The sequence below is a fragment of the Calidris pugnax genome, unplaced genomic scaffold, assembly GCF_001431845.1.
Source record: "Calidris pugnax isolate Ruff unplaced genomic scaffold, ASM143184v1 scaffold211, whole genome shotgun sequence".
NCBI lineage: Eukaryota > Metazoa > Chordata > Aves > Charadriiformes > Scolopacidae > Calidris > Calidris pugnax.
The window spans coordinates 8,607,080-8,668,027 of NW_015091083.1; the positions used below are offsets into that span (position 1 = coordinate 8,607,080).

The 60,948-nt window shown below is 48.8% G+C and overlaps 1 protein-coding gene across 1 annotated transcript; it reads left to right on the plus strand.

The window, feature by feature from the left end:
- The first annotated feature begins 34,282 nt into the window (after window positions 1–34,282).
- On the plus strand, window positions 34,283–60,631 carry EXOC3L4 (exocyst complex component 3-like 4). Its single transcript, XM_014957408.1, has 12 exons — window positions 34,283–34,598; window positions 36,443–36,845; window positions 40,394–41,045; window positions 43,952–44,069; window positions 45,128–45,253; window positions 46,458–46,558; window positions 48,717–48,812; window positions 50,656–50,770; window positions 53,339–53,461; window positions 54,139–54,291; window positions 55,609–55,730; window positions 57,879–60,631. Exons 2-12 carry the CDS (start codon window positions 36,488–36,490, stop codon window positions 58,039–58,041), a joined length of 2,127 nt encoding a protein of 708 aa, XP_014812894.1. The 5' UTR covers window positions 34,283–34,598; window positions 36,443–36,487; the 3' UTR covers window positions 58,042–60,631.
- The last annotated feature ends 317 nt before the right edge of the window (window positions 60,632–60,948 follow it).

Below are 60,948 nucleotides of genomic sequence, written 5' to 3' on the forward strand. Positions count from 1 at the left end.
GACAGAAAAGGGCATTCAACCCAGAATAAAATGGATCATGCATAAAACAGGGAGCTGCTATGGAAAAAACTAGTCCTGAGTTACTGCAAACAGACAAGGTCTGAGCATGCCAGCAAGCTCAGAAAATGGCACATTCATGAGATGCTGGCCAGAAAGGAGATCCAGCCCATATTCACCAGACTGAAGAGACTTTATAGGCCTGGAGGAGAATGGCTCTGCACCCTGTTAGCAAGCAGTCAGTGCACTTCTGAGGGCACTCTCCTGAAAGTAATTGGCAACTCCCACCTTTCCAAGGCGCAGACAAATATGTTATTCATTCTTTTTTTTTTTTTTTTTTTTTTAACACCCCAGCCCTCTGAAGAATAACCTAAGGACACTGTCTACAGGCAAGTCCTACAGCTGGTTCACAGTGAGGTGCTTCCTCACCACCAAACACAGCATTAATTGAACATGCTAACGAAGCCCTGCTTGAACCTTTTTCCATAGGTGACTTGTCCTCCATGGCGAGCCCCCCATGCTGGCCTCCCTGTTGGCAGCCTGGTGGCTCCAAGCCCCAGTCCTACCCTTTCAGTGTGCTCTTACCCACATTTTTCACATGCCACAACTGATTCTTACTGGGTGGTGGAGTGAGCAGCCCCAGGGGAAGGTGCTCATCCTCCCCCAGCTTCTCCTCCACCCCAAGGCAGTGGGCCAGGCTCCCTTTTCTCCAGTGCAAATCACCCACCGCTTTGGCTTTGAGCTTGCTCACATCATCGTACCAGGCTGGTGAAACCCAATGGCTTGTGTGTGATGCTGTGGTCCTCCCACAATGTTGTACATCCCTGTGTCCTTGTCACAGCTTTCTCACCCAGACCTACCAACGTTTTCTCATCTAAATTTTCTGGTGCAATCACAAGCCCTGCTATTTGGGTTTGTGGCTATGGGCTACTTGCTGTATAAAAGGAAGCAGGAGGAAGGTCCAGCCTGAGTGTGACACAGGGGCAAAGAGCTCGTAGTAATTGCAAGGAGGAGACACGAGCATGCCTGCCACCTTCCAGGTGATTCAAATGAGCAAGGAGAGCTGTAAGAGCAGCAAGGCACACTGCTTCAGCTGGTCCTGCAACAGCTGTGGAGTAACCATCTCCTTTCTAGGGAGAACCACATACATGTGTGGCTGCCACCATTTCTGGGCAACCTTTTTTGAGCCAAGTCAGCTCCAACAGGTCCATATTTTTGCTCCCAGGAGATAAGCGGCAGCAGTTGGCATAGCCACTGGTAGTTCATAGAATCACAGAATCATCTGGGTCAGAAGGGACCTTCAAGGTCATCTAGTCCAACTAGTTCAGTCTGGGCTGGGCCATGAAACTATAGAAGAAGACAGGAAGAAGTGAGGACAGAGGACAGCCTTAGAAATCCAGGCAAGATTTTTACAGCTGCACAGTCACTTTACTGAGCTCTCAGCTCTCATGAGGTGCTCAAGATGCAAACATAAACACATCCCAACCTGTACAGAGTCAGTGGTCTCACAAACACTGAGAAAGCAGAAGACCTTGAGAGAGATGACCCATACAATGTGCAGCGTGGGGTAATGCAATGCTGTGGGTGACAGCAGGGACATGTTGTGGGGAGCAATAAGACTTCTGAGGCTTGATGAATCATCTCTCTTTCCAGTAGACAGAGGCAGCACCCGACCCCAGAGAGCTCAGATTAGGGCTGCGCAAATAGCTGAGATTTTTTGGCTTTAAGCCCAAATCAAAATATTTTAAGAAATCAGAATCAGAGCAACCTGAAAAAGAAAATAATATGTTTTTCTTTTGGGCTAAGTAGATTGGTTTGAGCCACCCATCCCTCTCCTCCTCTCCAGCGATACTGCAGAAATATTTGTCTATGGATCCATTTATTTTGGGACACTTGAAGAAGAAAAAAAAAAAAAAAAAGAAGAAAGAGGGCTGTCTTTTCCCCTGCTGCAGATAACTGCAGGAGCCTTCCCTCCCTGAACTCTTCATGGCAAGTGGTTGGTGTCTTGGGGCTCTTAGCCCTATCAAGATTTTACCACCGTGCAGATCAGGCTCAGGAACAGCAGAGCCACGTTTAAACTCATACGTAAAAAGTAATGGTAACCTTGTAGGAAGCCCAGAGAAATGGAGAAATGAAGGCTGAGCCCATGCTTAAAAAGAGCCCTGGTCTCACTAATCCAAAGACCGATGGGGGTTGTACTGACTTGACCCAGGAGTTGTTGGAGGGTGGTTATAAAGGAGCACTGGTGTGAAGAGGTCAGAATTCAGCCACCTGAGGAAGAGAGCTTGTCAGTACTGGGCAGGAAATCAAAATTCTGCTTTGTAGCAAATGCCCTATTTAAAAATCACAAGAATAGACCTGATTTCAATAAAAAAATTTGAGTCAAATATTTAAGAAAGAATTTTAGGTTATTCATTTTGATATAAAAACCAAATTTGAGAACAAAGATTTTCTGAAACATTTTCCATCCTCAGCAACTCCCTTTCCATTAATATCAGTTAGATTATCAAAATACTGTAATTTTAAAAAGTTTTCCTGCAAAAAAAAATTGATTTTTCTGGTGGAAAAATCACCTATTGGTATTTTTTCAGCTTGATCTCCTGCCAGGAGTCATTTGCTGTTCTGTATGATGAATATACAGCACAACTGGGAACCCATGACAACCCATGCCTGCATACGACCTGGTCAACAGGCAAATATTACTAGGAAGAGAGAAAACCAGGTACAAATTTTATTTGCATTATCAGGAGTTGGGGTTATTTTAATGGAGTAATAGGATACCAACAACGTTTTTTTACGTTATTAAAACAAAACTCAGTCTTTCAGAAAGCACTCTAACTGACATTTGCTAAAATTTGTTTTCAGCTACTCCTTAAAAACATAATTGAGTTTTCACTTCCTCTGAAGGTCTGCAAGTATCTTGAGCATGGGAGAAACCAAGATGGTGACCAACTGCACTGAGAAAGTGGTGAAGAAAACTGTACCCACTGCAGCTACATGCAAAAAAAAAAGACTGAAAAATAGGAAAAAACTTCCTTATAGGAAATGGCCCTTCAGGTCTAGTTACGCTGAAGGCTGAAACAAGAAAAATGAATACTGACCTCTTTCATAAAGATCTTTGAGGTCTTTCAAAGAGGAAAAAAGCTGTATAAAAGCTATTTACATTGCTTTCGGAAAAGTGTGATTTTTTTCCTTGTCAGCAGGCCCTTATGCTTTCCTGTAAGGCTTCCTTCAGTTGGAGCTTTGCAGCTCTGTCACTTAAGAGTTGAAAAGGGACAGTTTTATCCCTTCTTACCATTAAAGTAATAGCAATGGCTGCTTAAGGTAGAGGAACAAAATATTTTTTCTTTCTAAAAACCATCATATTCTGATGCAAGAGAATGGTGTGGGGAGCACAAACAGCTTCATGCCTTCACCTAAAGCAGCATTTATGGTCCCTTTGCATTGGTCCCATTTATAGACCCCTTGGGGCCCTTTCTAATTGCACATCCATCACATTCTCTCTTCCCGGGCATTGCTGTTCCCCTCAGACAGATCAAATGATCTGTGCACCTTCCCCCTGGCCACCAAAATTCCTTCCTGGTCCCCATTTGTGTCACCTGAGACCCACACCTTGCCTGGACCTGGCTCATCACTTGTTGTGTCTGGGACCCCACGACCAGCCCGGCTCTGCCCATGCCTTTGGTCCCCAGAGGACCATTTTTAGGGGAGGGCATATCCCACCCGGGGCCATCTCATCTCCCAGCTCTGCTCCCATTGTGAGCATCCTGGAGCTGGCTGCTCCCTAACACAGGGAGCACACCATGAGTGCCTTTACCAGGAGACTATCATACACAGCACCAACTTAGTCTGAACTACAGATAATTTCAAATTACAGAGGGAAGAAAAATATTTAGCAAAATTATGTAACCCAAGTTCAAAAATAGCCTATTGCCATCTGGTTGTGCTATTTTGAAGACCAAAAAACCCTCAAGTCTTTTTAGAGCTAACTACGCTGTTTGCAAACTCAGCCAAATTTTTTTTACAAAAATCTTGATTCTCACACACTTGATTTACCTCCGTAGTTTTTTTGAACCAGCTTTGCCTGCACACAAGCCATACCCAGTCATATAGCTCCGTTCCACATCTGCCATGCATATTTTAAAGGACCTGTCACATTCCTATAAAAGCAGGTGCATGGTGTCAGAAGATGGGAAAAAAAAAAGATAAAATAAGATTAAAATAAAATAAAACGAAACCTCAAACATTATGGATTACTCCCCAACCCACTTCCCTGCTTTCATTGGGGCTGTGCTGGGTAAGGTCAGGGCCATCAGAAGACAGCCTGAGCTGCAATGGAAACATCATCCCCTAGCTGCTAGGTTTGCTGAAGCAACTGAAAAATGCAGAGCACCTGAAAAAGTGCCCAGACATTGACCTTCCCCATTAAACAGAGGATAATTTCATGCCATTTGCGCCAGCTGAAACATCAGCATGGAAGGGAGCATCACCCTGAAACCCCTCCAGGCCAGCAGCTCATCAGCACAGGGATGGAGCTGAGCACTCAGCGGTGTAACGAGGTGCCAGGAGGTGAGGTTATCCAGCCCAGATCAGCCACACATCACCACTCCTTAGGTCTAGCATTCAAATATCCCTACTGACTACTAACCCTGCCAACAAATCCCAAGAAACCACCTTCCTACGACTGCAATTGAATCTCAAAAGTTTTGCATCTCTGAGAGCCACTTGTATGGAAACCTTTAGCATTCAGTATTAGTTATGTATCATTCTCCAGTATACAGAAAAAAAAAAAAAGACCACAAAACCAATGCTTTCAAAAGGATTCTAGCCTGTACCTGACCCCTGCAGCAGGGATGAGGGGCAGCACTGACCTGCTCTGCTCTGGGATTTGTCACCGCAGTGCTGAGCTGGTGACTTCCACAGCCAACGTGCCAGGGAAAGAATGTTTCCCTTCTGCAGTTTTATGTGTACCACCTTTCAGCCTCATTACACGAGGTTAATTATTTCTGACTTGCTTCCTCTGTGCAGGTTGGCATTATCTGCCTATTGCCTGCCCTGCTGCTTTGCAGTCCTGACCTCTTTTCATGCTTGCCTTCTGAGATAGGGACATGGGGTAGCATCCCAGCATAGACCTTCATCACCTCTGAAGACAGCATCTGGCTCCATTGATGCTCACAGATGCCCAAACCCAGAGGGAAGCCTGGCTTGAAGCAAAGCCTGGGACCACCCCATTTCCTTCCAGGAACCTGGTTGAGGTGCTCCTGCAGGAAGCATGACCACGGAGCTGCACACCTAGTTGGAAGTAAATGCTGAACATAAGTTTTTTAATAGCATTATTATAGTCTTAGTCTCTTGGAGTGAACTATTATCTAATAGTCAGGACTTCATAGGGTTGATTCTCCACTGGAAAAACTGAGGATCCAATTAATATGTGTCCCAGGTGAAATTCTGTTCATTTATGGTGACTGAGTACAAAGCCTAGTTTTGTCAAGTGTGGAAGAACAAAAAAAAAGACAATAACAACAACAACAAAAGTAGGTTTCTTGCTCCCATTTGCCAAAGGTGCAATTTTCCATGGCAGCCTATAACTATCTACACAGGGGCTGCTGTCACCCTGCTTCCCCCCATCCTCGGTCCCTGGCTGCGTGGGTCTGCCACCCCCATCTAGGATATATAAAATCTGATCAGACTGCCAGAGGAGTCATGAAGGAGGTGGAAAGGATGCAAGGATGGGTCACCTTCACCTGTCTGAAGCTGCATTTCATTAACAGGTCTAGGTTTCCAATGAGCTCTTTCCCTGACAGAGAGCAGAAGAAATACTTCCGCTGTCCTTCTCAACCACAGGAGGCTATGACTAATTAATCCCTCTGACCTTGCGATTACAATCCCAAAGAAAATCCCTGCCACTCACTGCTCCCCTGGACGAGGCTCCTGCTGGCCTGGGCTTGACTTGCAAGGCTACACACGCTGGTTGTTTTGGGCACCAAGTGACAGTGCCTGGCTGTGCCGAGCTCTCAGAGGGCAAAGAGGCTCTCAGCACATCTGTCTCCCCTACCAGCCTGTGGATAAAGATCAAAGACCCTCTTGATCGCAGCCATCCTAAGTCCTGCAGTGCAGTGTCTTTCTAGCCTCATTTTCCACGTCTCCTCGGCCGGCCATCTGCAACAACACCCAGGTTTGTTTTCTCCTTGGGCTGTCACAGTTAATTGGGAAACCCAATAAAGTATAAGGACTCAAAATTAATCTTCTGAAGAGTCATTAGTTGGCCTCTGTCAACGCTGAATTTCATCTGAGTCTTATTTGGTCCCTCGCTAACTGAGTTATGGAGCTTTGCCAGCTCAGTCTTCACCCTCCCTTGGAGGAACATGAGTCCATGTGACACCTGCTCTCACCCCCTCATCACCGTGAACACCAGCCTCTTGTCCTGCCAATGTGCCATGCTCTCATCCCAGCCACCCCAGGGGCAGGGATGCCTGCCTGCCTCATTACCCTCTGGGACAGAGGCTCTCTAGTCAGAGCGGGTCAGAAAAACCTTATTCAGTGAATTGTAAGTCTGACATATTGTGTTGCTCCAAATAAAAACAATGCTGGGTTCAAGTCATCAGTTCCAGCTGGAAAAAAGTACTTTTAAAAAAAACCCAAACAAAAAAAAAACCCAATCAACAAAGCTTTATATCAGCATTTCTGATGAAAAATGTCTAAATGCCATTTTTAGTTTTACACTGATTTTTTTTTTTCCTTGAAAAGAGAAAGACAACAGGTGAAGAACCACATGGTCAGACAGAAGTTTCCCTCCCTCCATCTGTCTCCATATCATGCAATCTTCACAGTACAATCACCCTACAGGAGGGAGAGGGGAGAATCCGAGTTACCCATTAAAAAAAAAATAAATTTAAGAATCAAGAACTTACAAGGCACTTAATGTGCTCATGAAACACCATCTTCCCAATGCTCCACCACCAGTTGTGGCTATCAAAGCTCTTGATGAAGTTTCTCTTTCAGCCCAGGACAGAACCTCTCATCAAAGCCAGGCAGCTCCTTGATAATCCCACATTCAACCTGCTGTCCCCCTGTGGGTATGGAAAATCTCCACCGTAACCAGGGTATTCCCTGATCCGAGCTGGCTCCTCTTGGAGCTTTTCAGTCCCCTCTGTATTTAAAGGGCTTGATTTTGCTTCAGAAGGGAATCACATTTTCATTCTGATTTCAGGCTGGATCCAGCGCACATCAACTCCATAACTGCTACGTGCAGCACTTTCCCCTCTATAAAGCATCATCGTCTCTTCTGCTTGTAATTAAGACAGATGAGCAGCAGTTAACAGTGCAGAGGTTAATGGCAATTCAATTCACAGTACACCATGGGCAGCGCCATGGCGAGTGGATGGATGGAGCCGGGTACTCCTCTGTCACCTCCTCCAGCCAGCCACCCTATACTAGTGAAGCTGTATGTGCAGCTGGAATTTGATGGATTCATGCCACTTTTTTAAGAGTTAACTGGAAGCATTGATATTTCTCGACCATCAGTCCTGTGAGTAGCAAGACAAGGAGATCAGAAAGCCAATCCCTAGGTGTGCATCAGAGATTTCTCATGCAAGAAAGCCTCCAATGACATACTTAAGGATGTCTAGAAACTGCAAACAAGGAAGAGGTGAGCCCACCTTCCAAGCGAATCAGCTTGGAGTTGTCCAAGACTGTCCCTGAAGCTTCGGCTCACCAGGGACCAGCCATGCAGCATATGCAGGCTGCTGCCCTGCAGACTGCTCGGTGGCCCTGGCACAGGCATTGCCCCACGCCAGCCAGGATCTAATTGCACAGGGCTCATTCCATTGTCCCAACTGAGACCTCACCCAGGGGCTGGCCAAGAGCCTCTTCCACTTCCTTCATGCAGACCTCACCCACAGGGAAACGAGAAGCCCAGTTCCCAAGGCTGGGCACAGTCCATTTCTTCTCAGTACAGCCTCTCCCTGACGCTGGCAGGTGACTGTTGGGCAGATGATCTCTGCCTGACACCTCCTGGGCAAGCCCTTCAGAAGTCTAGCTGTGCTCCGCTTTGGAAAGAAAGCCTCCACACCAACAAACTGCATGAGAAATGGTTAAAGGCTACAGAAACAATGAGTACGAGACCCGGAGTCTTCACTGTTGGCTGGTGCATCACTGAAAAGTTCATCCTGAGCTGTCGAAGACAGGATCTCGTTTGCTGCCAAACACTCAGGAGCCTGGGAAAGTCCCTGCTTTGGTTCCCACCCTGAAGAACAGGGTCACATTGGAGACAGCCTTGATACTGCTCCTGCCGGAGAGCCACAGCAAGGTTGGTGGGTAGAGCATGTAGCAGAGTGCCTTGGTTGCCTCTGTGAGAGTTCACATTCAGGAAATATGGGAAGGGAAACAAATTGGACTCGTGCCCTGTTCTGATTCTTTGTGTATGAGAGGCTGGAAGTGTTTTGTTTTCTGCTTTTACTTACTTAAAAAAAAAACCAAACATCAAGTTGTGTTTTGGCAGAGGTCTCCTTGGAAGATCTAGAGAAGTGGAGTGGGAGGTTTTGCAGCTTCTCTTGAAAAGGGAGAGAGGAGGAGGTGTCGAACTGCAAAGATTTTCTCTTCCAACTGTTGGTTAGGAGTGGAGTTAGAGAAATGTTAGCAAAATACAGGCTGCTTAAAACATTTTGTAGGAAAAGCAATTCTACTCGAAATTCGTCAGCTTTTACTTGCACTGTCATAATACTATTAGTTCTCCAGTGAAGAAAAAACAAACAGGGTAGACAAGACCTGAATTGCTAATGTAAAAACAAGAAACAAAACATTTTTGTACCATCCTCACACAACAAAGAAGTTGACTGAGTGCCCATTTCTCCTTAGCTTTGCACATTTCTTTGCTACGTCTTCCTCTTACCGTAAGCGTAAGAGAAAGGAGCACATGGGACTTACACTTTACTGAATTGCAGTGCGAGATGCCTTACTCTCCTCATACTCCCAGCACACAGGACCAGGGGGAATTTTGACCTTGGCAGTGACAGGAGTCTAGGAAATACAAGCATATAGCCCAGGAAAAACTGGTTTCTCATGTCTAGAAGTGGAGATGAGGATTGGAGCCTCTACATGGAGGACAAGGTTGACAGCTCAGCCTGTCAGAAGACACTGCTCAGCTGGAAGAAAAAACATGCTGATGGCTATTTATCAGCCTTGGACCAGTTAGTGGCCCTCTACTGACTGGTCCTAACCAAGCTGTCTTGGCCAGAAGTCAGGACTTTGAAAAGCAAGCCTGGAGCAATAGACTTATTACAGATAGGTTTCCAGAATAGACCTACGGAGACGCCAGCTGGAAAACCAGCTCGAGTCATAGGCAAGATAGAGAGAGCAGAGATCTGCTCAGCATGAGTGAGGGCAGGCAGCCAGGAGCAGGTTGCATCAAACTGAAGAACAAGAGAGTGATGAACCCGAGGCATCCCAACTGGAGGAAGAGGGGACACAGCCCTGCCTCTGAGTGACACTGCACAAAAAGAGACCACCAATAGGTGCAAGACTCTTGACATGAATCGTGCTGTTAAAAAATCATCCAGCACTACCCCTGAACAAGAAGGGTGCAGTGAAGAAGATACAGACAAGTGCTATCATGTTATCAAAGGCTTTGTTACAGCAAGATTATAATATCAAACCTTTCACAGGCAACGTGGCTGTGCAAGTAAAGGTAGGTAAGGATGAAAAAAGTAACATCAATGGGCCACATGGAACTGTTTCATACATTAGAAATAAAGACAGGAAATTTGCCAGAAAGTCACTGGCACCTTCAAACTTTTCTCCGGAAGAAAAATCAAAAGTGAAACGTGTATTATCAGGTAAATTTTTTTGTAATTATAAAGAATTTGTGTGAGCATACAAGGCAGATCTGGACAGTATTGCCAGGAACCCAAATGCTTCTTCCTCCTCCCCCGCCCTCGCCATCCCCCAAGTAATTTTATGAACAGCAAACAAATAAAAATTCTAAGACACACAAGAGAACTTGAACTTCAGCCCTCAAACAACTTACCTACACGGCATCCAGTTCTCAATGTGTGCCAGGCACACACATGTGAATATTGCAAAATTTGGGATTTCTTGAGGATAGGAGGTAAAAGGTAAAAATTATGTCAAAAGACATAAGGAAAAGTCCTCGTGAAAATAGACAGGCTGCTCTGAATGTCCTCACTATTAATAGAGAGGAGAAAAAGACTGATGAAAAATATCTTCCAGGCTGATCCTGCAAAAGATCAGCTAGAGAAACCAGCTAAACTCTATTGACAGGTTTTCCCAGGAGCGTGAGGTGGCAAGTGCAACGGGGCATGTGAGATCCCTTCCAAACCTCAGACACCTACAAATGGACCACTTGCAACTGGAGTGACTCAAAACAGACATGGAAATGTTCTCTCTAGCTATGAAGGACAAAGAAAACATTAAGCAGACCTTTTCATTCATTACATTGAATAGGTAATACTTGGAACAAAATTCACCTTTATCAGCGTAAAGACAGAGTTTGATATTAATCACAAGCAAATATCACCTTAGAGGATTACAAAGTGACGACCAACAAAGTAAAGACAGAGCAACACACCAGGATAAAATTCCTGCCATTTTATTTTTTTTTTTTCCAGCAGCTCTGTGAAGAATGCTTCAAAACCAAGCTACATCTCCTCAGCTGAGCCTGGGAAAGGAATCTACCCCTAAGGATGGGAAAAAAAGATGTTCAAAATTTCCTCAGCAGATTTAAACGACTGTAACAATCAGGATGGAAACATGCTGCTGCCTGTTCCAAAGCAATTCTTTTTGCATAACAGCACTGAGCAGAGCCCACAACACTGTCAAGAACAGGCTTCCAGTGCAACTTGGGCTTTGTCCTATTCTTGCATTGACCATATTTTCCACATCATTTAAACAAATGGAAGAATAGCAGCTATCATGTGTCCATATTATACTGGCTTCCAGAAAGTCTTTGACAGGGCAGACAGAGACTTTCCACAGCAGATATTCTCCAACACCAGAGCAATCACACTGGGTCACACTGAAAGTCCATCTAGTCCTACATCCTGGCTCCAACAGCAGCCAACAAGTGATATTTAGGGAAAGAACACAGGTATGGAGCATGCATACAGTGTTTTTTTTCCTTTTTTCTTTTTTCTTATTTCCTTAGGGGCACTTCCCTCATTCCCCACCCCAAACATCTGTGGCTTAAGGTCTTATTGAGCCAGGAGACCACCGCTGTATTTAATTGCCTTCCGTGAATTTTCATTTTCCTTGACTACCTACTCACTTTGTGAATCCTCATAAAATTCTGTCATCTACAAAAACTCCTGGCAAAGCAATTCACAGCCGAACTGTGTGGTGTGGAAAAAATTAACCTCTCTTACATTTTGAGCCAACCTCCTGCTAATTACACTTGATGATCTTCAGTTCTTGTACTGACAGAGAAAGGGTATGATCATCCCACATTCAACTCTTCCATTGCCTCTTATGATTTCATAGACTTCTCTTACATTCCCCACATTTCTTTCTTTCAGGCTGAAGATTTGTGGTCTGCTAGAAATACTTAGTTACCTAAATTTAGAGGAATCATCCAGACATCAAATACGATCTCCATTCATGGGTTAAGAAACACTCGGTGCTACTGCTGAGTAACAAAATCAAACATTACTCTGTCCCTGAGATGGAATCAATATTCACTTCTTTGAAGGAACTGGCCTTTCTCACGGCAATTACCGGCCCAGGTTTGGACAGTATGGTCAGTGATCTGGACTTATCTAACAACATTTATCTCCTGAGTGATAAACAGGAGGCAGCAGCTTACGGCCAGCATAGTTTGAACCAGCTAGCAGCAAACGAGTCTTAAAATCAGAGAGGAAAAAAGTCACTGTGTGACCTCATACCATCTCCTAGAAACAAGACCCTTGAGAATTTCTGATGCATTTACTTACCCAGGCAGCAGTTTTCCTAAATCTGGTGGCTTCATCCACAGTGGATAGCACATTTTTTTTGCAGGATCAGCAGCAGAATTCCAGCACCCTCAGCACCAAGCTACAGCTTTTTAGCAATAGTAAAAGTTAAGTCCAGCCAACAGCAGCTGAATAGCTTTTATCGTGAATGCCTGCAGCAGATGTTCAGAATGAAATGGCCAGACATAATGAAAACTGCTGGGATCTTATAGTGCACAAGTCCACCCACAGCTGTACAAACAGCACAGGAGAGAAGAATTGTCTTGGGTACGTCCTACAAAAGCTGGGCAACAGGGTCTCTAAACAAACTCTGCTATAGGCAAACCCCAAATGAGAACCAGCCTAATGTGATCTCTGAAATACAAAAGCAACTGCAGCAGTGGTTTTAGGAGGGAAAAGTCTGCGAAAATTGGAAACATTTGTCTATTATGGGGGATGCGTCCCTATGCCTGGCAGGGACAAGCTCTGCCTCCTGCGCCTGGCAGGTGAGACATGCATCACACTGACCAGAGGTTGGACTGGAGCTTACCAGGACCATCAGAACCAAACTGGTCTCAAGTACCACGATCCCTGCAGTATGAGTAAGGAAATTACACACTTTCTGGCTTGCTATAACCTCATTTTTATAGCCTTTGGGTTTTGAGATGCCTCAGACCTGTGTCCCATCTCATGACACTGAGCATTAGAGATACTGTAATAAAAAGGGTCTCAGCTGTTCATGCAGCTGACCAAAAGGCCTAATTTTATTTTTTAAAAATTGCATTAAAAGTAATCCGCAAAAGCCACCTTCTTGCCTTTGAATTGGTGTGTTGATTTTACTTTGACTTATGTCTCGTGGTATAGCGTTACACTTCAGAAAGCAAAGGGAACCAAGTTTTAAAACATTTTCTGTTGTAGGCTTATATAACTTCAGAAGATAACATTGCTAGACAACTTCATGTAATAGTTTACAGACTTGTAAGCTTTTTAATAGCAATCCAAAATTATTGTCTCCTAATATCGCCTGACTTTGGAGGAGCCTTGCCAGTTTCCATCAGCCAGGAAATCTGTTCCTTGGGCTCATTCACAGAACATTTTGAGCATCTCTGGCAAAACATTGGCTTGAGCAAGAGAGGAAGAAGTTGCCCTGAAATAAACTCAAAAGTAAGTGTAAGACAGCAGCGAAAAAAATTCCAGGGTAATTTCATTTTCATGGGGATGCACAGGCACCAAAATGTCCACAACGTGACATTTCAGCATCTTTGTGCCCCTGACACAAAGCAAACAAGAAGGTCTCATTTCTCTGCAAATGGTCCCAGAGCTGATGGAGGAACAGTCAGTGCCAGTGGCCTGAAAGAGCACATAAATCAAAATGGCTCCAGCACAAAAATAAAGTTGTTGTGTTGTTGTTTTGTTTATTCCCTGAGGGTTAAGGCCTTCCTTTAAAATAAGCACGTAGAGCACTTGATGTGGGACTTCTTCCTAGCAGCAGCACAGAGTCAGAAGCCTGCTGTGGTCACATCTCTGCTGTCACTTTTATAGGTAGAGAAGGGAATAATTGCCCGAGACTCTAGAGCAAAAGCTGCTTAAAAGCAGACCTCAAAGCCCAGTTGTGGAAGCTTGGAGCCTCCTTGCATGGTCTAACGTGAGGGACCCAGCGGACCCACACAAGAGGCAGCAAAGGCTCTTTGACTCTTCACAGCAACCATCTCTCCACACAAGCACATCTACAGCAACCTGCCAATTAGGGGATGCAGCTCAGGTCCCACCAGCTCCAAAGCTCTTCAGTGCCTCAGGCACTGCAGCTCCAGAAGTGCCAACCCCAAGGGGGGGCAAACACCATAAGTTCTCAAAAAATAAGCAGATGAAACAATAAAAGCAAGCCACCAGTGGTCTTGCCTAACAACTTCAGCTTACCACAGGGAAGATGTTTTCCATGGCAGACAGGGTCCTGCTGGAGCACTGCACCAGCACAACAATGTGCAGACCCAACCCCAGCTCAATCTGGACTTATCTAACAACATTTATCTCCTGAGTGATAAACAGGAGGCAGCAGCTTACGGCCAGCATAGTTTGAACCAGCTAGCAGCAAACGAGTCTTAAAATCAGAGAGGAAAAAAGTCACTGTGTGACCTCATACCATCTCCTAGAAACAAGACCCTTGAGAATTTCTGATGCATTTACTTACCCAGGCAGCAGTTTTCCTAAATCTGGTGGCTTCCCTAAATCTGGTGGCTTCATCCACAGTGGATAGCACATTTTTTTTGCAGGATCAGCAGCAGAATTCCAGCACCCTCAGCACCAAGCTACAGCTTTTTAGCAATAGTAAAAGTTAAGTCCAGCCAACAGCAGCTGAATAGCTTTTATCGTGAATGCCTGCAGCAGATGTTCAGAATGAAATGGCCAGACATAATGAAAACTGCTGGGATCTTATAGTGCACAAGTCCACCCACAGCTGTACAAACAGCACAGGAGAGAAGAATTGTCTTGGGTACGTCCTACAAAAGCTGGGCAACAGGGTCTCTAAACAAACTCTGCTATAGGCAAACCCCAAATGAGAACCAGCCTAATGTGATCTCTGAAATACAAAAGCAACTGCAGCAGTGGTTTTAGGAGGGAAAAGTCTGCGAAAATTGGAAACATTTGTCTATTATGGGGGATGCGTCCCTATGCCTGGCAGGGACAAGCTCTGCCTCCTGCGCCTGGCAGGTGAGACATGCATCACACTGACCAGAGGTTGGACTGGAGCTTACCAGGAGCATCAGAACCAAACTGGTCTCAAGTACCATGATCCCTGCAGTATGACACATTTTCTGGTCTTTCTGGCTTACTATAACCTCATTATTACAGCCTTTGGGTTTTGAGATGCCCCAGACCTGTTTCCCATCTCATGACACCGAGCATTAGAGATACGGTAATAAAAAGGGTCTCAGCTGTTCATGCAGCTGACCAAAAGGCCTAATTTTATTTTTAAAAAATTGCATTAAAAGTAATCCGCAAAAGCCACTTTCTTGCCTTTGAATTGGTGTGTTGATTTTACTTTGACTTATGTCTCATGGTATAGCGTTACACTTCAGAAAGCAAAGGGAACCAAGTTTTAAAACATTTTCTGTTGTAGGCTTATATAACTTCAGAAGATAACATTGCTAGACAACTTCATGTAATAGTTTACAGACTTGTAAGCTTTTTAATAGCAATCCAAAATTATTGTCTCCTAATATCGCCTGACTTTGGAGGAGCCTTGCCAGTTTCCATCAGCCAGGAAATCTGTTCCTTGGGCTCATTCACAGAACATTTTGAGCATCTCTGGCAAAACATTGGCTTGAGCAAGAGAGGAAGAAGTTGCCCTGAAATAAACTCAAAAGTAAGTGTAAGACAGCAGCGAAAAAAATTCCAGGGTAATTTCATTTTCATGGGGATGCACAGGCACCAAAATGTCCACAACGTGACATTTCAGCATCTTTGTGCCCCTGACACAAAGCAAACAAGAAGGTCTCATTTCTCTGCAAATGGTCCCAGAGCTGATGGAGGAACAGTCAGTGCCAGTGGCCTGAAAGAGCACATAAATCAAAATGGCTCCAGCACAAAAATAAAGTTGTTGTGTTGTTGTTTTGTTTATTCCCTGAGGGTTAAGGCCTTCCTTTAAAATAAGCACGTAGAGCACTTGATGTGGGACTTCTTCCTAGCAGCAGCACAGAGTCAGAAGCCTGCTGTGGTCACATCTCTGCTGTCACTTTTATAGGTAGAGAAGGGAATAATTGCCCGAGACTCTAGAGCAAAAGCTGCTTAAAAGCAGACCTCAAAGCCCAGTTGTGGAAGCTTGGAGCCTCCTTGCATGGTCTAACGTGAGGGACCCAGCGGACCCACACAAGAGGCAGCAAAGGCTCTTTGACTCTTCACAGCAACCATCTCTCCACACAAGCACATCTACAGCAACCTGCCAATTAGGGGATGCAGCTCAGGTCCCACCAGCTCCAAAGCTCTTCAGTGCCTCAGGCACTGCAGCTCCAGAAGTGCCAACCCCAAGGGGGGGCAAACACCATAAGTTCTCAAAAAATAAGCAGATGAAACAATAAAAGCAAGCCACCAGTGGTCTTGCCTAACAACTTCAGCTTACCACAGGGAAGATGTTTTCCATGGCAGACAGGGTCCTGCTGGAGCACTGCACCAGCACAACAATGTGCAGACCCAACCCCAGCTCAAGCTACAGTCATTTTCTCACCCCAGCTGCCCTCTCACACAGGAGTTTTTAGCAGCTTTGTGCACTCACCCCCCCCCACCCCCAGCTTCAATTCTTCTTCCCTCCAGCATCCCCTGCCCCCCAAGAGGGTCAAAGGAGCATCACCCACCAGGGAAGAAGCATCACAGCTCACCTCACCTTAACACTGTCCCTAAGGTCAAATTCAAGGCCTCCAAGATGCCTCTTGGTTGGTTTGTTTTAGCAATACTGCACACAGCTGTGGAGAAATCAGCAGCCCCAGCACTGACTGTAGTTAAGGAGTTTTCTTAGCTCACATGCTTCAGCTGGAAATCATCAGCTGATCAGCAATGTTTACTTATCATTAACATCAATTTAAAAAAATAACCCTAAGGAGTTCTCACTGACACACACACACAAAAAAACAGTTGTGAAGGAATTTCACCTGCTCTATATCACTTCTCACCTTCCAAAAATCATGTGGTTTTAATGACTCCTCTTCGGTGGGGCCCTTTGCTACCCACTGTGGGTTACACCACGGTGTTTTGCAGGTGCCCCATGCAAAGAGAAGAATGATTTTTTGCTGGGATGCAATGAGGTGTGAAGTCCCTCAGCAGGGCTGTTTCATGAGTTACCTGCAGAGCAGAAGTCCCCGCCAGCACGTCACACCAGCAACCCATCTCCATCCCAAGGTGTGACACCTCCCTCACCCTTTCCCTTGGCAATGGTGGGCCTTTGGGCACAGCCAGGTTGCCCGTGACCTCTTCCCTGCCCTGTGCAAGGGAAAACAAATCACCGAACAGGGAATCGAGCAGCCTTTTGTTTGCCTCCCCCGTCATGGCTTTGAGTCACGGTGGGGAGGGTGCGTGGTGCCTCCGAGCGCTGTGGTGACACACCAGGCCCCGGAGCCGGGAGCACTGAGGAGTGCTCACTAAGTGGCGGGAGGAGGCACCATGACGTACACGAGTCACGATTTTATTGCCTTGCATTACTGTGTATGTGATCCTCACAAAAGAAACATGAAGCAGGCTCTCCATCCCTTCTTTTCAAGCCCACGTTTGTCTCAAAGAGACCAAACCCACGCCATTGTCCCAAGGCTGCACCCCCAACATCTGCTCGCCGCTTCCCACGCTGATGCTGCCAGGCCCTGGATCCTGCTCTGTGTGTGTGACCTCTCCTCGGCGGGGAGATGGTGGGGACCACGAGACACCTCACAGACACCTCCGGTGAGGACTCAAGTGCTGGAGGGTCAGAAACCCACGCAAGGCTGCAAGTGGAGCCTGATCACCCTGCATTTACAAAGCTCATCTGGAAACCCTGAAGCAACTCTCAGAACACCCTGCTTGCCTCAGACTCTCTTTAGAGAGTAGATAAAGCAAGAAAAAAGTTTGTGCAGTAGCTGCTTTTGCCTTTTGATAGCTTATTTCTCCATCAGAGACAGAAAAGATAAAGGGAGCTCTATGGGGAAGAGATTTGCACTGAAGAATATTTCTGAGTCACTGATCAGTGAAGGAAATAAAGGGCTTTAGAGCTTCTTGCTCACTTAAAGGAAAAAAAAATGGATCATTGATTTTATTGGGACTCCCCTAGGTAAAGCAGTTACCTAAAGTACAATATATATTTTATTGTGCCACTGGGAACTGCATGCAAACATTTATAAATCTTCCTTTGAGGAGGTTATCACTCAGCCATTCTAAATAAATTTCTGCATTACAAAAATCCTTAAAACCAGACACTCCTTGCATTTCAAAGATGCCTGTGGGGACATGAGGGCTCACGTATGGAAACCCACTGCATGCCCTCACGGATGAAGCTCCCCTTCCCGACAGAAGGCTGAGGCTGAATTGTCCCCCCCACCAGCAACCCCCAGTATGTGGACCAGGACCCAGAGGAGGTGGCCCAGCCCTGAAAGGGCAGAGCATCTCTGGGACCCTGCTGGAGAGGGTACAGTAGGGGGCTACAAAGATGATTGAGGACTTGGAGCATCTCTTACAAAGAGAGGCTGAGGGACTTGGGTCGTTTTAGTCTGGAGAAGAGAAGGCTGAGGGGGGATCTGATCAATGCTTATAAACACTAAAAGTGTGGGTGACAAGAGGACGGGGCTGGTCTTCTTTCAGTGGTGCCCAGTGACAGGAGAAGAGGAAATGGGCACAAACTTGAATGTAAGAAGTTCCACCTAAACATGAGGAGGAACTTCTTCACTTTGAGGGTGGCAGAGCCCTGGAAGAGGCTGCCCAGGGAGGTGGTGGAGTCTCCTTCTCTGGAGACATTCAAAACCCACCTGGATGGGTTCCTGTGCAACCTGCTCTGGGTGGACCTGCTTTGGCAGGGGGGTTGGATTAGATGATCTCCAGAGGTCCCTTCCAACCCCATGTGATTCTTTGACCCCCTGGGGCAGCTCCCTACCTCGGGTCCACTGGATGCTGGATGGGGGGAGCAGAAACACAGTGGCTCAGGGCTCCTGGAGCCGGGTGGGATTAGCTGCTGGCCACTGCTAACAGGAACAGGGTTTGCTCATTTAAAACATGCTCAGGTATCTCTGAGCTTTCGCCAGGACTGCAAAGCCAGCACAGCATCAGCGAGATGCAGCTCTGCTAAGGTAGTGGCAGTCTTAAGGCTTCAAGAAAGAAAAGAAGCACAGGAAGATCTACCTTTTATTATAGCAACTGATATCCCAGAGGAACTGGACAAACTCTGGCCCAGAAAGGGTTCGGGTGCCCTATGACTTGTCTTTCTTGCAGTTGACATTAATTGATCGAACAAGGATAGAGCCTGCAGAGGCAGTGGAGACCACAAAGGGCTGGTGTGTTATTTGTTCCGTGTTGCTTAGCTGCACTGAATTAAAATCAGTGTCACTAAAGCAGCATAACTCACTTTTCAGGCCATGCAGTAATTAAAAGGTGTCTTTTTAAATAGTTTTTTTCCTGCACGTTGAAGGAAACATTCTCTGTCTCTTCCAGTAGAGGAATTAGGGGCAGAAAGTGAAGTCTGCTTCTAAGTAAAGCCCAGCTTCAAAAACAAGCAAAAGAAAGTGTTTTTTCAGAGAGCGAGTGGCCATGTGGGACTCCTTGCTGCATGGTGTTTTGGATGCTAAAAGCCTGCATGCTTTTAGAGGAAGCTGGAGGAGTTCCTGGAAAAGCTGCTGAGTGTTGCTACATGCCTGCTGCAAACCACGTTTAGCCCAGGAAGCCCCTGAGCTGAAAATGGTTGGAGGAGTATCCAATGTATCTGTTCCCTTCTGACTTTTCTCTGTGCACTCATTTAGGATTCGGAGACAGGGTGGTGGGCTTGATGGACCTATGGCCAGATCTGGTATTGCCAGATTTGTGAGCTTTTCAAACAAGCCACACTGATCCAAATTGTCTTTGCACCAGTATGACAGTGTCTGTTCATTGGGACCAAAATAAACTACGTGGGACCCGCGTAAAGGAAGGGCTGAGGGATGCAGGAATCTAAAACAAGAAGTGAGAAGAGAAGCCAGCTCCCAGGAGCAGCCGAGCCACAGAAAGCAAAGTTTTCTCTGGATGATCCCTTGGCCCTTCCCTTTCCTCCCTGCGCTTCAATGGGGACACTGACAGCTTGACCAAGACTGTCACAGTCCCTTCACTAACCCCAGAAGGAGACCCACCTGCAGGGGCATAGAAATGCAGATAGGAAAAGAGCAATTCCTTTTTGGGCTGGGGGCCATTCCCCCTCCTCACGGGCAGCCTTGTTTGTTTGCACAGCGCATTTTGTACTTGTTTTTCTTGGAGAACCAGTCCCGGGTGGAGGAGCAGAAGGGGTACAGACGCGAGGAGTCCAGCTGTACAGCTAATCCTCAGCCATAAACACGGGTAAAAAAAAGTATCAGGCTGCCTCTATTTTTTTTCCCTCCCTGTTTTGAAAACGGTAGCAAGAAGCAGTTTCCACTTCTTCTGTCCCCTGTGCTGCCCCCTGCTCTCCACACCTGGGCACTCCAGGGTAGCACTGCGTGTACCTCATTTGGAGATGCAAAAGGGAGCATCACTTGGCCAGCATGGCTCTGAGGTGGTCTATCCTGCCCGGGGGAGGCTCAGCAGGAGCAGCGGAGCCCCCTGGCCAATTCCTGTGGGCAGGGAAAAAGCTAAGGAGCAGGAGTTACTGGGGCTACTGGCCACGCTGGGCAGCAGCACAGTGCTCCCAGCTCAGTTCTCAGACCTTCTCAGTTCTAAAGACCTTTCAGAAAGCCCAAAGAACCACAGCAATTAAATGCAAAGTAATGCTTGGACATGATCAAGGCATGCTGGCCTGAAGGGCGTAGTGGAGGAAGCCAGAAAACATGTAGCCTAGTGTCAGCGTAGCACAGGTCTGTCCCTGTGCCATGGTGAGCCCCACCAAGGCCACCAAGCGTGAGCGAAGTACGAAACCCAGCCAGCAACAGGCAGTCAGTCACAAGAAAGCATCTTCCTGGGGGCTGTTGACATTATTATTCTAGATCAAGAAGCAAATCCTACGTGTTAGTTACTTAGTAGATGAAGTTACCATGCCAACTCATATGCTACCTTTTTTTTTTATTATTATTATTGCAAGAGTAGGCAGCGCTCCCTTGAGATTTCACAAAAGGGGAAGAAAAATGTCAAAGTGCCAAGAATATAATGGAATTTCTAGTCTCAACCCTCTTCCCCATAGATCTGTTTTTCAGCATACATCCCTCTCCTTCTCATGGCAGCAGCGAGGCTAAGCCAAGAGACTCTCTGAATGGTAATTTAGTGGCCAGCCCACGGTATTGTGGTGCTGCACTTCAGTAATCCGCAGCTCTCTGCCCCCGCTTCGCACAGTTTTCAGGGAACTAATGCAAGGAGCTGGTGCCAAATGATTGCACAGCCTTCCCCCAACCTCTCCTTGACTTCTCTGCACTTCTTTCTTTGTTCACTGTTCCTCTCCCGTCTTCCCATCTGTCTTCTTTTCCTCTGCTGGAAAGATTTTTATTTCTGCCAGTCACTTTAATTTTTTTCCCCTCTGTTGTCTTTACTTGTTTTCCCTCACAAAACATGTTACATTCCTGTCTTCCCCAACTTGTGGCTGCCTCTTCTCTTCTTCGTCACCTCTAAGGCCCCATTGCAGAGCATGGACCCCCCCGGGGACCAGATGTGGGTGCCACCAACATGATGCTGGGAGGCAGGGAACAAACTGTCTGTACCAGTAACAATTTCAGATAGTCACCAGTTCAGCACAAACACAAGAAAGCCTTTGCCTGCCAGAGCTGCTGTGCCCAACCTTGCTGGAGGCAGAGCCGAAACTCTGCTTAAATTTAGAGCACTTTGCTTTCTGCCTTCGGACTAAAAGTCACCCAGCTCCAAGAAGCGTGGGTGCTGCAGCCTCTCTTGGGAGAAATCCAGTGATGGATTTTCCTGATGGATCCAGGACACATGAAAAGAGATGGGCTGTGGGGAAGAGAACGGGGACAGGATGCGATCGCCGGCTTCCTACACCTCTTTGGGAACCTGCGTAGGGTTGGTTTGTGGAGGAACAGCAAGACTTTTGAGAGTCTATGGAAAAAAAAAATTAATAATAATTAATAAAAAAGGTGCATTCAGTTAAAGGCAGCCACTCCTGGCAGTGCCTCCTGGCACAGCCGGCAGTCCTTGGCGCAGCGCTCAGCTGGATCGGCGCGGGAGCCACTTGTGCCCATACACCGACGGCTGGTTGTGTCAACATTGTCACTTGTTTGGAGGACACAGTGGTGACGGGGAGAGGATGGCTGGCAGGGGCTGTGCGGCGGCAGGGGGGAGGCGGGGGTCCCTGGGCTGCTCACCACAGTGGGCAAGGGGGGCCGGGCATTCGCTGTTCCTGCAGCGGACATGGGCAGGGGGACACCAGCCACCACTTCCAGATCTTGGTCCAGATCTTACATCCCTTGTTACATGACAATGAGAGGGATGGAGCACCTCTCCTACGAAGACAGGCTGAGAGAGCTGGGGTTGTTCAGCCTGGAGAAGAGAAGGCTCCAGGGAGACCTTATAGCAGCCTTCCAATATCTGAAGGGAGCCCACAGGAGAGATGGAGAGGACCCTTTGTCAGAAAGTGTAGTGACGGGACATGGGTTAATGGTTTTAAATTGGAAGAGGGGAAATTTATATTAAATACTAGAAAGAAATTCTTTCCTGTGAGGGTGGTGAGACACTGGAACACATTGCCCAGGAAAGTTGTGGCTGCCCCATCCCTGGAGATGTTCAAGGCCAGGCTGGATGGGGCTTTGAGCAACCTGCTTTAGTGGGAGGTGTCCCTGCCCATGGCAGGGGTGTTGGAACTAGATGATCTTTAAGGTCTCTTCCAACTCTAACCATTCTATGATTCTATGAAGACACTCAAATCCAGGGTTTACCTTCTCCGCCTAAGAGCCAGCTCTACCTCCTAAGAAGGAAAAGCACGGATACTTGCACTAGTTTCACAACCTATTTTCTTGAAGACCTTCATGTGAACGAAAAAAAACTAGGCACAGACCTTTGTACCAAGTAAAGTTCTTTCACAACTTGCCTTGGATCTCTTTACCCTGCTTATCTGTTGACAGCCCTGGTCAGTTAAGCTCGAGGATGTGATATGGGTTGTGACTCAGCAGCTGGCTGCGGCCAGCACCAAACAGGATACATTTATTTGTCCTGGTCAACATCCAAGGCAAAGTCCTACTTTTTATCTTATTTAACGATCTTGGTTATTGACCATTGTATTCAAACACGGTCAAGAGCAGTGAAGACCGTGCACCATCCAGAGGTGCTCCTCAGTTTTTCACAGACAAGGCATCAGGTAAATACAAATATTTTCTGCAGTTCTAATATTATGAAATGTATGCTGATGCTTGGCTTTTTGTGGTCAGGTTTTACCACATCTGTTTGACTTTCTTCCTCTTACCACTGGACCCTGCAACACGTGAAAGCCTGACTTAGTGATGTACAAGGGGACTTCCCGAAAGTGCCCAGTGGCTGCCAGCTCTGCTCCCACCGAGGCTGGTGGATGTGAGATAAATCCACACCCACGTCACACCACCTGCTCCCCCCACCAGATATAAAAAATATTTTTAGAAGGATCGAGCTCAAGCAGAGGCAGTCCATAGACTCTGGAGAGGTTGCTCTCAGGAATAAGGACTATCCCCCCATGTCAGCACTGCTGAAAGGATGGGGAGATTGGAGGCTGCGATTTGAGAAATTACACCAGTGCAATTACTGGCTTGCACATAATGACCTGAATCATGGCTTGTGGGGGGTTTATTTTCATCTCGGCGCAATGCCGTAGCGTGGTGGGTTGTACAATGTGATGCAGGGTGTAGTAAATCTGAAACCGAACTGCACTTGTACTGAATAACTCAGAGCCCACAATCACAGCTTGAGCAGAGGGTGAATTGCATTTCAGAATATGATGTTGAAATAAAACAACAAAAGCCCAGAGAAATTTAATAGGGGAAAATTGAAAAGGCTTGTTGGTTATATTCTTTCAGCCTGATAAAAGTCAATAATATATTAGAAAGATCTGTTTAATAGGTCAAAGAAGAGGAGATGACTGACGTTCCTCTGCGATGTGGCACACAGATAATCACTACAAGGCCAAATATTTTTCAACGTCAGTTTAGCAGATGAAGCCAAAGAGAAAATTAAAATGCAGGAGACAAAATGTGCAATAGCCACAGAAGCAATACAAATTTGGCTTCATTGTTTATCTTTTGATTTTTTAGCAGGCTGGGGAAGACATTTGTGTTTGGATTTAAAATGTGATTTATCAGTTCCATTGCTGTTTTGCAATCAGAGAGAGGGAGGATTTATACGCCTTTCCCCCTCAGCGTCATCTTCTTTCATCCTTTCTCCCCTTCTAAGAAAAGGTGTCTCGAATGGCTGATTAGAAAACAAAGAATGCGGAAAACTAGAGGAATGCCCTTGGAGTTTTGTTAATCCAAACACATCTATGCTGACTCTTCTGGGGAATTGCTAGAAATAGCCTAAAACCCAAATTCCTGCAGAAGAGAGAGCTGAAGCCTACCTCAGACCAGAGCTGCATGGTTCCAGCAGCTAGGGGCTCCTGCAAACACGCTGCAGGAGGGTAAAACAAGGAATTCCGAGTGGGAATGTCATCTCTCTCTGTGCAGGTGCACGTGGGGTATTTTCAGAGAGCAGCGACCTGCGGCAAGGTGACCCTCACCACACTGCAGCTCTTCTGGAGAAAACCAGTAGCATTTTAGGACTGGGCTTGGTGATGTTGCCAGTGCAGCGGGGGACGGTTTGGGATGGTAGTTGGGGGTGCTCAGCCAGGCTGTGGAGCCCCAAAACCCCTGGTCGGGCTGAGCTCCCGCCTGCCAGGCACTGCCCCAGGAGGAAGGTGCCAGTATTCCTTTTGGAGCCTGCTCTACCACTTCTACCCACAGATAGCTGAGAGCAAAACGGGGAGAAGGGCAGGGAAGTTCAGGCAAGGTCTCATGTAAAACACCTTTTAAAAAAAAAAAAAACACAAACCAAAACAAAACCCCACAACCTGAAAAAATTCAAATTTGTTTGACTCCTGAACGGATTCCTCTCCCCACAAATTGCTTGGTGTGGCTGCTGGCCTGGGAAACCAGGCAAGAGGGATGCCCCATGGCGTGGCACCAGCCTGCCTATGGGATTGCCCAGCTCCCGGGTGTCCGACCGCGTGGCCGTGGCAGAGCCCTGCAGAGCCTGTGGGACATGGGTTTGAAGCAGATGGGGGCAAAGGAGGGAGAGGGGAGAAGGGAAAAAGTCTCCCCTGGGAAGGGACACTGCCGACAGCCACCAGGAGCCGGGGCCTCGCGTGGGGCTCCATAGAAACAGGCAGAAATCTCAGCTCGCTCCCATCTGCTGACTTCAAAATTGATTTTTTTTTTGCTATTATTTCTTCCCTGCAGTGGCAGTGGGAAGCCCATCCGGCACCAGCAGCACCGAGGAGCAGCGACAGTGCCAGGCTCCCATGGGGGGACCCTCTCCCTGGGACTGATGTGGTGCTGTGCCCAGGGTGACCAAGGGGCTGGCTGCAGGACACAGCCCCCAGGTGGAGGGAACAAGGCTCCCTGGAGACCCCATCTCCACAGTGGCAGAGCTAAAGAAGGCTTCGTATTCCCAGCACTGAGAGCTTCATCCATCTTCCAGCTTTCCAGCTAACGCCAGGTTTTCCAGCAGGTCCTCAGCTCTCCAGAGGCGAGTCTGGCTCAGTCCTAGGAGGGATGTGAACAGGCGCTTTCTGCATACCAAGGCTGTGCTGTGGCTTGTAGGGCATGTCGTGTCCTCAAAACCATGTCAACAGCATCAGGTCAAATTAAACCACATCTGTTGGTGGAGAAGAAGAAAGGCTGGCAAGGTTCTCCCAGCCAGGAGGTAGTGCAAACTGATGGGGGATGCTCAACCTCAACCATGCTGCGGCGTGTTTGGGGCTGCACACACCACCCAGACATGGCTCGGAGGAGCTGTCTGTGGGCTCAGGGATGGGATCATGGCTGTGTTGCTGTAACACTCGGCCCCATCTTGGCAGCGAAGGGGACAAAGTGGTCCAAGCCAGGCTGCTAGGCTTTGCTCTTTGGCAGTCATGTGAGGACCAGGACAGCAGTAGGGTCTGGGCTGGCAGGACACAGGCAGCCTGGGGAAGGTGGCCCTCTGAGACCTCCACCCTGCCCTCTCCTGCCTCTGCAAGCACTGGATTTCATCTCCTTCTTGCAGGGCACAGAGAAAAGCTGGGTCTTAAGTCTGGTACCATGATTTACTTCCATTCCTGCAAGATTTGCTGGGCAGTGCCAGACTAACTTTCAGACCCCAAAGTAGAAGATTTCACACCCACGTGATTCAGTGAGTAAAATAAAGATAATTTTGTGCTTTAATCCTCCTCACCCTGCCAGCACTATAGCACTGCAGAAGGAAGGAAGCAGAGAGAAACAATACAGAAGGGTGAAATGTTCATTGGAGGAGTTCATACGAAGGGAAACGTGGTGGCCTGTGGCCCTTCGGTGTCCCCTACATACGTGCACGTGTTGAACACGCCTGTCTGTCTTTGCAAGCACATGCAGACAGGTTAAAATCACTGCATGCATTGGGGTGACGTAGTGGCACGTGAAGCTAAGTAAATACTCAGTAAATCCAAAGCCTTTGTTTCCCAAGTTGGAAGAAAGTCACTTTTGTCTCTGCAGGTCCGACACCGGGGCAGGTTTTTGATACTGGAGCAGGTAAGAGGCAATTAAGCCGATCTATTACTTTCTGGTTTTGGCTCCAAGTGCCACCAGAGCACCTTGGGAGCCCGGGACACCCACGCACCCCAACGGCAGCTCTGCCTCCCCAGCGGCACAAACCCCAGGGCGGAGGGGAGCGTGTGGGCAGGCAGCCTCTCCTTGTTTCACCCCGGGTAAATCCCAGCTTCCCACTAACGCACACACAGTGCGTCTGCTCCACTTTTGTCCTTTAATTTTATTATTATTTTTTTTCCCACCCCGGGGGAAATGTGATATCTAGGCTTTCTCAAGGGACCACACAGCAGATGCAAATGCCACCCATTGGGGTGCGTGCCTGATTTTGTGCAGCGGCCCTGACATCCCCCACGGTGTGCATCGGCAGGGGAAATCACTGCTGCCCCACCGCACTGGGTGTCAGCCCCCTGTCTCCCTGGCAGGGATGGGGATGTGGAGGCAGGGGACAGCCATATGGTTTGCAGGGCGTTTGCTGATGGAGCGATGCTGGAGGAACTGGGCTGCTGCTGCCCAGCGGGAGGAAGAGGAGCCCCTGGGTGAAGGGTGCCCATGGAGGGGAGGCTGGGGAGCACCAGAAGAGCAGCTGGGCTCCCCTGTTTTGCAGCAGGGTGGCCCATGGCCCCAAAAAAAAGCCAGTTCCCCCTGAGATGCCTGTACCCCAGGAGTGGACTTTACCTGTCCCCCTGCAATCGGGGCTCGGTGGGGCTGTGGTGACTCCGGGGGGCACGAGTGCTGCTTGATGCTGCTTTTGCACCCATTTCTGTAAGAGACACAGGAGGAGGGGCAAAATCTGCCAGCGCCTGTGAGTGATTCTTTGTGCCCCTGTCACCACTTTAAATCAAATTAAACTCTATTAAAAAAAAATAAAAAAGAAAACAGCTGTTTTACAGCAGCACCTGTTATGCTGCTGCAGTTAGGGCTCCGTTATAGCCCCACGCAGTGAGAGGTTCCAAAACACGATGTATAAACCCCCTCGGACTGAAAAAGGAAAAAAATTGCCAGTTGACTGGTTTTTTTTTTTTGGTAAGGGCAGTGGATGAACAGGACTAACAGAAGGCTCTCGGGGCTGAGTGCTTTGGAGATACTCGAATTATGCACCCGAGTGGCTCGAGCGCACGTTCACGGGGGGTGTGAGCAAGAGCCATTCCCACTGACCCCTCGGCAACTGCCCGCCCTCCTGCTGCTCCAGGGGGTGCTGGCACCATCTTCTACTGCTCTCTAATTTCCCATGGGGATTACGCATTTAGTAAAATAAAGGACAAACTCCTAGGACTGGTTTACAATAGCGTCATTACACGGACTCCAGTCAGCCAGAAGAGGTGCCCTGTGTTTTGCAGCAGCAGCAAGGGTTTCCAAACAGTCTAATAACTGGTTAGGAGCTACTGCCTTCAGCGGCTTAATAACCAGCTGCAGCTTAACCAGTTCTCTCTGAACAAAGCGACATCACGATTTCTGTACCAGCACCAGGAAGGTCCAACCACCCCACCGTCGCCACGTAGAAATGATCCACGACTCGCTGCAAATGATGGGAAAGACTGTGAGGGTCAGACTGATGGATTGCCCATGGAAACAGTTTGGGGGAAATCAACCAAAGAGAGTCATGCTCGCCCCGAGCATGGCTCGGTTATAAAACCCATGGCTGCCTCGCACGGACAAGGCTCCTCTGCCATCGCCGACCACCCGCTCTCCTCAGCGGCTCGTTAAGTGAATTATCTCCACCCTGATGAGCCCCTAAAGGCATTCATTGGCACAATAGATTAGAGCAGTTTCAGCAGATTTATAGATTTAAGGTTTATGGAGTCATTGATATGTGAATTAAGCACTGACTGACTGAGACTAACTCTTCAAAAGGAGTCATTATAATCTCTATAGAAATGTAATGATTCCAGTGACAACATCTTCAATGAAACTTGAAAAACACTTATTTAAAAAAAAAAAAAAAAAAGTACAGAAATATATATTCAAATAAAGTGCTAGTTCTCAGTTTTTCCCAGCCACCAAAAGTAAGGAAAATTCAGCTTTCCAGAGGTCCAGCCCTGAGGACGGAACATTCAGGTTTCATCTGGGGAGATGTTCAGAAATAGCCGCTTCCCCTTTCCCTGGGAGCATCTCAGCTCCCACTGGTGTGGACAATGCAAAAGTGTGACACCTGCACCCTTTGGCGCTGGGGGAAAGCCATGGACTCCTGGTGCTACGCAGATAAGAACCAGCCTGCACCTTTCCCCCCTCCATCAAACCAGGCCTGGGATTAAGCTGGAGAAAGTTCAGCCAGGAAGAAGAAGGAGGTCAAACAGGTTTCGTACAAGGCTCCGCTGTTTTTTTTCTCAGGGTGCTTGTGCTTGAGAATATCCTGCAGCAATGTGGCAAACAAATATTAACCTGGCTCTGGTAAAGTCTCTGAGCACTGTAGAATGGAAATTTTGGTGCAGTAAAGCAAACCCCTGCAATGGCGAAGGACAAGCTCCTGCTGACCTCCCAGTCCTCTGCAGCAGAGGCAGCACTGAGCTCCCAGCTCAGTCCTTGGCCTCAGTGACACATTTTCAGCAGCAGACATCTAGCTGCAGCGACATGCCCAGCAGGTAGGTGCCTTCACTCCAGAAGTGGTTTGCTCTCAGCCACCTAATTTAAATGACATGGTCATCTAACTTTGCTTGAACTGCTCAGCAGGGCTTATTCCCCCCTCACAGCCTGCTGGCCACAGGGGAGCAATCAGCCCTTGGCCACCTCCAAGGGGAAACTCTCCCTGCTAAGTGTGATTCCCCGTCTCCAGGTGATGGGACTGGTGATCCCCCCTGTGCTGATGGACCTCAGGCTCCATCCCACTGAAGCCTGTGGAGTTGCACCACAGTGAAAAGCCGTGGTGTCAGGCTGGTGTTTTGGCAAAACAGGGCAAATTAAGAGTGGAAACACGATCATCCACAATCACTGCCGTGCACACAGTCCTTCTGCTCTCCCAAGTCTGGTTTGGCAGCTCCTGTGACGAATGGGATGAGGGCACCCTGCTCGGTAGGACAGCAGCTTCTTCCTGAAGTCAATGAGCTGTGACGTTTCAGTCTCAAGGCTGCTCCAAGGGCTGAGGTGATGGGCTCCACCATGGCCTTGCTGATGTTCACTGCAAACTAGCAGGCTACTGAGTGCACAACCTGGACAGCTGGGGTTTTTTTTATGTGAAGAGCAATTACCATCCATCTACTAATGAAAAGCAAGGAGAAAGAAACGGCTCAGCAGACGGTACCACAGTGTGTCCCTGGTGCACCCCCTGAGCATCCCCGGGAGCAGAGCTGGTGCCAGGGCTGGGGGGAGAGCATGGGGAACTGCACCACACAGCTTGCAGAGATGTTGCAGAGGGTGGTGAGCACAGGATTTGTGGCTCACAAGGCCAGAAGCAGGTGAACAGGGAAGCCTGTCCCCCAGCCATGCCATCCCCGTTGGCCTCGTGTGAGGTCTGGCACACTTCAGCAGGGCTCCTGGCATAGCACACAGGGCTGGTGGCTTGCTGAAAGTGTTGGACACCATCATTATACCAAAAAAAAGATGAAAATCAGTGTAAGATCCTGATCATACAGGCCTCTTACAGACCTTTCGTGGCAGGAGGGGAGGGAAAACCTCGATGCTTACTGTTCAAAAGCACCTAGGATGGGCTTCTATGAGGGTGGTGAGACACTGGAACAGGTTGCCCAGGGAAGTTGTGGATGCCCCCATCCCTGAAAGTGTTCAAGGCCAGGCTGGATGGGGCTTTGAGCAACCTGGTCTGGTGGGAGGTGTCCCTGCCCATGGCAGGGGGGTTGGCACTAGATGATCTTTGAGGTCCCTTCCAACCCTAACCATTCTATGATTCTATGATTCTGCAGCAGCAGCTCTCGTGGAAAATCCTCCGGGCCCACCTTTCTGCAATGAAATGAGCACTCGTGTGTTTGTTTCCCAGTGTAATATTTACTAATCCCAGTGGTGCTCTTCCATGGCTGTACAGAAACAGCGCTGGACCCCGTCACATCCCCATCGCTGGGTCTAGAGCTCCCTCCTCTCCCAGGTGCTTTGCAGAAATGCACCCTCCAAACGCTTCCACTCAAGCCTAGGGGGGGCTTTTGCATCCCCACTGCGAAAGCCAGGCTTCAAATCACAACCTGCTTTTTCCCTGTAAACAGCCTTTTCAGCTTAAGGCTCGACACTCCCTCACCTTCCCCTCCACCCTAAAAACAGGAAGAAAAACATTGCAGTACAAGCAATATATCTCATTTCACTGCAAAGCACCCCCCCAGGAGGCAATAGCTGCAGAGGCACATGCAGCCTCCAAGCATGCCTTTGCCTCATCCATCAAGGACGATGCTGTTAAAAATATCAGGCCGGTTCCTCCACTGCAATAAATCACTGCAGCTCCAGGGCTTCCTCTGCCCACTCAGGCTGAGATATTTTGGCCCCACCACAGGGTGAGTGAAACCTGCAGAAAGGGAGCAGGTCACAGCACACCCCACCAAGGGCATGCTGGTTGGGTTGCCGAGGCTGGGAGCAGGGAATCCAGCACAGATCTCTGCGAGGGCATCAGGGCAATGCTGGGGCCTCAGCAATGTGTTTTCCTCCTGGTGTTTGGAGCTGATGGAAAAACCTCGGGGCTGTGGAGCGGATTGTGGGACCAGTCTCCCAGCCCCTCATCCCCAACAAGGAGCACTGCGCCACTGGAGCCTTTTGCCATGAGATGCAAGAGAAGAAGTAAGCAGGAAAACAATAAATATGAGTAATAAACACAGAGAAGGGAAAAGGGAGCATCTAAACCCCAAACCAAATATTCAGAAGGGTCAGGAGGCAAAGCAGCAGTGTGAAAGCCTCACAGAAGTCAGGGCTGCAGGGCATTAGGGAGCTGTTGGCCAGCAGCACCTCTGCAGATTTGAGCTGTGCACCTCCTTCACACCATGGCCTAGGAAATCAGAAACCCCTTGAAATATTCTCATAGCGAGAGATCAACAAACACACCTCCCAAGGAGGGTAAACTGAATGCCTGCATTTTGCAGATGGGGAAACTGAGGCAGAGGGCACAGCAACATGTTCTGGAGGTTGTCCTGCTTCAGCAGTGTCCATTAAACCCAGATTAAGCCAAAGAAGGACACAACATGCAAACACAGGGGCTGGGGACCTCTGCGAGCTGCACAAGTACCGTATAGGAAGAGACCCCCGAGCCCCAGAGTGAGGGGGACTTCACAGCAGCCACTTGCCATGAGATCCCTGACCACAGTTATGAGGCACCAGTGCTTTCACCTGGATTTGCCAGGCTCTCTCTTACCCATGATTTCTCAACCCATTTTTGCCTCCTTTTCTGTTTTCTTCTCCCTGGTTGAGTTGTCCTGGTAGGATGGTTCAAGCTTAGCCTGGTTGGCCCACCTGCTGCGAGCGCAGGCTGAGAGCACCCATCTCCACATCCCCAGACGGTGAGTAATCTGTTCTCACGACTGCGCCTGGGGACCCGAGAGGCAATTAAGCTGATGCTGCTGGGTGGAAGGTGGTTTCAGGATGCTTCCTCCAGATGGCCAGATCTTTTCAGGAACATGTGTTCCCGCTGACGGCGGGGCTGAACAACCCCACGGAGCGCCGCGTGCCGGCTGGGCTACGAAGGCTGGCGCAGCCGGGATGCTGCGTGGCTGGCGCTGCATCCGTGAGTGGATGAGCAAAGGCTGAGCAGGAGACAACCCAAAGCCTTGCTGGGGAAAAACAGTTGGAGGCCACCTGCCGCAAGGATTGGCTTTTCTCTCCAGCTCACTCATCCGCTTCAAATTAGGAGCACGGTTGGGAGTTTAGCATCAGGGGGCTGCGCCTTCCCGGTGCCTGGAAGGGATGGAGGAGCATCGTGGGCCTGCAATGCCTGGTAGGGCTGCCATGGGGTGCTCCACGGCTCGCTGGGGACAGGGTGGTGTCCGCAAGGTGCCCATGGCTCTAAGGACCATGAGCTCTTTAGTGCAAAGTTCTCTGACCAATCACCATCTCTACCATGGTACCCCTAAGAAAATACACACCGGATACTGCAGGGCTGTTAATGGTGGTGTCTGAGGGAGCAGAACTTCTTGAAGACTTTTCTCTCTGGGGACTACGGGGAGTAGGGAGGGATAGATGTACTATAGCACCACCCAGCTTCACCATTTTATTGAACTTCACCACAATCAGCGGGTTTTCTTTCTTTGAAGCCCCTTTCAGGAGTAAGGAGACCTTAGGTTGCTTTTTTAAAGAAAATTAACCCTCACAGCTAGCTTGAGGGTTATGACCCTTCTAGCAAAATTGAAGGAAAATGGTAAACAACTGCACAACATAGTAAATTTTTAAATCCTCATGACCTTCTGGGGCACGGCTCCTGGAATCAGCGTTGCCCTGGTGGCATTTCCAGGAGCAGGCACACTCCGTGAGAGCTGGTGCTGGGAGGGAGCACTGGAAAGAGCTGTGGGGAGGGAGACGACCCGAACTGTGGGGTGCAGAGCTCCCCCGGGGTTGTGTTTATCAGCATCCCAGCAGGTCCTGATTCCAGCTGTGCTTTGGGGTAGTAGAGAACTCCCAGGGAGGTCTCCGGATCAGAACATAACCCTGTCGGACCTGCTCTGGCTGCACCCCAGCTGCAGCAAGCCTGTCTGTACAACCCATCGCCCTGTAAATGCCTGGCAGAGGAGACAATCACTGATTGGAAAGAGGTTTAGTTGGACTTTGTGTGCAAAGGGGCTTTCCAAACCTCAGCGTGTGCCTGAGTAAGCAGCTCCCTCCCTTTGTCACCCTGCCAGGGTGGCAGAAGCATTACCCATTGCGGTTTTCCCCAGCGTGGCAGGGTGGTCTCTGGCTGAACCGTGGCTTTGAAGAGCCCGAGGACAAAAAGCTGAGCTCTGGGCCACCTGGCTGGGGGAGGTATCAGGCAAGACTCCCCCTACACCACAGGGCAGCCCCAAACGGTACTCTGCCCAGTCCCATCTCACCGTCAGGGCATCTTCCATCAGTCTGCATTGCCACTTTTCCCTTTTTAGTGGATCACAATTATTCCCACCCCACACACTTTCCCTCAGCTGGACACACAGCATCTCCCAGCCTTAGGGTAGTGAAGAACCCTTGTGTTCTCCTCTGCGTGGCACAAAGTCCAAATGTCACAGGACTTCATTCTATTGCATCAGGCCCTCAATAAACCTTCTGATCTCCCCTATCACATGGGCAGGTGGTGTGATGGCAGGCTCCTAAAGCAAAGAAGTGCACGTTGCCCACGGCACAGTGGCACCTCCTGATTTACTCCTCTTGCTTTGTACCAGGGACTCGGCCACTTGGGACTGCCTGGTGTGCCCGGCTGGACAGCCTGGCTCATCTCCATCCAGGCATTGCAGGGTCCCCAGGCTTAAATCACTTACACCACACCAGTGACAAGCCCAGTGACTGTGTTTAATGTCGTTTAAACCTTCCAGACCCCTTTTTTTTTTTGAGTCCCTTTTTTGAGACCCTTTTTTTTGCTTTGAGTCCCCTCTGAGGTGCCCAAAATGCTCTGGGGATGGAAGGATCCAGAGCCAGCGTCCCCATGGAAATAAGTGCCCTTGGGGCAAAGTGAGGAGGTGAATATATAAATGTGTAACCGCAGGAGACGTCCTTCCCCCACACCTGGCAATCATTACTAGGACCAAGCTGCCCGTGACCTTCAGAAACAGGACAGGAAGGAATGAAATGCAGCCATTCCTGGTCAGCAGCTCTGGGGCTGCTTTTGAACCCCCATACCTAGACACCATGGGGCTTTACCCCACCAGGGCAGGACCAGGTGCCTAAATCCTTCTCCCCCTGCCTGCTCCAGGCCAGCCCAGCCGAGCAGCTCACCCCAGTCAAGACCCTGATCTCACTTCCATCTCCAACCAGAGAGTAAATAATTAACCTTGGGGCTTTCATGCATTTCTCCCCGCCTCTTTCCTGCCTCTTCCCTTCTTTTAAATCCCCAGACATAATGAAAGTGAAAGGGTGCTGGAGTCTTTCCTGGGGAGCAAACAGGAGAACATTCTGAAGGTCTTGGGCAGGTGGGGACAGGCCTTTTTTTCCACTTTCAGCCGCCCTTTTTCAGAGGGCAAAGGAGGATGGAGAGCAGTGCCGTGCCCAGAAGGAGCCCCTCATCCAGCACAGGCATGCAGGATGGTGCTCCTGCCAACTGAGGTGGGCATGCTCACCCGGACCCCTGCCCAGCAGAGCTACCACCCACCACCACGTCTCCCTGGGATTTCCTGCAGTTCCTCGGTTTCCACGGATCACACCTGCATTATCCCAGCTCCCTGCGGAGAGGATCAGTTAGGTCAGTACCAGGGTGTGTATCCCTTCTCTTTCCTTGCCTGTGGGCTCACCTCTTATGGTCCTCCTGCCTTGGCTCCCTCCACCACCCATCTCACCCCTTTGATCGTTGCTGCTGCTCTGGCCACAGAGCCTTTGTGCAGGGTTTGAGCTAAGGATCATCCCCCTTCCTACTGAAATTCTTGGAAAATGGGGTGCCCTCCTTTTCCTCCCACCCTCTGTATGGGCTGTGATGGGGTGAGCTCCTGAGCAAAGCAACGAATGATTAAATATCCCCCTGAGCAAGTATGACGCAGGGGCTGAGCCCCACTGGGCCAGCAGCTCGGCAGACCCACGGGAGGACGCAGTCCCTGCGGTTTATGGCCCGTGAAATAACCACGCACAAGGGAGCAAAACTCTGGCCGAACTCGGATGGAGGCAGGGTGAGATCTATTTTCAGAGCCCCAACATGTCCCTTCACTGCAATCGTATTTCAATCTCTGTCTCCTGTGAGCCGGGCAGACCTGAGACGGGCAGTTCCTGGGTGACCTCAAGCCATAGCTGTTTCTGATGATTTAAACTGATTGCTGAGCTGCCTTGAGCCTGCTGTGGGGGAAACATGGCTTCTCCCATCCACAGAGCTCTGCAATGCACAGCGTCCCTGTGAGCAGGCCCTGTTTGCTGGTGACCCGGTGAGAGCCCTTTTCAAGGGAGGGAAGGCAGAAGCTCTCTTCCTCCTTCCCAAGCACCCAAGCCAGGGGAAGGGTGGGCGAAGGGGGGAAAAATCTGCCTGCAGCAGGGCAGGAGCTGAGCAAGTGACTACAGCCCGGGAGCCCTGACAGGAGCACTTCTGCTGAAACTTGGCCTGGCCTCAAGTTACGCCAGGGGAGGTTCAGGCTGGATATTAGGAAAAATTTCACTGAAGGGGTTATCAGACATTGGAATGGGCTGCCCAGGGAGGTGGTTGAGGCACCATCCCTGGAGGTATTCATAAGACAGGTAGGTGTAGTGCTGGGAGATATGGTTTAGTGATGGTGATGCTTCCTGTTTGTTGTGCGGGTGTCTATTTTTGTCAGTTAGGTTGATGGTTAGACAAGATGATCTTTAAGGTCCCTTCCAACCTAGAAGATTCTGTGATTCTGTGAAATTTGAAAATCTCCTGCAGCATCCCCTGCAGCTCACACAGGGGCTTGCTTGGCCCCTCGAGACGCCCCTTCTCAGCGTGGCAGGATGCAGGGCGCCGAGGCAGGATGAGTGATGAGAACCTTCACTGCATCCCGCAGCCTGCCGCGCCGTAACCATGACGATTGGGAGCACGGAGACTGCCCTGGGTTTGATGGAAGGGGCGAGAGCAGAGCTCAGCCACCCACTGGGGACCGCTCACCCCCGGGCCACCTTCCAGCAGCGGCAGGCCAGGGCTCGGGCAAGGCAGAAGCGGCAGCAGCAGCGTGACCCAAAGTTGCTGTATCCACATCAGAAAGTGGCAATGCCTCAGCGAAGCTCAGGAAGGGTTATCAATCCTAGGTGGCTGGAAATCCACCTAGAAGAATGGAAAGTAAAAACATACCTTGTTACCAACCAAAATTGGTGTGTTTATACACCAGCGTTTCCTTGGCGCTGGAGAAAGAGGTGCCACTTGCCTGATTTATGGAGTTAAGCAGAGCTTTCCAAAGCTGAAAGCAGGCCAGCACCTTTTGTCTGTGGGTAGAGAGATTGTTCCAGTTGCTACAGGCTAGAACAACTTGCTCTGTTCTTGTATTAGGCACAGGAAAGGGATGGGCCAGGTTTGCAGTCCCGGACTGACTTGGGAGGCACGGTAATACCTTGTTATGAACATCTTATCTAATTCTGCTCTGTTACACATTTCAGTGATTACCATCAACCTGTTTGGAAAACCCCTCGTTGAAAGATAAGATGAATAGAAATATGGAGTTATCCCCAAGGAGCGTGACCAAAGAACCAACCTCTCCGACAAACAGTGTAGGGGAGAACAAGATGGAGGTTGCTTCTGAACTGTGCAGCCCAACTTTGCATAGCAGAGACAGTGGGTTCTTTGAAAGAGGTATTAAAACCATGTTAAGCATCCGGAAATCACAACGAAGCCCAAACAAAGAGAAAGGAAAGGAAGGTACTGGTACTTGGAGAGGAAAACGACTTTCTCTGCGATTCATCAAGAGCTGCGAGGAGAACAAAACCACCATCTGTAATGGTGTGGAAGAGACGGTTACTGAGAAGATAGAAGCAGAGCCCATTCAAGCAAAACCTCTTTCTGGTAAGAAGCAAAACCACCAGTGTAATTTGCTTGGTAGGATATGTGTAACCTTCAACTAATTTACACTTTTCAAATCTTAGGCCCAACAGAGATGCTAAAGAACCAGGCATCCCATTACAGGGCAGAGACTAACTGTCACCCCTTGCCCAAACTCGTTGGGGTGTTACCTGGCCCAGCCTGGACAGGTCACCTGTCACTGAACAGGCTGTTCATAGAATCATAGAATCATAGAATTGTCTAGGTTGGAAGAGACCCTTGGGATCATCGAGTCCAACCATCTACCCTACTCTACAAAGTCATCCCCTACACCATGTCCCTTAGCACTGCATCTAAATGGCCCTTAAACACAGCCAGGGATGGTGACTGTGGCCTCTACTATGTTAGTTTAACCATATCCACAGCCTGCCTACAACCAGTGCATCAACCTGTTGGCTCAGCTATCAGCAGACATGTTGTGCATCATACATACCAGTCACCCATCTGCTGGTGACAGTTTGGGAACTCCTGGTCTGATGGTACCCAGAAGTGCAGGGTGGGCCATTCCTACACTGTTGCCTGCACTGCACTTTTGGACAATTGTTTTCTGCTTTTTAGCTCTCAGGCTGACGGTCCTCAGATTGTATTCTGTAGGCTGCTGCAAGGCCTTGAAGGGGAAGAAAGATGGTTTGGATGTGATCTGCTTTAGCACCTCCACCTTGGTTCCTAATCTTAGAGACTGCCTTGCAAAGGGACCTCTGCAGCTGCTTTTACTCTCTTATGCTGACTTTCCATCTATTCTTCTCACAACATCAGTGATGCAAATATTTTTTTGGTTTGCTTTCCCCAGGCTGGTTCTTCTCATGCACTTTGTCAGCATTATATAGATAGCTCTTAGTCAAATTGTAATAACTACCTTCAGCATAACTCTCACCTTTCCCAAGTGTGGGCAGACTGCAATGACTTTTTGATCTTGGTTTGAGCACTCTTCTCCTCCGCCTTCTCAAGGCAGAGGTACTATGGTGCATCCACCAGGAGATAGGTTGATGTGGGTCAACAGGGCTTGACCTTTCCTCAGCCTAAATTTCTAGAAAGAAATTATTGGTCTACTGCATTTGGTGTCATGAGAATCAGGTAGAAGGGCCGACATTGTCTCCTGGCTACAACGTGCTCTGCTGTGTCATAAGGTTATTTACTGCTTTGCACTGATACGCTGCGAGGTTGGTAAACTGGATCTGAGCCCACCTCATAAACTTTGCTAGTCTGTTCTCAAAGGGTCATAGATGAGGAACGACATGAAATGTTACCATAAGCCCTTTTGATCTCCTGCAATAAACAAGCTGAGGAATTGCATTAATAAGGCCCATCCTGTGCCCAATAACTTGTGATTGGCCTAGACTAGAGCAGCTCTGTCAGAAACACATCCCATCCTGAGATAAATATGGCAAGCGATGGAGACTCCACCATGTGCACCATTAAGCTGCATAATGGTTAATTGCCTTTCAATTGTCTTCCTTCAGCTACCAGCTGGCTGATCTCGTATTGCTAAATTAAAGATCCATTTAGCACCCAATATCACCTCCCTGAATAATTACCCTAGATGGTGATTAAATGGTGTTTTCTCACTTTGATAAACAGAACAGAATGTATTCCTTTAGTCTCTCACTGCAAGCACTTGTGCAAACACAGGTTTTGTATTAATTTTCTAGAAGAGACGAAGTTAATTGGCACAGTCTCCCTTCCCTCCGAGTGCAGAAGAAACTGTAGGTCCATATAGGAAATCAAAGCTATGTGCATTGTATGCTGCATTAATAGTTGGGTTATTTGGTTTATTTCTGTCTTCATACAGATGCTCTTATGCTGCATGGATTATTTGGTGCATATGGTAGAGAATCTGTGTGCAGACAAGCCCAAGGGCATAAATTATGGGCTATGAACCAGTCCTTCATATCTTGAGTGCTTTGCAATTATTCTGTACCATTTTATATGTGTATGTCTGAGAAGCAGTGGCCACACATGCCTAAATAATACCCTTTCCCTTCTCCTCTTTAATATTGTCTCATGCCCGGTGTCACAGTGGGATCTCCTGTTCAGAGCATCTGTTATCATGCTGGAGATGGCAAGAGCTTCCCAGGGCCTCTCAAAAGCCAACAGTGCTCTTGGATCTCCTCAACACATGGAAAATGCTTCTTGTATTACTGGAAAATAGGCAGTGGTTCTTGCACCAGCAAGGCTTTGAAAAAGAAATGGGAAACTAAGTAGATCTCAGCCACTTTGGGGGTAACAGTATTTGGTGACTTTCCCCCAGTCTCAGCCAACACCAGCCAGTACTGGTAGTGGGTACCCAAAGCAGAGGAGGTGGGGAAAACCTACGTGAGACCAGGAGAAAGCACGCACAGGTTTGGATCCCCCTCTATAATATATTAATGTCCCCAAACCATGCAAGGGCAGCAGTGCTTGGTTGAGAGGAGACTGAGGACAGCAAGCATTCATTGAACCTCTTCTAAATGTCTGGAACAAGTAAGAGGCATCTTTCAGAGTCCCTTTGTTGTGGTAGGCACAGGCTGGTAAAGATGGCCAGCCATGGATGAGCCAGTGTCTGGCTTGCTACCTCAATCGCTGTATCTCAAGGAGTCCTCATGATAAAAAAAATCACCAACAACCTCTGCAGTTCATGTTAGCATTTTACTAAGTCCTCAGAAATGCAGGAGCAAGCTTAGCCATGACACCAGTTGGGAAAGTGTCTTAGGAAAACTTGATAATGTACAAAATCAGGACAGGAGGGAAGCACGGGGTTTGCCCAGCGTTACATCTGAACGGGGAATGTTCCCAAAAATGTATCAGAAGCATCCCCCCGGTGGCTTCCCCAGGGCCTTGGTATCTCTGGGGGACATGCTGGTGGGTAGGCTGGGGGCAGCCATGACCCTCTAGTCAGATGTCTAGCCCAGGAGCTCAGAGGGCCTGAGGGGGTCTGTCCCACTGTGCTGCCTCCCACCCCTACAGCTGGACCCCTGGGCACCCTCCCTGCCTTCTCGGGCACCCCACTGGAACGTCCTTTCAGCCAGAGATGCTGTGGCCAACGCAGCAGGGGCAGAGCTGTGCTGAGTACACTGGGAAACAAGGGCATCCCTGCCAAAGGAAATCCTGCTGGGACGGTCTGTCACCAACTCTTTCTGCTGCCAGTCACACTTCGGCTCCTCACTAACAGGAGGGCAGAGCCAGGGGTGGTTTTTACGCAGCCTGAGACACCAGTGCCCCCCATGCAGCCTCGCCAACCATTGCCTGAGGTTTTCCTGCAGGGCTATAATTGGTTTTTCAGATATTTCCTACCTCTGAAACCAGCAGTCTGGAGATGTGGCTCCATTTACAGTGATTGCACTGCTTTCCTCTCCTGTGTCAAACACAAGCTGGAGTGATGGGGCCAGGGGGGGCTCAGTCTCAGGGGCACTGGTGGGACCTGGCTACTCAGAGCAGCCCTGGGAGCCTCCCTGTGGGACATCTTGTCCTGTTCCCAACCTGTCAATCCCCTAACGCCTGCTTTGTCCCAACCCCTTCCCCCCTTCTTCCTGCAGTAATGGAAATCAATGAACTTATTCAGAAGAGGCAACTTTTGGAAGCTTTTGCGAGCGTCAAGTACTTGGAAGATGAGACAATCGCTGAACGGGATGCTGAGAAATACAAAGATAACCCCCAGGAGTTTGTGAGGAAATCCAAGGACGTGGATCTGCTTTATAACTCCATCACAAGCGCGATCCAGTCCATCGTGATGGGAACACTGGAGCATCCCACTGTGGAGGATACCATGCTGACCTCCATGGTGACTTTAATCGCCCGTGAAGAAGCAGCTCATCCTAACACAGGCAACGCTGCTTGTCCTGGGATGGACTTGCTTGGCACACCCAGAAAGTGGAGGGAGAAGTGGAGGGAGGCTGTCAATGAGAGCGCTAGAAAGAGAGTCCAGAGCATGCCCATGGCATCAAAGGAAGAAGAGAGTTCTTGGCTTGATCTCCACTTAGGTTTCCTCCAGAAACACCTGAGTGAAGACTTACTGAAAATTAAGTTATCAGTAAAAAAGTGCTATCCAGAGGAGTACCAGGTGTGTGACATATATGTGGAGGCCTTTCATAATGCCATTGCCTCGCACCTGCAAGAGCTCTCCCATAGACCCCTGGGATTCAACGAGCTCTACAGCTTGCTCGACTGGGTGGCCAACACCTACCACAGGTAAGATGCCACACTTGCCACACTGCTTCGGCCTCCTCTGGGGAGCAGCAGGACCACGGGGTGTTTTCAGAGCACAGAAAGGAGCTGTTTTTCTCTGAGCAAGCAGGAGAGACTTCTACAGTAGAACCAGATAGCTAATCTATTAATAGGTGGGGACAAAGGTTTGCTGCTTTTCGCAGATCTAAATTACCTCGTTTTCCCCTCCCTCTCCCACTCACTGTTCTCACATGCCAGGAAGCTCCTCCTTGCAGCACTGATAAACCTCCTCGCTTTCTGCAAATATTTTGCCAGGTCCAGCAGCTGCTCAATGACTTTCCCAGGCATAGGGAGGGACCTATGGGGGAGCCCTGCCTTCTTCCTGTTTAATTAATACTGTGATGCGTTTGGAAACAGGCCACGTTACCCTCAATGTTCAGGGGTCAGAGTCCTCTCAAGAAGGTGCCGAGACATTACCATGTGGAATTAGGAATTTTAGGATCTGTTAAAGCTCCCCGTAATTCAGGGGTGACTAAAATGTTTTAGGAGCTGCATAAACATATCAAACATCATCCTCAGGGCACCCTGTGTGTGTAGGAATAAAGGCAGGAATTTTTCACAACAGTAAAAACTGTGTGGCTGGACGTTGCCTCCTTTTACAGCCAAATGAGACATCTAAGATAGGCACCAGTAGAAGGTTGTGTGTCCTCAGTTGCTCTCTGGGCTAGACCACGGCCCATGATTCCACCACCAAAAAGCTCTCCTGGGTTTAGATCCAGCAGAAATACACGGTGTGGTGGGAAGGAGGAGAGAGGCAACATCTACAGGAGATGAATCTGCTAATAAGCACGTAAGAACAGCCATGTCAAAGCAAAATTGTGTCTCTCCCAGAAGCTGGTCTCCAGGAATGGCCTGAACTGGATAACCAAGGATGGGACAGACGCAAACCAATTGGTATCCCTCAAACAAACCAAAATGTGAGTGAAGACAGGAGTATCAACACTGAGTTAAACAGTGGGCAAAAATGACAGGGAGGGAGCAGTGGTGGAGCAGAGCAAGCAGCAGTGACACTTGCCCAGAGCACTCCTAGCCTGGGTAGCTTTTGGCTCAGGAACATTTGGACCACAGATGATTGTCGTTTTGAACAGCCCTAAACAGACTTAATATGTGAACTTGCCTAGTTGGTCCTCAAAACTCATTTAGAGTGGTGACTGCTGACATGTGTGTAACTTCCTCAGCATCATGGCACGGGCTGAGCAGTGGTATGGCAGAACCACTATGGGAATGACACTCCCACCCATTGCCCCTCTCCCCACTGTGTCCCTGTTGATCTCATCTGGAGGGAAATTCCTGGATGTCCCCAGCCCCTGGGGCACTGTACTGCACCCCAGCATTGCAGGAGAGGGGAGAAGAAACGAGCTTCAGCAGGCAGGTTCTGCACCAAAGAAAAGTGCCCCCATGGTATTTCTCTGACTTGCTGTGAAAGAGCTTATTAAGAGCTTGCAGCTGTTTGGGGCACTGCCTGCAGTCAGTCACCTTGTTGGGTTGGGATGTTTCCATTGGATTTTCCCATTCTGAAAGAACTTCATCCCCTCTTGGGACCCATCCCAAAAAAGAAAAAATCACCTGACCTAAACTCATTATCAATGCTACAGTTCAAACAAATGGAAAAAAAGAAAGAGAGGGGAATAAGCTCCTCGAGTATACATTTGAGCCAGTCATTTAAGCCACAGTGGAGAGTTTGTATTTAAATGTGTGGTGTCCTTTTAAATGAGCAGCAGACTCCTGCAGCAGCTGGGCTGTGCAATGCTTCACATGTACAGATGTACCTCTCCTGGAAATCTGAACCATGACCGTGGGGACACAGACTCCAGGCCACTATCAGCGTGCTGAGTGTTTTTTTCTGCTGAGCAGTCACTCTGCATCAGCCTGACCTTGCACAGTGCAATTCTCACCTGGACCCAAACTTGACCTTGTGCTGGGTGCTGGTTTGGTGGTGGGAATGCTTTCCGGTGGTTGAACAGGCTTCACACAGGACATCACAGCTCTGTTCCTTCCTAACCAGGTGACTGCTTGCAACTTATTCCAATGCCTGAATATTTTCTTCTTTCTCATCCCCACCTTCATCACTTCAAAGACGCAATGCCTCCACGGTCCAGTCCATGGCTAATTACAGGGGTAGCACATTCAATTGTACCGGCTCGTAAGGGGTTTCTTGCCCTGGAGGGAGAAACACGAGTGCTCTCTCCCTTTCCCTGCTAATCAGCTGGCCTGATTACACTGCAATCAAGGGGAAAGTGAGTGGTGAAGTTGTGTGTCAGCTGAGAGCACTTTGTAGTCAGACTCTGTAGCTGCATGTCCGCCCACCGTTTCCATCTGCGGAGGAAGCAGAGGGGCAGCGATGTCCCCTGTCCCGAGCACGGGAATGCCTTCCAGAGCCTGCCCTGCACAGAGCAGGACCTGCCCTGCCACCTCCCTGTGCCAGGGATAACCCACAGGGAGACAGAACGGGCTGACACGGGCTGTGATGTGACACCAGAGAGGAGCCGGGGGGATCAGCTAACTGCACAGCAGCACGCTGCTACAGGAATTACCCTGAAAGGCATTTCGCAGGCTTGCAGTCAAGTGAATCAGCTTCAGCTTGTTTATTTAAAAAAGTAAATTCTCATAGCGCTTTTCATGTCCAAACAACTCAGAAGTCTCATGATTTCTAAGGTGGGCTGGAACCTTAGATCATTTTGATTTTGAATAATTAGGATTTTGAATAGTGAGGAAAGATTTTCTTGTTAAAGCTTGAAAACAAGCATCTCAATTTAAGCTTTAAGTGTATCTCTCACGGCTTAATAATTATGTAGCTCATGCCACATGAATATTCCATCAATTTACTTATACTCCAAGGCAACGTAATTTGTTCGCTTGAATCTTTCCAGTGAACTCTTTCTGGGTCACCCTGATCTCAAACCAGAAGTTAAGACAGAAAACCTGTCCCTGCTGTTGACACCAGCCGATTGGGATAAACTGAAGAGCGACTACATCACTTCTGCAAAGGTGAGAGTTTTGCCCTTGCCCCCATGTGCCCCACAGGGAGGGTATGGAAGCCCCAGCATCCCTGGGCAGAGGTCTTGGATGGCTGCATCATGGTTCCCAGCCCCACTAGGTGCTGAGTCCTGCCAGCACCACTCAGAATGGCCTTTAATCAAAAGCAAAAAGTCCTGAACAACACTTCTGGGACCAAAGAAGGCCATGAGTTTGAACCTGGATGATTACAAAGCCAAAAGAACTGTACCAGACCCATACAATATTGCTGAGGCATACCAAAAGGTCATAGCTGGGGTTCATCAGACTGAAAGCACTGCCAAGTTAGGAGTAAAGACATTTTAGCTGCTACTTTCATGGGGTGTGAGCTCCTGCAGCACATCTGAGGCTTGCTGTAGCCAAACAACTTTGGGCTTGTCCCCAGCAGAGGACCCCCCCGTGCTTCAGCTCCTCCTAGGAAGCCCCTTCTTCAGTTGTCTTTCTGCTGTCCTGGGCTGGGACCCTGTGTAAGACTACATGCTTTCCTGGCTCTTTGGGGGGTTCAGACATTTTCTCACAAACCATTTCTGAAGCAGGGCAGTGCTGAAGGTGAGCTCAAGGTACCCAGCTGAATAAAATCAGTATTGCTCCATGGTGCTGGTGAAGGATGGTTTTGTTTCACCGGCAGCGAGATTGATTTATCAGCCAGGACTGAGCAGTGCTGCCACTTACACAAGTGGCTGGACCTCCAGAAAGGACCAGTGTGACTTTGTGCCTTATGTGACCTGGAGGACTTTGCAATCAAGCAGTCAAACAGCTGACACAATATTTGCGTGCCAGCAGAATGCAAATTCCAGATTCCCCTTTGGTTCGGGAGAACCTTGCCCCCGCACGGCACAGCTCCTGGTTTTTCTCAGGTTCCTGTGTAGTCTGACGGGGTCTGGAGCAGGACCTTTGACTCTGCTTACCTTTCCACGCCCCACTCATGAGCCTTACACACGTGCCGACGGAGCAAACCACCCCAGGCCACTTTACTCATGCTTCCTTCATTATCCTGAGCTGCGTGTTTCCTTCCTACGTTTAACATTTAGGAGAAAATCAAAAGCTATTTTGGAAACATCCTGAGACTGGAGGTCACGGAGAAGTGGGAGAAGGAAGTTCATCCAGAAGTGAAGGAAAACCTCTACCACTCCTCGCTCTCCTTTGATATTCAAACGGTATTTAATTAGCGGGGACAAAGTGTAGGGGGGCTCTGTGGCTCCAGGGAAACTGGATCATTACCTTCTGGGGTGGAGGTACCGCCTCCTGCGATAGTTTATGTTAGTCACGCACTGGCAGAATACATTAGAGCAGAAAATGCAGTTTATTACAACTTTTAGCTCTCCCGCTTGCCTTCTAGCTGCAAATTAAACCTGCTGTCAATTGTGTCAGCAACATAATAGGCAACTGATTTTAAAGTCCTTAAATCTCTTTGATTAGAAAGAAGAAAGAGAAAGGGGAAAAAAAGGCGGAAAGAAAAGGTTTGTTAGAAAAACCCTTTGGCTGAAAGAGCAACTTTGTCCCGGGGCTGCGGCAGCCACGGAAAGGCTGTAGGCAGTGACAGCCACTCCAATTTAAACAGTATAAAAAACAAAAGCTCCCACTAGCTTTAGGGACTACAGGGTAATAAAGCCAGGAGGGGTTCGGATTCATTCTCCTCACTCAAAAGGTTGAGTCATTTCAATTAAATATTACCAAAAAAAAAAAAAAAATGAAGAGGGAGAGAGAAAGAAAGAAAGAAAATCAAAGAGTTTTGCCGGCTGCCGTGACTCATTTTCCGTAGAGGAATATTACACGTTGTGTGATCACCGGGAAGGCAGGTCTGAATTGGATTAGCAGATGGGTAGGATGCCTCGGGAAATGCCAGAGCGGGACAGCAGCCTGCCTCACTCCAGAGAGGCCACTGGGACTATGGGAATGGGAATCGGGGCAAGCAAGATTTCAGGGTGATGCCCAAGCCTCCGTGCAGCCCTGGTGTCGCTCCTGAGGAGGGGGATTGTTTGTCCCCCCCAGGGGTGGTGCTTAGAGCCACCCTCAGCATGGGGACACGGGGATGGCTCGGCTCCCCTGGGGCATTGGGCTGGGGATTGATCCACAAATCCCCCCAAAAGAGGAGGATGGAGGCTGGGGGCTCCAGTCACCACCACATCTAGTTCACGCACCACTACATGATTACACCGTTACACAAATCAGTTTGTGCCTCTTGGCCCATTCTGGATTATTATTTTTAAAACGACCAGAGAGTAATACAAACCTCCTGGCAACAAGTTGGCTATTTCTCCCTTTGCTAGGCAAGTCATTTTTATCAACCAAAGCTGCACAGGATCCTTGTCTCTCCTGCACTTGTCATATTCACTGGCATTTTTTCATGCCCTTTTCTAGATCATCGCGGAGCACATGAAGATATCTGGAGACATCAGCAAGAGCCTGGGAACACAAACGCTTGAGCTGTGCCTGGCAGAGCTGCACGAATTCTTACCAAGGTCATCGCCGCTCCGGGCAGCACATTCCTTCCAAATCAGTCCCACATTGGTAAAAAAGCAGGGAAAAGGACCCTGCGTTGGGCCAGACACTGGCACCCAGCAGGCACGGGTCTGCTCCTGGGAGAATTGGAGATCACAATGAGCCCAGTGCCAAGCAAGCAGCAAAACAACTTGGAGGGAGTCATAAACAGACCCAGATGGGACTCTTGCAAGTCCCAAAAGCTGAGGTCAGAGCTCCGGGAAGGAGCTGCTGGATGAAAAGGAGTAGGACCGCTGTGGTCCCATCCACCTGGGACCTTTGTGCCCTTGGATGCTGGTCGCTTGCAGCTGCAACCAGCAGTTACGGACCCCCAGACCCAGAGCCTGCTTGCCCAAAGCACAATCTAGGTGTCCACGGGTGAGACCTGCTGAGGGGGATTTCTCCAGCATCCCATGGCTACGGGCATAGAAATGGCTGATGAGACCCTCTCTGTTACAAAAAACATATAGCTACACTGCCTTCTGAGGCTTTTTAAAACATATCCAGTGTCCAAAGGGCACAGGACGCAGCAACTTTGCTGAAATAATGATTTGGTAGGCCCATCTCTGTTACAAAAAACTTATAGTTACGCTGACTTCTGATCTTTTTAAAACTTATCCAGTGTCCAAAGGCCACAGGACCCAGAACTTTGCTGAAATAATGATTTGGTAGGCCCTGATTTGGTAGGCCCTGATTTATGGTCTTCTTCTCCCCTGTGACATGCTTTGGGGATGCTGCAGGGAAGGATTTTTGGCTCGCAGAGGGTCCCAGCACAGCAACACGCTGTCCGACCCCCCCGGCAAGGCTGCATTTTTGGGGGGTTCAGGGCCGCTTGCCGGAGCAGTGATCTGCGGAGGAGAAAGGCCCTTCGGCATGAATCAACTCCGAGCGAGACTAAAAATAATTTCACATTAACCTTTGAAGTTTCCCACCTCCGGCAGGCGCTGAGCGGGGAGTTTGCTAATAGACGTTTTGCAGAAGTGAGGGTGGGGAGCCCAAATGCTGCTTTTTCAGACCATGAACCCGGGCCATGGCAGGTGCCCAAAAGTGCATGAAAGGCACGTTTTTCCCCTTCTAAACCCTCATCTCCAATGGCCCAGCCATCTACACTTGTCTCCCTTGCCCTAGGTGAGCAGGGTTGTTCAAACCAGCTATTTGGCTTTGAAGTCTGCCTGCGTTTTTGAGGAGAAACACAGTACTGATGTTCCATTCTTTCTTTTTTTTTTTTCTTTTTTCCTCTTTTTTCCCCCTTTTTCCTATTTTCTTCTTTTTTTCCCCTTTGTTCTCTTTTTAATTTTTTTCTTTTTTTTTTTTTCTTTTCTTTTTTTTTTTTTTTTAAACAAAATTGGTGTAAAATGCAAGCCGGGGTAGCAAGGGCCCCCAGATGAAAGGGTCACTGAAACTTAGGCTTTTCCTTAAACAAAACTGAGATGCGAGTGGCTGAGGCCAGCTCGAGCAGGTTCCTTTACCCTGACAAAGAATGGGAGCACCAGGCAAAGCCTGCCTGAGCATGCAGCCTCCTGCCAGCAGCGTGGACCTGGCTATAAAACAGCTGTTAAAGCCATAAAAGCAGTGTGGGTTGGACTAAATGATCTCCAGAGGTCCCTTCCAACCCCATATCGGTCTGTGATTCTGGGGTTCTGAGCAGTGCTACACGGAAACCAGATACCAAACATACCCTGCTGAGATTGAGGATGGGAAACATAGGTGTGATGCCCTCTTCCTGTTCACCTTCTGTTGTAAAATCAGCCCTGAGGTAAATCCTTTCCTTGCGCGCTTAGGAGGCCACGTATTATATTGCCCCAAAAGCCAGAGAAATGAAGGACCAGACTGATGAGCCTGAGTACCACAATTAGTCCCTCAGCGTGAGGAAAAGTCAGAGATTTGGCGTGCCGAGATCCCTGGCATCTCTCCAGAAGTGCTGCGTACCCGCTCAAGGCACCCTAAACCCGTAATTATCTGCCATCTCTTCCCCTCCAATGCACACACATGTTATGACAGCTGGAAAAAAACATGTCTGCATACAGAGGGGACAGGTTGGGCCAGCCACCAGTGTCTCCTGGCACCACTGTGTACACAGAAGATGAGCCATCCTCGGTCCCCCAGCCTTTATCATTACCTACGTGTCTTCTCCTGCAGGTTTGGGGAGGACTTTGTGGAGTGGAGCACTGCACAGGACAGTCCCATCTTTGCACCCTATTTTGCTGCCTACATCAACAGCTTCCATGACCTGCTGTAAGTCCCCCCACAAGCCGAGCTGCCGCATTGCTGGGGTATGGGAGGGTGGCAATGTCCAGAAAGGAAAGACCAAGGTCTCCTTGGGGTGCTTCATGGGGTGCTCAGCTTCCAGCCCTTCCTCGCCTCTTGGGGGAGATGTTCCTCAAGAGATGCAGATACAAATCATTTCACTGGGGCAGAAAGATGAAGAAACAGAGGTGGGGATGGATGTGGTTCATGGACAGATCCGTGAAATCAGATCAGGTTCTTGTGTGAAAGCTTTAAACTAATTTTCAGCCCATCTTTTTCAGCCTCAAGAGGAGGGTCTTTTTTTTTTTTTTTCATTTTTTGTTCTGGAGCTTGGCAGAATAAACCCAGCAGCATGGTCTGATGGCTGCTTTTGGCACCAGGCTGGAGGAAACTCCGTGCCAGCCCCCCTGCAAATAAAGCCCTGCCACGGCTGCTGGCAGGAGGAGGAACTTCTAGGGCTTTGGGTGCATTATGAATTAGTTATTTAAAGCCATGCCTTGAAAAGGTGTCTGATAAACAAGTATGCCCATCAGCTCTGGGCATCCCTGCCGTGCAGATGCGATGCTTTGGAGGTCAACCTGCCAAGCAGCTGAGAAACTTGGGGTGTTGCTCCATCTCTGCCCGGCACTGCCCAAGGTGGGGATGTTACATGCTAAATATTATTGAGGGGATGCAGAGGATGGTGTGTTGCAGTCTCTCACAGGAGCCAAAGGCTCCAGCCGCAGTGAGCACTTCTCTTGGGACGTCTCTAGATGGCATGGTCTCTCCAGCAATGCTAACCTCGCCGAGGAGCCGGCTTTCTCTCCCTCCTTCTGCAAAAAATTGCCAGTTCCCTGGGGCTGGCTTCTCCCTTCACCACCTCTCCAGTCCCCAGCAGTCCCCTAAGGGGACTGGAGAGGTGGTGAAGGGAGAAGCCAGCCCCAGGCAGGGATCTGACAGGCATTTAGGTGGTGGATTAGCTCCTCTGGGTTTATCCCTGTGTTGAGTTAAATATTTGTCAGCCTGGGGTGAGAGGGTTGCTCTTAACGTGTTTTGTAGTCCTGCCTGAGCATCCTCAGACACAAACAAGTTACCAAGCAGCAGCAGGAACCCACCGTGCCCCGTGGTCACAGGAGCGGACGTGGCACGTCCAGAGATGTTTGGGGACCACCGGCGTTTTGGTGGTGCTGCCTCAGGTCCCCCTCGGGCTTTTTCTAGTGGGGCAGGGATGGAAAGTGAGAAGAAAGCCAGGATCTCGCAATACCCCCAAAAGCCCATGCGTACTGCTGGGGATTTCATTAACCTCTCCAAAGTTGTGTTCTCTTCCTTCTTGGTGTGAAACCTTGCAGAAGTACGCACTGTCCCTAGGAAACTCCACAGGTTTCCACCTCCGTAGTTCACCATCCCAACTGCTGCCGATAAACGCTGCCCGGAGTGAGTCAGCAGGGCTCTGGGGGACGCCGGGGTCAGCAGCTTTCCCTTCTCCAGCTTTATTATTTACTTCTCTCAGTGCTCTCTCAGGTACCTGGAGATCATTTAGCAGAAGTATTGCTCAAGTGAAAAAGTAACCAGCCCATGCAACCGCTGTGCATGGTTGAACCACCCCACCTGATGAGGAAATAGGTGTTTTTTTAAGCACAGTTATTCAGTTGTGATTAATTTTCTGTGTATGGATTGTGCAAAAAGAGTCATTACTTTCACCCATTAAGTGTTTCCAAGAGGAAGTAGTAGATACACAAATTTATTTAAAAATAGTGTCCAAGATGCCAATCTGGATAAAATGCTTAGGGGGGTGTAATAGTTTACATAGTTAACATTAACCCACTGGTGGTGTCTCTCCCTCTCTCTCTAGGTCAGGGTTAGAAACAGTGTTTAAAGTCAACACTGAGGAACTGCAGAAGATCTTGGCAGCTCTGACAAGGAAGTTCACAAATATTTTTTTAAATAAATTAAAAACAAAAGCACAGGTAAGAGGATCTTAGCCACATTATTTCCTAAATAGAAGGGGTATGTACAGGACCATGGCAGCAGCAGAGGGCCGTTGCCCTTCCCTTGTCTCACCAGCTAGACCTTGGTTTGCAGCGCATGACATCATGGTCCCTCCAAAATCCATCATGCCTAACATTTGTAGAAATCCTCCTTAATTGAAAGCGAAACTTTCAGCATCCTGGGAGCTTTTCTGCTGTGAGTAATGATACTTGTGACTATGATATGACAAGTAATGATACTTGTGATCAATACTCACTGCTGTGAGTAATGATATTTGTGACTCTGTTTGCTTTAGTACAATGGCAACCAAAAGAAAAGGGTATTTAGTGGCTTCCAGCATCTCAGGTAAAGCAGTGGAGGGAAACCTTACCCACAGTGAAGCACCAGGGAAATCAGCACCAATGGGACGTTTTTCCTTCTATCAAAACATTTGGATTTTTCAAGACTTTTATTTACTCTCACTTATTCATAGATCTGCCATCACAGTCCATTATCAACCTCTTCAGACAGGACAGAATTCATTCTGGTAGAGGTGATTTTTCCGGGCTGTTTCCATGGTGAAGAAAGACTGATTCTTTCATCATGAGGATGCTAAAGCTCTGGTATCATCTGATAAAGCTTTGGTATCATCTCAACTTGTGTTAAGAGGCCTAAAAGGCAATGTGCTGCAATGCAGTTTGTGCTTCCCAGGTGCTACAGATGGGGCTTTCTGCCCCCCCCAGCTGGCTGGGGGTCCCCTACCTCTAGCTGGTATAACACCAGATGGGGAAAATTAAGCCTTTGGTCTGACCTCTTTTCACTCATCCTAATTCACTTTCTAAATCACCGAGCACAACTTTGAGTGGCCAAGACAGTCACACAACTGCTCCAGTCCAAGCCAAGGGGACTTTCCAGTGACTGCAGAGCTTGTCTCAGAGCCTAAGGGGCAGGAGAGGAAGGAATCAAGCCAAGGCATTGAGCAAGAGAGCCAAAATGCCGTGAGAACTGCGAATGGCCGGGACAAAGCATTTCCAAACAGCCCTCCAGCAGGCTGGGAGCACAGCAGGAGGGAACAAGCGGGGGAAATAATTGGGAAGGAGAATGCCAGGAGTTGAAAGACAGAGATCCTGAGAGCTAAGAGGAGAAAAGCACAAAGGGAATGTGCCAGAGAAGGAATATTTTGAATTTTGCCCTTAGGGGAGCCTCTTCCAGGTGCTTTTAGCGGATATTGCTGTATTTCTGTGTGGAGGGACATTTAGTTCTGGGGAGCTGGCAAGGGGCCCCCTGCCCACTGGGGACAGCATATGGAGGGACATTTAGTTCTGGGGACCTGGCAAGGGGCCCCCTGCCCACTGGGGACACTTGGTCAGAGCACCTTGTACCCAGGGCAAATGGGAAACAGTGCCATCACCTCCATATCATCACTGACCATGAGGCATCAAGTTGGGGATGCTCCCAGCTATTCCCCCACCACCACATCAGAGCAGTGAGAAGGAAAATCCCAGTGAGACACAGATACATGGGTCTGCAGGCAGGACAGACAGCCCCCTGCAAGTGCTGTGAGCAAGAGAAGCTTGATTTTCTCATGGAGAAGGCTGGAGGGGTGATGGGCTAATTTCCAACAGATTCACTACCAAGTGACATATCATGTCCATAGCTAATGCAAACCCAGGTAACACTAGCATACATGGTTGCACACCACAGCCTGTTCTAGCCATGTTGTCCATAGCTGGTGCAAACCCAGGTAACACTAGCATACGTGGTTGCACACCACAGCCTGTTCTAGCCATGCTTGAGTTTCCTCTGATTAACTTTCATATCTGTTTCTTCATCCATACAGTAGGGATGTGAATTTATTTACCTAAAGAAATATAGCTGCTGGATTAGAAGGCGGCACGGAGCAAAGAAATGAGGTGTCCCAAGCAAAGCCTTTAATGCCAAAGCATCTCCTGCTCAGGGAGTGATGCTTCTCCTGTCTGCACTGGGGTACCTACCCGGAAAGGGGAGACATGGATCTGAATTCCCTAGGGTGCTGAGAGAATCCCAGCCTGCTCCCTGCTCTGGTGCCTAAAGCCTGGTGTGTCTTCACACAGAGGGGGTGCACCATCGGTGCTCTGTGCTTTTTGGTTCTGCTTGAGTTTCCTCTGATTAACTTTCATATCTGTTTCTTCATCCATACAGTAGGGATGTGAATTTATTTACCTAAAGAAATATAGCTGCTGGATTAGAAGGCGGCACGGAGCAAAGAAATGAGGTGTCCCAAGCAAAGCCTTTAATGCCAAAGCATCTCCTGCTCAGGGAGTGATGCTTCTCCTGTCTGCACTGGGGTACCTACCCGGAAAGGGGAGACATGGATCTGAATTCCCTAGGGTGCTGAGAGAATCCCAGCCTGCTCCCTGCTCTGGTGCCTAAAGCCTGGTGTGTCTTCACACAGAGGGGGTGCACCATCGGTGCTCTGTGCTTTTTGGTTCAAGCCCCTTGAGCAGGCATACAGCTGGGTGCCTTCAGCTAGTGCATCACCTACTCTGAATATTACTGGTGTCATCAGTGAGGTGGTAATTTTTCAGCCACTCCTTAAGAAAATCCTGACCAGGGACTGGATTTTGGCTACGGAGAGGCCGGACTCGTTGGCATCGGCGATCTCGCAGTTCTCCAAGCACCTGCAGCACATGAGGGACCCCACGGGGCAGGTAGGCAGACGGTCCCTTGCCCAGGCACAGTGATGCTGGGGGAGTCCCACTGTCATTTCCAGGCTCTGGTCTGACCTGCAGACTCATCTCCAGCCGTGGGAGATGTTTATAAGCATGGGGACTGCTCATGGGGAGTAGTTCAGCTATTACCATACTTCCACGTGAGAATAAGCAACATCTTTCCTTTCTGTAGTTTAAATACGGGAAATGATTCCTTTAAAGAGGAACAAAAAGCTTTGGTGAACATTACCACTGAACATTATAATTCCACGAGTTGCAGGCCAATATAGTCCTTTCACATCTGTGCAGTTGTGAAATAAATGGGTGGGTGACAACCGCACTATAACTTAAAATAAGATAGCACCCTCAAAACCTACCTTTAAAACAATCCCAAATATCCCCCCCTTGCTCCTTGAGGAGCTGAACGGCCCACACAAAACCATGGGCTGTTCCAGGGTGAGGAGTATTTCCATGCATTCCCTTGGACGCTGCTGGCTGCCTTCAGCTGACCTGGGCAGTGTGTCCTGGCTGGTGCATTGCCTTCGTGCATCCTCTCTATGCCCTTGGCTACTGCTAAAGACCCGAGGGCTTCTTCTGCACTCTCTCACTGCCGTAGCCTTGCCTGAGAACCACAGAAAAAATACCATGAGGTTTGGTTTGGTTTTTTTTTTGACCAGGAGCTTCTTCGTGACATTCATAAGTACGTGGTGAGGGAATACATCGTGCAGGTCATCAAACCCAGACGGAAAATGAACGAGGAGACGCGGCAGCAAGTGAGTGAAAAGATGAACCAGGAAGCCAGAATCCTAAATAATACGCTCATCGATCAGGTATGTGAGTTCCCTCCTGGCCTCCCCAGGTTGTCTCATTCCCGGAGGTGTGATGGCTTCTCGGCTTCCCAAGGACTGAGGCTGCAGGCTTTCAAGGAGGACAAGCCTCGAGAAATGTAAAAGTGCTTAAAAGAGAGCTGGCAAGGTGGTCACTGCAGATTAATGGTGTGGACTTCTAGGCTCTGGCATCCTCTGCTGTGCTGGACCATGGCCATAATGCCCTGCTGAGGGTCTGGCTCCCTGTGGTGCTCATGAGCATTGGGGAGCACAGACTCAGGTCCCAGTGGAGCTCCCAGGGGTGCCTTGCTATTGCCACCCCCCAGCAGCACCCTGCCCACTCCACAGGTTGGATCAATGGGCCAAGATCAATGGGATGAGGTTCAATAAGGCCAAGTGCTGGGTTCTGCATTTCGGTCGCAACAACCCCAGGTGACACTACAGGCTGGGGGAAGAGTGGCTGGAGAGCTGCCCAGCAGAAAAGGACCTGAGGTTGTTGGTGGACAGCCGGCTGAACATGAGCCAGCAGTGTGCCCAGGTGGCCAAGAAGGCCAAAGGCATCCTGGCCTGGATGAGGAACAGTGTGGCCAGCGGGAGCAGGGCAGTGATGGTGCCTCTGTACTCGGCACTGGTGAGGCTTCACCTCAAGTGCTGTGTTCAGTTCTGGGCCCCTCACTAGGGGTGGACATTGAGGTGCTGGAGCATGTCCAGAGGAGAGCCACCAAGCTGGTGAGGGGTCTAGAGAACAAGTCATATGAGGAGAGGCTGAGGGAACTGGGCATGTTTAATTTGGAGAAGAGGAAGCTGAGGGGAGACCTCATTGCCCTCTACAACTCCCTGAAAGGAGGGTGTAGAGAGGTGGGTGTTGGCCTCTTCTCCCAAGGGAATAATGACAGGACCAGGGGAAATGGTCTGAAGTTGGGGCAGGGGAGGGTTAGATTAGATATTAGGAAGAATTACTTTACCGAGAGAGTGGTCAGGCACTGGGACAGCCTGCCCAGGAGGTGGTGGAGTCACCATCCCTGGAGGTATTTAAGAAACATGTAGACATGGCACTTCAGGACATGCTCTAGTGCCCGAGATTGTTGGCTTTTGTCTGTCTGTGGGTGGGTGTGCTGTGTTTTTGTTTTTTGGTGGGTTTGGTGGGGTTTTTTTAGTGGTTGGACTCGATCTCAAAGGTCCCTTCCAACCATGAATATTGTGTGGTTCTGCCCTACACCAGGGACAGCCACCCACGGCCACGCTCTGCCCTGCAGCTGAAAAGCACTTTGCAGGTGCCGTGCTTCCCCCTGACGTCCCCGTGTACCTCCTTGTTCGCAGGGCTCGGACTCCGACTGGCTCCTTTCCGCCATACACCACATCGCCGACATCATTGGGGAGAAGAAAAAAGACAAGATCAAGGAGTACGTCAGGGACCTGTGTCAGGATTATCCAGATATCAGGTGTGTGAAACGGCGGATGCCAGAGCTGCCAGGCTCCATCCCAAACAGTGCCAGCTCGCCCCTTGCCTTGGCCAAGCTCTTCAGCTTCTCTTCTCTGCTGGTAGCCACACGTTAGAGGTCAAGGTGCCAGCAACTGGGGGCATTCCACCTTGGTTTTCTTTCTTTATGGCTGCATCCTTTCTCTTTTTTTTCCCCATCTGCTGTATCTTATAATGCACACAAGTTACCTCAAAAGCCTTTTAATTTCAGAATAGCATAGCATAGCATAGCATAGAATAGAATTAGTTGGAAAAGGCCTACAGCAATCATCTAGTCCAACTGCCTGACCACATCAGGGCTGGCCAAAAGTTAAAGCATGTTAATAAGGGCATTGCCCTAATGCCTCTTACATACTGACAGTCTCGTGGCATCAACTACCTCTCTAGGAAGCCTCTTCCAGTGTTGGAGCACCCTCTCAGCAAAGAAATGCTTCCTAATGTCCAAATCTAAAGCTCCGCTGATGCAGCTTTCAACCATTCCCATGTGTCCCATCACCAGATACCAGTTTATTGCTCCAAATGAACCTTGTTTCACTTAAAGCTCCAGGTTGCCTTTCAGCGCATCACTAGTGTTAGGCCAGTTTGCCAATTTGCAGGCTCCAACTTTGGAGCAAATACTTTGTCTCCTGTTCTCAAGGCTCAGTCCTTGAAGTGCAGCAGACTTTGACGCAGTTCAGCTGTAGTTTCTGAAAGGGCCTCAGCACAACCACTAAATTTTGGAATAAATTATAAATTCTTTCTTTTGTACTTTCCATTTGCTGTTCCAAAGCAGCATCTGCAAAATTTAAGGCCACTGGAAAAGTAAACAAAGTGACTAGCTTTGTGCACGGCTAAGCAGCTTTGTATCAGAAGTTACCTCCTCTTCTACAGCTCTTCTACCAATCACTGAGAAGGAGTATCAGCGGTACAGCTTGCAAAAAAATTCCATTTAATCAGAGTCACTTCAGAAAAAGATCAAAGGTTTTTGCACTGGGTTACACAGTTCCTGCTGAAGAACACTTATACAATCAAAATCAACCATAAACTTAACAAATTCCTCAGGACACTGACGTGGACTCTCAAATATTTAAAAATAAAAAAAAACATTAAATATATTTTCCTTTCCCCAAAACAGAGGCTCAAAATTTTTCATAAGTATATTTAACTTGAGTGGGTCAGATATGCTTCAGGCTTATCTGTGTGGGGAAATTCAAGACATGGATTTCCGAGGTGAACACACCTATCCTACAAAAAAAAAAAAAAAAAGCAGCCTAATGCCAGTGGCCAGACTCAGCTGACGAAGGAGGCAGTGCCTGTTCTGGGAAAGATGGGGAGGTAAATAATGCCTAGTCAGGCTTAGCTATTTGAAAACAATTTTCCAGGCAGAAGAGCCATTTACAAGGCTGTGATTTGTGGTACTTTTTCATCATTAGCCTTAGACCCCAGCCAGGTTTTTAGTCTCATCCTCCTGGTTGATCTATTTCCTGGCTTTCCATTATTGAGTAATATTATTTTAACAATTAAGTTTGGAAAACGAGGCGGAACCTGCTGGACCTGCATTGCTTCCTGTTCAGGTCTCTGTTAATTCTTCCCCTGAGCTCTCAGAGACGTTGCTGAATTTGTATATACCGAGATTACTGGAACAGGGTATCTTTCCAAGTTGGCTTTCCTAGCTCTAATCTAATTAGTGCCTGTCAGCTTCCTAAATATTAGCACTTCCATTACTCAACTCAAAATAATCATTAGATAAAAGGTCTGCAGCCTCTCAGGAAAACTTGAAAAAGACGTCACATGTGTGTGGAGAGAGAGGAGGAAATTCCCCGAAGCACCAGCAGCTGAACGGTGTCCCACCAGCACAGGGTGGTAGGAGCTGATGCTCGCTGGCTCGGTACCTCCTCAGGCTGCAGACCCCCATCCTCGTTGTTCTTCCAGCCAAGGGAAGAGCTGTTGCTTGATGGTTGGATTAGATAATCTTAAAGGTCCCTTCCAACCTAGACAATTCCATGATTCTGTGTTCCCCAGTGCTTTGCCATGGCCTTGTTCCCTCTCCAGCACGGTGGTTGGTTGGTTGTTTACCTCTGGGCTGGTTTTGCTCGCCAGGACTGAGCGAGGTCTTGTTGGGTTTCTGCAGGAAGGAGCACATCATGGCGGTCCTCACGCTCCGGGGGCTGGGGTGTGCCAGGAGAGCGGCGATTCTTCGGCAAGGCTACCATGTGCTGGAGAGCCCTGACGGTGGGGAGGGCAGCACGCTCTTCGCTGATATCGATGCCCCGGTGATCATCAGCTGCTTCTAAAACAGAACCAAAACATCAGTCAGCATCCTCCCTCCTCCTGCGCTGCCTCTACGGCGTGATCCACAATCTGCTACCCCACCTTCCTCCTCTGCAAATGCGACTTTTTGACTGCTGTGGGAAAAGGAGTAGCTTTCTGAACTTGCTACCCCGAGTTCAGAAACCCAAGGCAGCAGATGAGCCAAGACACTGACCTCCTGCCAGAGCTCCTGGGCAGCAGCTCCAGCCCAGGCACCGCGTCCGCCCTGTGTTCAGTACAGACTTTATTGCTCTGTTGTTTGGTCCAAGATTGAGTCTCTTTCCAGACAACAGGAGAAAACCAAAAGGAGTTCACTCAGAGCTATATTAAGGCTCGGACTGTGCGTTCCATAATTATACAGCAGCAGAGCAAGAGCCTCCTTCATAATTAGCATCCCTGAGCAACCAAGGGGCAGAGCTTGGGCAGGGATGTGGTGCCCAAGTCTTATTTCCCTCCCCCATGAATGAGCTGGCATGACACAAGGTTGGTGACGTTGTGACCCGATGCCACAAACCACTACCTGCCTGAGGAGGAAAACCTTGGAGGGTAACCAGAGCCCACAGCTGGGACACGCAGCGCATGGACCGCGCTGCATTCCACGATGGACCCCATGGCCCTTCTGGTGTTTGAGCAGATTTTCCACACTCGTGGGCTGCCTTGCAAAACTCCTGAGGGAACAAAGACCGGTTCAAGCTGTCACAGCCTCTCTGTGTGGGCAGACATGTCTGGACCAGACGTGCTATGCGGAGGGAAGCTCCGAGTCTTCCTTGCCTGGAGGAAAAGGGCCACCGTGCCCTTAGTCCCTTTTCTTGTTTGTTCAAATGAATTTTAACAAACCTGGTACAATCTGACTGCAGTATGAAACCTAATGTGAACCAGACAGGCATAGAGCTATGGGTCGGATCCTCTTCCAGTGTAAGCCAGCATCCCCCCATTGATGGGCACGGAATACCAACGGTTTAACTCCCATGAGGGATCCAAAGCATTACATCCAGCATCTGCAGGGGAGTCTAAAAGAGACATCCAGCAGCCTACAGCCATGCAAATCCGATTTTATTTAATCCAATTTATCCTTTAGGTTGCCCTCCACTGGAATTAATCCAAGACTGGATTACGATCCAAGACATGTCTATGATCTATCAATTAATGTGATAAATGTGGACATGGCATAGCCTTGGAACACTAATTTTTCTGCTGTATAGCCTAGAGCATCAGCAGTGAGACTCTTTTGCTTCCTTTGCTCCAGTTTGCACCAGTGTAAATTTCAAGCTGGATGAGCAGCAGGCACTGGTGACAGGCCGAGGGGGCTGTTATGGTGGATAAGAATTATAAGAGTCCACCTTTAATTCACAATCATCATATGAAAATTTTTTGTAAGGTAGACTTGCTTCCTCCACAGTCAAGATGAAGTGTTTTTCTAAAGATGGCTTTGAAATATCGGGTATGAATTGAGAGCTTGAGGCAGAAAATCCTGGGAGGAATTTTCTGCCCTGCATCATTCTTCTATACAGCTCGTGACAATTCCTGCAAATCCTTGGCTTGGTGACTCTCTGTATTTGCTATGGAGAAGGAGAAGTAAACTACCATCTGCATCTTCTGTTGTGTGTGAAGAGCTCAGGAACACCGTGGAGCTCCCCTTCCCTGTCCCGAGGACACGGTGTAAGCAGGGAGCCCTGGATTACACCCCGGTGGGTGTGTGAGCTACATCCCCCATCCCAGCAGAGGGGAAGGGCTTCAGCGCTGAGAGATTTATATTTAATGTCAAATGCATTGACTAAGTGGGGAGGGGGGAGAGTATAAAAAGGGGTTTTCAACTTTTGCATCCTCAGCCTGAGACGTCTAAGACTGAATTTTCAGAGGAGTGTGGGATTTGAGGCCCTAAAGCCTCAGCGGGAGCTTTTGTGCGTCAGAAATTTCCCTCTGCCCTGCGTGTGTCTCTGATCCAAGCACCTCATGCAAGGCATCCGAGGCACAGAACTTTTCCCAAGTGCATTAAACATATACTGGGTTTTCAGTCTTATTATTTCACTAGCGGCCTCTCCACAAAGCAGCTGCCTTTCCTCAGGCTCCAGCCGCCTGGCCCTGGGATTAGATAAGGCTTCCGTTTGCTAATAAAATCAAGTTGCTACCCTGAAGTCACGGAGGAAAGCTGGGCACAGTCACCTGCTTTTTGTCACAGCCTCTCCTGGGACTGTCAGATCCTGCAGCCTGGCATCCTGTGAGCCAGCAGCAGGAGCCCAGCCTGCTTCCTCCAGGAGATGCTGCTCCCCTGATGCTCGTTCTTGATCAATCCAGTTTAATGCTGACCCCATTAGGAAGAGGCTACAGTTCTGCTCCTGTCCTGCCCTGACACCCATGCTGGAGAGAGAGCTCCAGGGTGGCTGGGGAGCGAGGTCCTGTCCCTCCCTGGGCAGGGGGATGCTCGGTCTGGGCTGCAAGAGCAGGTCCTGGAGACGTCTGAGCCCAGAGAGAAGGGCTATGCTCTCTGCTGCTGTCCAGCTGTCTTCTGTAGAACACCCTGTGTTGATTAGGACCATACTTTACATTCCAATAAAAGAGAAGAGAGGCCTCTCAGGGCTTTTATTGTGAAATATGTTGCTTTTGTAGGAAAGTGCCAAGGAGCTCACTTATTACCCCACGAACTCCCTCTGTTTGCTCTTTCCCTGTGATTTCCACCATCAGCCCTATTCCTACCCCAGCAGGCAGTTACATTCCCCACCAGGAGAAGCAGCTGGAGACCCCCAGCTTTACCCCAGAGCCACCAAGTGCAGATACGTCCTCCGGTGAATAAGGCTTTCTCAAAAGCATCAAACTAATTGGAAGAGCCAAACTCTCTCCAGATTTAGCCTCTCAGGGGTGAGCGCTGCGTTTCGGGGGGGGAGACCTGGCAC

Bases quoted from the DNA above. Each gene is read 5' to 3' on its own strand.
- EXOC3L4 (XM_014957408.1), top strand. From the start codon at position 36,488: ATGAATAGAAATATGGAGTTATCCCCAAGGAGCGTGACCAAAGAACCA. The intron at 50,771-53,338 runs GTAAGAGGATCT...GTAATTTTTCAG, and splicing joins AATTAAAAACAAAAGCACAG to CCACTCCTTAAGAAAATCCT. The intron at 54,292-55,608 runs GTATGTGAGTTC...CCTTGTTCGCAG, and splicing joins ATAATACGCTCATCGATCAG to GGCTCGGACTCCGACTGGCT.